At 37.6% G+C, this 72,089-nt stretch overlaps 2 protein-coding genes across 2 annotated transcripts; one reads left to right on the top strand and one right to left on the bottom strand.

Annotated features, from left to right (window-relative positions):
- Nucleotides 1–13,011: 13,011 nt before the first annotated feature.
- LOC111023791 (putative plastid-lipid-associated protein 4, chloroplastic) lies at nucleotides 13,012–53,891 on the top strand. The gene is made up of 6 exons (XM_022301271.2): nucleotides 13,012–13,369; nucleotides 21,788–21,901; nucleotides 48,693–48,788; nucleotides 50,890–50,964; nucleotides 52,090–52,157; nucleotides 53,525–53,891. The coding sequence occupies exons 1-6, from the start codon at nucleotides 13,076–13,078 to the stop codon at nucleotides 53,595–53,597; spliced, it is 720 nt and encodes a 239-aa protein (XP_022156963.1). The 5' UTR covers nucleotides 13,012–13,075; the 3' UTR covers nucleotides 53,598–53,891.
- Nucleotides 53,892–65,557: 11,666 nt separating this feature from the next.
- On the bottom strand, nucleotides 65,558–66,231 carry LOC111023795 (uncharacterized). Its single transcript, XM_022301275.1, has 2 exons — nucleotides 66,049–66,231; nucleotides 65,558–65,905 (listed from the first exon to the last, which is right to left on the bottom strand). The coding sequence occupies exons 1-2, from the start codon at nucleotides 66,229–66,231 to the stop codon at nucleotides 65,558–65,560; spliced, it is 531 nt and encodes a 176-aa protein (XP_022156967.1).
- Between the last annotated feature and the right edge of the window lie 5,858 nt (nucleotides 66,232–72,089).

Raw genomic sequence — 72,089 nt, 5'->3', positions numbered from 1 at the left:
GAAGCAGAACAACAGTTTGGGAGATTTTGATCCAGGTATTTATTACTTATATGTTTTTTTCATAAAAATATTGATTTTTTCTTATAGATTTGGTTCATTTGTGGTATGAATTTTATCCAAAAGCTCAATAAGTTCGAGGAAAGCCACTTTACAGCTTTGATATCTTAAAATAACTTTTTGTGAAAGACAGAGCAACTGGAACATTTTGAAGTGCAAAAGAGAAGGTAGGTCGTTGGCAAAGAGATGAATCCGTGAATATCAATGATATAGATGTCATGATGACATAAGAGGAAATTCATCTATAAAGTTTTGATGATGATGATTTTGTGAATAGTCAGCAACAAACAACATCAATGCATCGTGCATCTTCATATGTTTCTAAGCGCAATAAGAAGAAGATGCCCGTAGTTGAATTAGAGATGCTTAAAAATTCAATGGAAAAAGTAACCGTAGTACTTGATAAAGGTACGACGACCATACTTATATATGTTAAATACACTTTTATTTATATTTAAATATATGGAAGTATTTTAACATAATCTAATATTATTTAATTCATATAGAATGATGTTGCTAAAGAGGTAAATGTTGTGACTAGAGAGCATAATCGACGCATTTATAGTGCTTAAGGGCTTTTCAAGGAGTTATTGAAAATGATACTTTCCCGAGATATGACATTTGAGGCTTTTAGCTTGATTTTATATGATCTAATAATAAATGAGAAAATTTTTGGATGTCTAGAAGTCAGCGCAAAGAATGGTTATATTAGAAAGTAGACAACAATAATTGATTTATTTAGTTTAGGCTTACAATAGGTTTATTTTAAGTTTATATATATATATATATATTAGAATCAAGACATTTGCAATAGTTTGTTTTTTTAAATAAAGATGACATTATAAGTTTTAATTTTGTTGAGTTGATTTGATTAAATAATTTCTTTTTTCCATGCTTGAAATTACTACTTGATATAAAGATATTATATTATTAATAATATAATATCAAGCAAAAGATTAAGGGCATATTTTTTTGAAAAATATTATACTTTCTTTCCGTTTCTCGTGAAATTCCAGACAATCAATTTTAATTTCATTGATTTGGAATCAATTTGATTTGAGGGTTGAAAAGCTTGTTCTCGTATCAAAGAGATTGGTGCCTTCGAATTCTAGTAGTTGAAGAATTTTTTAGGTCTTCGGCTTTGAGCTTGTTGAAGATCTTTGACGTATTCATTTTGTACCTTGATGAAGTCTTCGGCTTGTAGCTTGATGAAGTTCTTCAACTATGAAGCTAGATGAAGTTCTTCGACTTGTTGCTTGTGAAGAGTTTTTTGAAATCTTCGACTTTGATCTTGTTGAAGATATTTGGCTTGTTGAGGCTATTTGGCTATGCATCTTGATGAAGTTCTTCGACTTGTAGGCTTGTGAAAAGTTATTCAGTTTGTAGCTTCTGAAAAGTTCTTCGAAGTCTTCGGCTTTGATCTTGTTGAAGATTTTCGACTCGTTGATGAAATTCTTAGACTTGTTAAAGTTCTTCGGTTTTACAGCTTGATGAAGTTATCTCGCTTTGTAGTTTGATGAAGTTCTCCCGCTTTGTAAGTTGATGAAGTTCTTCCGCTTGTTGCTTGACGAAGAGAAGATCCAGTATTCTTGATACTCTGATGGCTTTACATCTTCAATTCTTCTCAAGAATCCTTCTTAATGCCCCAAATGATAGGTGACCACTCTTATTTATAAAGTTTTGTGGGCCTTCTTCTCATGGGCTTAATTAATTTGGGTCCAATATCTTTATAGATTGATCAATCAAATTAGCTGATATTATCGAGTGGTTATAAAAAGGGCACGTAGCATAATTTGATTTGTTGATTTAAAAATTAAGTTAGGAAACGTGTAGATTTGTGATTTGTCCAAAATATAATTTTAAATTCATGATGTGGCATCTATTAATTGGTCAAACTTTATCATTCAACAAGGATTTTAATTGATATTTTCCTAATTACTTGCATGAGGGATCAAAAATAGCAACAACTAAGCCAAATAATTTTTTTTTAAATATTACAAATGCAAGGACTAAGGGATGATTCTCATGTTTATCCTATTAGGTCTGAATTAGCACAATATTACAAGGACCCTCACAATTATGCTCATATAAACCCAAAATTATATTAATAACTCTCTTACGAGGAGTTGTCAAATGGTTGCCCTGGGTTTGTTGCTCCAGGTTGGTCGACATAGGCTAATCGACCCATAAGGCTCGCCCATGAGGCTTCGCCTTTGAGGCTCGGCCCAGTCTATATCCATGACTTGATTTATTTAAACCTTTAACTTTAAAATTTATTTCAAAACAACTATTTTATTAGCTTCACCATTAAATGAATAAAAAAATATGATGTGGCGATGAGTTGTAGAAATAGAGGTTACACGTGGACAAAGGTAGGAGTGAGCTGTTAGAAAAAGATTGGAAGGTCTAAGTCAAATTTGAGAGTCGATTACAGGGAGAAACATATTTGGGAGTTTGAGTTTGAGTGGAAATGATGGGAAAGTCACACATTGTGAAAAAGTCATGCTCCAATAAAAATTAATAGTCTTGTTGACTATAAATTGACTATAAAAAGCTAAACACTAGAAAAGTAAAAAAATCAGTAGGGTCGGCGGGAGGAAAACGTTAATGAAAGAAAAATCGTGGAAGAATGAAAGCGTGGGGAAGTTAGAAGAATAATAAGGAAAATGATAGAATGATGATCTAAGATAATTTAGATCCTAAAAAATAAGAAATTTGTAGTTTGATTTTGGCAGAAATCATAAAATTGAAATTGAACCAAGAAGATCAATTTTCTTTATTGATGTTTTTATGATATATTTTGTACAAAGAAAATTGTTGATATAAGGAAAGTAATTTAAGAGTAATCAAAATTGAATAAAATTATGTAAGGCGACTGGTGAACGATTAATTAGCCGACTGTAATGGCTAAATGCACAACCTCGAAAAGATGGGTAAATGACACACATGGCTGATGTTTAAAGTGCTGAGTCATGATCTTCCTCAATATTTGTTGATCGATTTATAACTCTTGTGCAAGTGTACATGACCGTTGTAGCAAATAATAAAAGATCGAACCCACAAGGATTGATCACCAAACACGTCAATAATAAGTACTCAAGAAAACATAACAAGCTCAACAAATAAATGGTTGAATAACAACAACTTTGAAATTTAAACAAAATAATGCATAAAAGGCTTGCTAACTAACTGATAAGAAAACAAGTGAATACAGTTCGATTTTAGAAAAGTGAACTAAAAGGGGTTAACTATTGATGTACAAAAGGTAAGGAGGAAGAGTTTATGTGACTTATTTGGGATCTGCGTAAACAATACTACAACATCAACGATGTTAATATACTAGCCAGATAGACATGGAATCTTTCCAAATTTCTCAGATTTTCTACTATTTAAGTTTTAACTCAAAACAACAGCATATCAGTTCAGTTTCTAGTCTTACTAAGCGAGTCTTATTCCTAAGCACTCACACTCTTAACTCAAGTAGATCTAGCACAAGTTGAAGTCAAATACTCTCTATTACAATTTTCCAAGAGTTAATAAAGAGGTCTCTCAATATGTTGATCAAGCACATTGAAAATCAAGCATTAAAAACAAACTTCAACTCAATATACATCATCATTAAAAACCCAGGCAAAGTTTACAGTCCAAAATCAATTCGCAACATCCTCTCACTTACAAATAAGCTTAGCTACGTAATGTCATACAAGAGAAAGATGTGAGAATAACCAACAAGCTCATTACTAAATAAAAACAAGAGGGAAAGAGGGAGAGTTGATGAGTATCAGCTCAGCTTTCTTCTATTCAGAAGCTTCTTCTAATCTTCATTCCTTCTTCTTATCTTCTTCGAGCTCTAGGGAGCTTCTTAGGAGTGAGAACTCACTTGATGGTGTAAGGAATGTCGGGGGCAGCCTTAAACGATTGTATATATACCTCTCCTTAATTTTAGGGCAACACAAAGGATAAAGTGGGCCCCAGCTTAAAATTTCAGGTATTTCTCCATTTCACTGCAATAACTCCTTGGGTAAAAATTTGTCACTTTCAGTTTTGTCGTTTTCTGCCTTTTTGATTTCGATGTTGTAGCATTGATGATGCTACACCAAAACATTCAAAGTTAGGATGTATTACATATATCTTAGCAATCAACTAACATTGAAAGGCTACACTCGGATTTGAGCATATTTGTACAAAATTAGGACAAAATAAGTGTTGGTGTGAATATCCTTAACTAAATTATGTGAAATTCTTACACAAATAACTTTCTTATACAAAGTTATCAATATCCCCCCTCAAAGGCGTTGGAGAGGATTGAACACAAAGTTTGTGCTTCAGGTGGAAGAAAACAGAGGATTAAACTACCTTGGTAAGGGCATCGACAATCAGGTCTTGAGACGGTATGTATCGAACATCTATCTCCTTCTTTAAGAGTTTATCATGGATAAATGAAAATTTGCAGCCGTAATGATGTGCATGGGATACAAAGTGCATTGTCTTTAAAGAGAAAATCACTATTTATGCTAAAGTCGTTATAAGCATGTCCATCTTTGCATTTATGCCAATTATCAAAAAAATCTTCATCATGCTTATATAAATCGATAAGGCTATCAAAGTAAATTATTTCATCTTTCAAGTGAGATCTTCTACTTAGTGCATCGGCCACCTTGTTAGTTTGTCCAGATCTATGTTTGATGGAGAAATCAAAACGTTGAATAAAAGTAATCCATCCAGCATGCATCCTAGATAAGTGCTTTTAGGAGTTGATGTACCGAAGGGATTGGTGGTCGGAATATAATATGAATTCCTTTCCTATTAGGGAATGTTCCCGTTGTTTTAAAGCTCTAACTAAGGAATAAAGTTCTTGCTCATAAGTACTCCACATTTACCTAACTTCACTAAGTTTCTCACTAAAATATTCAATAGGCTTATTATCTTGACTTAGCACACTACCTATTCCCTTGCCCGAAGCATCTACCTCAACAACAAACAATTTATCAAAACTTGGTAGTGCTAGAATAGGTGTTGTAGTTAACCTTTGTTTTAAGGTCTCAAAGGTATGTTGTTGACCTTTATCCCATTGAAACCTCATTTTCTTAAGACATTCGATTAAAGGAGCTGCTATAGTATTAAAGTTTCTAGTGAATTTTCAATAAAAAGATGTAAGCCCATGAAAACTTTGAACTTCTTTAACATTTGAAGGTGTTGGCCGCTCACTTATGGCCTTAGTCTTTATGGGATCAACTTCCATGCCCAACTCACTTATTATAAATCCTACGAAGATAAGTTTAGACACTCCAAAAATGCATTTTTTTCAAATTGATATATAAGGAGTTATCTTTAAGAATAGACAATGCTTCAAGTGAATAAGATGTCCATATAAGTTTGTGCTATATATCAAAATGTCATCAAAATAAACTACCACAAATTTTTCAAAAAATGGTTGTAAGATTTTATTCATAAGGGTCATGAATGTACTTGATGGATTAGAAAGTCCAAATGGCATTACAAGCCACTCAAATAATCCTTCATTAATTTTAAAGGCGGTTTTCCACTCATCTCTTAGTCTTATACGAATGTGGTGATATCCACTTCTAAGATCAATTTTGGAGAAAATTTTTTATTGATATAATTGATCTAGAAGGTCGGGTAATCTAGGAATTGGGAATCTATATTTAATTTTGATTTTATTTATCATACGATTATCAATATGCATTCTCCAAGTTCCATCTTTCTTTGGAGTAAGTGGGGCAGGAACTGCACAAGGACTCATACTATGTCGAATCAAACCTTTATTCAAGAGGTCATCAACTTTTTCATGCAGAATTTTATACTCAGATGGACTCATTCTATAGTGTGGTAAGTTTGGGAAAGGTGCACCCGGAATTAAGTCTAGTGGTGTTGGATCTCTCAATGATGAAAGTTCACTAGGTAATTCTTTATGATATAAGTCTCTAAAAGTGTGCAGTGAATTGGAAATAGCTTGTGGAATGTGAGTGTCTAAGCAATCCTCATTATGACCTTTGATGATAAGTGCAACTAGGGTTTTGTTGTGCTTACTTAAAAACTCATTTGCGGGTATAATAGAGAAGAGTTTAGAAGATGTACCCGTCGAATTTACCTTCATTTGCTTATTGGGTAGAAGGGTGATTTTCTTACTAAGCCAATTAAATCGTAGGTGTTCTCCCTTCCTTTGTGAATGGCTGAGAGATCAAATTGCCAAGGGCTACCGAGCATGATGTGGCAAGCATCCATGTCTATAACTTCGCCAACAATTTGATCTTTGTAATGTTCTCCAATGGACAGTGGAATTGTGCAAATTTCTGTGATACCCACTTCATTTCCTTTATTGATCCATCCTATTTTGTAAGGATTAAGATGAGGCTCGGTGTCCATTCCAAGAGCTTTGACTAAGGCTTTGGACACAATATTTTCGCAACTCCCACTATCTATTATCACATTACACACTTTATTATTCACAGTGCATTGGGTCTTAAATAGAACATGTCGTTGAGTAGTATTCACTTCCATTTTTGGATTCAACAAAAGTATTTGGAGGACACAAATTACCCGTCATCTTCTTCTTCTTCAAAGATTTCTAGTTCATTTCCATACAATTTCTCCTTTTTTTCACTGTTGTCTTCTTGTTCGGAGTCTTTTTCCATCCATGCAAGCTTTTTTCTTTCGGGGCATTCATTGGAGAAATGACCAGTTTGACCACATCTATAATATTTCTTTAAATTTGAAGGTCTTGCATATGAATTTTTTGGCTTAGAGGTTGAATTATTGCTGATTGTGGGTTGTCCACTAGCTTTTTCAACCCCACTCTTTTGATAATTTGATCTGCACTTAAATAAGGCTTTTGGTTTCTCATCTCTTCCTTCGTAGGGTTCATTCTTTTCTTCCTAATTTTGATTATCTTTTTTAAATTCTCTCTTTGTATTAGTAGACCGAAATCGACCGGACGCTATTCTTCCTCCTCTACCCCAATTAGAAGTTTTTTAATTTTCATTCCAGCTTGCTTGTTCATAGCCCCAATTTCTTTCTTTCTTGATTTTCTTTTCAATCTTGATGGCCATTACTACTGCTTCACGAAGTCTTCTTAGTGAAATAAATCAATTCGGTCTTGAATCTCTTCTCGAAGGTCATTGATGTACCGTGCAACTTGTTGATATTCGGATTCTGACAAATAATTCCTTGCATTTAATCGATACCACTCGTTGGTGTATTCTTTTACTGTCTGCTTATATTGTTTGCATTCTTGATATGATTGATACAAGATTTGTTCATAATTGTTGGGTAGGAACCTTGCCCTTAACATCTTATTCATTGTTTCCTATTCTTTCACTGCTTTCTTGCCCATTTTTCGTTTATTTGAGGTTAGTTGATCCTACCATGTTGCTGTCCCTCCTTTCAATTTGTATTTTACCAACTTCACTTGTCGTTTTTTTTTTCAGAATTGCATTCAAAGAAATCCTTGATCCAATCTAAGAAGTTTTCCTTGTCTAACCTCCCGTCAAAGTATGGTAAGTCAATTTTAAGCTTGTACCTCTGTGCTTTTCTTTATATTTCAGTCTTCTCCTTGTTCTTGCATAGTTGTCATCATTACTTGAGGAATAGGAAGTATTGTATGTGGAGGTTGAATATGATTATTGAACCTTTTTCTTGTTTTTCTTGGACTTTTTGCGATTCTTGGACCTTTTCTTGTTTTTTTTTCTTCACTAGAACTTGTTGATTCTTGGCGGGATGAATGTTCAATTTTTTCCTCTTTATGGTTTGACCCATTCTTCTTATTCCTCTCATATCTCTTTTTGAACAAATCAATAGGTTCTTCAATCTTGTTTTCATTGGGTTGTTGTTTTCCCTCAACTTTCTTCTTTCCTTTATCTAATTTTGCACTAAGCTTTGTATTCTCCCTTAAAAATCATCTCAAGCCCCTTTATATCTCTTCAATGGATTCTTCAATCCTTGTCGTTCGATTGTTTAAGCCTTCCAAGGGAAGGATGCAGTGTTGAATATCAAGCACAGCTGCATGGAGCTTACCAGAGTAGGTTTCTCCCTTACCTGCTTCTGAACTCTTGGTGTGGGTCATTGGACAGAATTTTACCAAGCTCTAATACCAATTTTCGGTGGAGAAGAAAAAGCCTTAGGCTGGTTGTTTTGTTAATGATAAAAAAGTGTACAAATAGGGGAAGCCGACCTTTATATATAGGCTTAGCTTATGGGCCAATGATGTAACGACCTAGAGACGTTACTACATGCATCCTTTCAACGTTTTAAATTTAAACAAAATGGTAACAAACAAAAACGTCATAGTGAAAATTTCATAACTTACAAAAAAGTTAGAAACCTTTATTTAGGATCTCATAAAAAGAAAAGTAAACAAAACGAAGCAATTTCTAAAAAAAATAATAATTAAATGTGAATAAAAGAAAAATATTATCTCTAAAATTTTAAAATAAAACACTTCAACGTAATTCAATATGGAATGTGAAAATAAAATTATGTTGACGTGGTCCCCATGGCGCACTCAACAAACAGCCTGTCACTTGTCTAATATGTCTTGCCATTACTTAAAAAAATTTAGAAAAATAATAGTGAGTATTAAAAATACCTAGTAAGTAACCTAGCTAATAGGATCAGACAGTAAGTAACCTAGCTAACAGGGTCACACTTTTCAAAACCCATTCGACACGGTCATAAGCTTTACTCATATTTAGTTTTATAGCTGCAATGTCTTCTCTCCCACTCTTAATATTCTACATTGCATGATGCTTACATGGCTCATGACGATATCATCAGAAATCATTGTCCCTGAAATAAATGTCGATTGAGTTTTAGAGATATTGTCATTTAGAATTTGCTTTAGTCTATTCGCTAGACATTTTGTAACAATTATATATGAAACATTGCAAAGACTAATACGGTGAAATTCAGAAATAGACCTTAGACCTGCTGTGTTTGAGATGAGAGCTATGTTTGTTGCATTCTAGTCAATGATGTTTTTCCTCTTATTAAGAACCTCATACGACTTGTGAATATTTTTGGCTCCACCATCCTCGAGTATTTTTGGTAGAAAAGAGTTGGAAAGCCATTTCGGCCTGGAGATTTAGTTGGGGACATGTCCTTTACGGCACAAAAAATTTCAGATTCAGTAAAATGGGCAATCAAAAGTCAATTCATTGCTTCTGTAACCATGCACGGGATCACTCTGACAACTCTCTCCAAGGCATGCTCATATGGATTTGAGGATATACAAAGCTGACTGAAGTAATCAAGAAAAGATCTTTTAATATGATCTTCGTTTTAGTCCGTTGCCCACTGTCCAATAAAATACTAGAGATTGTGTTCTTCTATTTTCTGACCGTAGCTCCTTATGGAACCACTTAGTATTTCTATCTCCTCACTTGAGCCAATCCTCACGAGATCTTTGTTTCCAATAAATTTATTCAGCCTCGAAAATATCATTTAAACAATCTTCAAAGTGATGAATGATAGTGAAGTCAATGGGTTAAGATTTATTGTATTCCTCAACTAAAGCTACATTGAGATGTTTTATTTGCTGGAAAGGCTTTTGTTGCGTTGATAAGCCTCATTTATGAGGGCTTTACTTGAGGTTTGTAGGTGATACTCCAAAGACTTACTCACATCTTCTTTTGAACTCCACTATCCTTCATTTTCAATTACCTGCGCACATTCAGGGGTTAGAATCTAGAATTTCTAGAAACGGAACAACTTTATACTATTCCTTTTTTTCCCTTCGGCCTTCTTTGAAAATCAGTGTCCAGTTGGATTGCTTGATGATCAGAGTGAGACCAATCGGGATGCTTTGCAATGAGGGAAAAGAGTTTGAAAAGCTACATTACCCATAAAATGATCAAGATGTTGTGCCTCAGTGTAATAGCTCGAAGGTAGAGTGCAAGTGCACACTGTCACAAGTAATAATATGGAAGTATTCCAAGTTCGTCTCCACAGGGACTAGTTTTCTTTTAAAATCAATTTGCAAACCGCTTGAATGAACAATCAGATTTGAGATAAAGATAGGTGAAATTGTTGGAAACACGATTTAAAAACACAAGGAAAACATAATTTAAAAAGCCAACCCCTACTACTGTTTAATTCTAAAAAGATGAATTACACCTAGCAAATATGTCTGCCGCATTACCACTCATTTTATGCAAACTGGTTCAACTCCTATTCCATACCGCTTTTGGTTTGTTTAAAAGCTTATGCTAGTATTTACATACGTCTACGAGACATTAGAGTCCTAAATAAAGCAAACTCCAACTTACGTTTAACGGGTAAGAGACCATACGTCTAGGTTTTTGTTTTAGTTCTTATTTCTAAATAACTTCCCATTTTACCTTGATGAAATACTTGTGATTCTAACCTTTTTAGAATTAAATTCAAACTAATGTGATTTAACAAGTGGCCAACAAGAAAATCAACTGCATAAATTATATCAATCAAGATAAGCAAGAAGAGTGTAATACGTCATGCTCATTGATAGATGTAATTTAAAATGAGATGAACTAAAACATTCGTACGAGGGTTGAAAAAGTGTACTCATGTAAATATAGGAAATGAAATAACAAGATAAAATAACAAAAGAATGCATTTTCATTAAAAATGGAGATAAAGTACAAAATTAGAACAAATCGAATTACATTAAAATAAACAAATAACAATTACAAAATTAATTAACGAACTAAACAAAGATTGAATCCTGGAAGAGAAAACAAAAGTTAATAAAAACTTAGAGAGGAAGAATAAAAAGATGGAAGTATGATATGACCCTTGAAACTTGTATTTATAAGCTTGAGGGATACGACTTGTTGAGAAATTCATGAGAAGTTGGTAACCAACTTTGTTGGAGAGATCTTAGGATGTTAGACTAAATCTTGGATCAATTGCTTGGTGAAATGAAGTTGAAACGCGTGTTTGGGAGAATCTAGTCAAGAAATGCATCTGGCGCATTTTGGATGTAGCAGGATTTTTCAGCAGAATGTGGCTGGCGCATTTGGATACAGGCTGTGATGCATCTGACACATTTTATCACCAATCTCAGATTTTTCCTACAAAACAACATCTTTACACCAATTAACCTGTATTCTCCTAGATCTAACCGCTCAAATCTTTAAACATGGAATATACGCATTTTCGCTAAGTTATATGCATGATCATAAATTTTCCAACCTAAATAATCCTCAAATAAGCATGATAACCTATACTTTTTAACCTTTAATCAAGATTCATCACAAGACGTTTCCAAATTTGAAAATTCTCTTTCCGTATATTGTTCCAAGTGTAAGGGTCTCCCACAAATTTAATCAATCAGATTACAATAATCAATGGTTTCTCTGAAGGACGTAATTTGTTTGTCTCTAACTGGAACAACTCCTTACTTTTCCGAAGACATTAACGTGGCAGAAGATATCCCCGCCAACTAGCCAAGCTAAATTATCTAGATTATAAACTCGAGTCAGAAGATTATAAATTCGAGTAAGAAAATTCCAAATTTCGGAGAAGATTGTAAATTCGAATCGTTTAGAAGGAATCAGACGACCATATAAGCCAGTAAGGTGCCAAGAAAAACCATTCCAGAAAATTCATGCATCAATGTGGTAAAGGGAGAAAGGACAAATAGAAACATTCACATTAAAACGCCACATAGGACAAAGACCACCCTTAGAGCCAACATTGTGCACAGTAAAACACCCATAAAAGTTCAATTTAAGCTTCATTCTGCTTGTTAAACACTTTTCCATAAAAAAAGAACATGGGGATTAACATGATTGATGAAGTGACAAGCTAGACAAAATGCCTTTGAGTTCTCCAATCCTCAGACATTCCAACATAAATGAGGTCTTAAAGAATTCTACTAACTATTAATTTAATACATATGATATAACTTTTAGTATTACTCTTGTCCAGGCACGCTTAAGTACATATCAAGTATACATCACAGATATATAAATATTGTATCAGCGTGTGGTAAATCAATGGTTATCATACATATATCATTGGTAAGACATGTTAGAAGTTCAGTAGATATCATAATTATGTTAGAAGTAAATTAATTGTATATCAATAGTATATCAGTGATGTATTAGAAGCATATATTTGTGGCCAGCACCTTCAAATGTTAAAGAAGACAAAATATAATTTATAATGTATATCAGATATATTGTAGGGTAAAGTTGTAATTTTAAAATTGAACCTCCGTTTTTTGTTGGAAAAAATGCTATATTTGAAAAAATTAAATGTGGTTACTATTTTACTAAATATTTTTGTCATATTTGCAACTATCCTTAAAAATAATTTGAACGATTGAAAGTAGTTTTTGGGAGTTGTTTAAGTTTGATTGAAAAAAGAAAAATTCACAAGTAATTTAGAAATAAGTTTTAGCATTGTGGAGTTTTCAAGGTAGGTGGGAGTTCAAGACTTCCTGCATTGTTTTTTTTGGTAATTACCAACAAAATATTTTATTTTCTTAAAAAAATATTTAGTTCAACATAAAATAATATTAATTTATTTATTAACAAATATTTTATAATTTTGTATAATTATTATTTTATAATATAATATAATTTATAATATTTCATATTTTATCTGTTTTAATTTTAACAAAAAGTGACATGAGTTTATATTATAAGAATCATGTATTTATCAAAGTTTTTAACATTTTTAATTTAATTATGCATTTAAACATTTAAAATCTGAAAACAATTAATATTATTTTAAGAATTCCTTTTTTTTAGTAGATAACCAACAACACTTGGTATTATTTTAAGAATTCCTGCTCTTTAAGTACTTAATTTGAAAACAATTTTAAAAAATAAATCTATCAAACACATCTTCAATAAACACGTGAATGCAACTGCTAACTAATTAATCAAAAAAAAAAAAAAAAAAAAAATCAAAGAAGCCCACTGCCCCCAACCACACACAAAAAAGGTAACTGCTCTGTAACGCGAATGGCAACGGCTTCTCTTTCGCTGCGCTCTACAGCACACAAAACGAGAAAATGGCGATGCCCTTATCCTCACCTTCAGTAACTCCGGCCCTCAAACTCTCGCCTCCATTAACATCCCAACCTCCCAGACTTCTTCGCCTCCCGTCCAACCCCACTACCACCGCCCCAACTTCAGTCCTCACGTCTGCACCTTCGGCCAAGTGGAGGGTCAGAATCTCGTTTTTTCCTGCTTTTTTAAACAAACGCAAAGATGTTAGTGCTCTTAAACAGGAGCTTCTTGAGGCAATTGCGCCCCTTGATCGAGGAGCTGAGGCCACCCCTGAAGATCGGGAAATGGTTAATCAGGTTGGTTGTTCTTACTTGCATTTGAGTTTTGATTATGCAGTATGTTACTTGTATTCAGCCAAGGTTGCTTTGTGTATTGGCAAATGCCGCAAATCATTGATAGCAACCCGAGATTCTAGGCGAGAGATCCACCAGGGCAAAAATACTATGGATGCAAGATATTGATGGCGAATGAATGCTTTCTTTCTTGCCATTTTTTTTGTGGGTCTGCATTTTTTTTGTTGGATAGTCGGACTGCATATTATAAGGAAATGGGATTATATGCTTTCTGTTGCTGAGTATATCCTTATCAGGACTTGGAGAAAATGAGTTGCCTTAGTTATGGAGGTTTAATTTGGTCATTTGTCTCTGTGATGGATCTTGGTAACAGAGGAGGGCAAAGCTGGTTGTGTTTTTAAAATGGAGATATCCTCGCACGTTTCAAGATACATTTTGCAAGGAGCTATAAGCCTAAAGGAAACATCTTAAGGCCCCTAGATTTACTATGCATGATACATGCCAAGGGAACGAGCATAAATGCTCTATTGAGGACGGGTTTTGACTTTGATTAAAGAAAATCGTTTGGATGGTTGAGTGGGCATGCTACTCTACTGAGTTGAATATGCCGACCATGGTACCCCTGCTAACTGGGAAAGAGATAAAGGGAAGGATCTCTTCATTTGTATATATACCTTGAAGGTAAACTTAACCATCAAAGTACCGTGTGGAAGGAAGAAGTTTTCCTTCTGGGCTACTATCAACTAAGATCTTGTAGACTACAATAATAGTAAGGGTAATTTTTTTTTTATTTAGATAAGAAACTTAATATATAGAAAAAAGCATAGACAAAAGACAGCCTAAGGCAGGGGGAAGAGGGCTCCCCCTCCCAAAAAAACTAGTGAAGTAAAGCACTCCAATCTTGCATAATCAACGAGAGGTTGTAATTACAAAAGAATTTTCTATGCCTATAGCACCACCAAGAAGTGTGTAACTGTACTGTATTACAAAAAATTTCTAACGTAGAGGACTTATCTTCAAAAATTCTATTGTTTCTTTCCATCCAGAGGTTCCAAATAAAGGCTCTAGCAGCACAATTCCATAGAAATTTTGCTTTCTCTTTAAAATGCCACTCCCGAAGATCTTCATTCATCCACCCATCAATATTCTGAAGCAAGCAAGTGGAATACCCAAAGATTTGTAGTAGAAAGAACCACCCACGAAGGGCAAACTGGCAATGAAGGAAAATATGATCCATGGTTTCCTCATTCTGATTGCAAAGAACACAAACGGAAGGAGAAAGAGCCCAATTTGGGCATCTTCGCTGGAGTCTATCTACTGTGTTTACAGCATGGTTGGCTAAGGTCCAAAGGAAAACTTTCACCTTCTTTGGAACAGAGAATTTCCAAAGAAGAGAAGTTAAAGGGGAGTTCATAATTGGGGAATCTTCACACAAAATTTTTAACCCCGATTTAACCGTGTAAACACTAGAGGAATCAGGAGACCAAACCATTTTGTCAACTCCTTCCCCAATTCGAATGGTGTCCAGTGTCACAATCGCACTCTAACGGGACTCAAGAAGCGATTGTGCGGCACTTGCTTTCACCCTCTAGCAAGTCAGCCAATGCGGAAACGAATAGCCGGTGGCACAAAGGCTATATGTCGCAACCTCCACCCCCGTTCTCGAGAAAACGGTTTTGGAAAACGGGGTTAGAGAAAAAGGTTTTGGAAAACGTTTGAAAGCATTTTGGAAGTTGTTGTAAGCTTGAATGCAAGAGAATAGATTAGTGGCAAGACAAGAATACAACGCAATGTAGGGAGGATGACTAGGTGTACCCCCCTAAGGTAGATTATAAAGCATTTTGCCTTTGGCAGGCGTGAACATGCAAAGTGGCGAGGAGTCACTCGCCACCAAAAGTACAAGGAAAACAAAATAACAAGCAAAACTAAATACATGGCATAAAAGTATGTGGAAAGAGGTTGTTATGGGCATGCGGCCACAGGCAACAGGCCCTGGACAAGCATGACCATGACATCCAGCATGCTCATAATATCAATCCAGCCCCTAACTTCGCTATCAAGCAGACCCCTTCTTATGCCTAGGTCCCAAGCTAGCTGTTCTTCTTTCCAACAATCAGCAATTGTGGCCTCCTTTTTCAAAGATAAAGCAAAAATTTTAGGAAATTCATGGGCAAGAGTAGTGTTCCCCGTCCATCTGTCTAACCAAAAACGGATTCTGTCACCACGTTTAGCTTTGAAAGATAGAAATTTAAGGAAAAGGATGCTGTTCTTTGCTATATCAAACCAAGGGTTAAGCCGCTTTCCCCTTGGGCTTTTTAGCCATCCACTCGAGAGGTTCTAACCCATAAATACTTTCAATTACTCTTCTCCAAAGGGCATCTCCCTCTTGGGTAAACCTCCACAACCATTTCAAAAGAAGCGCATTATTTCGAAGATGGAAGGCCCCTATACCAAGACCTCTTTTTGTCAAGGGTAACGACGTGGTATCCCAATTAACCAGATTTCTGTGGGGGTGTAATTTGTCTGGCTTCCAGAAAAAATGTCTCACAAGCTTGTCTACCTGTTTAGCAATACCAATAGGAGCTTTCACAAGCGAAAGGTAATATATGGGCATACTATTCAACACTGCTTGGGCTAGCGTCAACCTTCCTCCTTTTGAGAGGACTAGCTTGTGCCATTTATCAAGTTTTTGCTTCAATTTTTCCAACAGAGGCTGCCACAGACCTGTGGCTTTGAAGTTTCCCCCAAGAGGGAGACCCAGATAAGAGAAAGGAAAATCTTCCACTCTACAACCCAAGCTTAGGGCTTTTTGATTAAGCCTATCGTCATTTATGTTTAAGCCAATCAGGGAGGTCTTATTTAGGTTTAAAGAGAGATCCGAAGCCCTAAGGAACCAATTAACTACAATCCACCATTTGAACAAAAGACCTTTCTCATCAGGACAAAACAAAAGTGTATCATCAGCATATTGCAAGTGGGATATCATCACCTTTTTTCCTCCCACCTCAAAGCCTTTGATCATTCTCTTCTCACAACAAAAGTGCACAAGCCGACTGAAAGAGTCTCCCACGAGAGTGAAAAGGAAAGGAGAAATAGGGTCTCCTCGCTGTAAACCTCTTGTGGCCTTAATTTTGCCTCTTGGTTTTCCATTGACGATAATTGAGAAGTTTGTCGAGGACAAGCAGCCCCTTATCCACATTCTCCACCGTTGACCGAAACCCTTTTTTCCCAACACCGCATCAATATAATCCAAAACCACCTTGTCGTAAGCTTTCTCATAGTCTAGCTTTAACAAGAACCCTAGCTTTCTTGTGGACTTCCGGTCACCAACATCTCTGCAGCCACTAAAATAGCATCCAAGATCTGCCTTCCTTCCACGAAAGCAGCTTGTTCTTCTGCGATGATGAGAGGAAGGACTGTTTTGAGTTTATCCGCCAGCACCTTAGCAATGATTTTATAAAGAGAAGAGACTAAGCTTATAGGCCTGTAGTCACTAACTCTATTTGCTTCTACTTTCTTCGGGATTGGACACACATAAGTCTCATTCATTCGAAGGTTCACGATTCCATTCTTAAAAAACTCTTGGAACACCCTAAGGATGTCGCCCTTCAAGATGTTCCAAGCTTTTTTATAGAACTCAGCTGTCATACCATCCGGACCCGGCGACTTTAAATTTCTCAAACTTTTAACTGCCCTATGAACTTCATCTTTTGTGAAGGGGGATTCAATCCACTCTTGCCACTGTAAATTCAAAGGAGACCAATCCAAATTTTCAAATATAAGCCTCGTCCCTTCTGCCCTAGTGTAAAGCTTGGCGAAGTAATCTAAGATTTCCCCTTCAATTTCACTATCAGAAGATAGAATCGTACCTTGATCATTAACAAGAGATCGGATAGCTACTTTATTCCTCTTGGCCGAGACCCATTTATGAAAGAAATGGGAGTTTTCATCTTCGTCCTTAAGCCACTGAAGTTTGCTTTTTTGAGCCTACATTTGTTGCTCCTTCAAAGTAATCTCCAGCAAATCAACTTTAAGGGAAGTTCTGAGGGAGAACCGAGCAGTAGGTAACAACCCCCTCTCTTCTTCCTTATCTATCTCCTCGATTTGTCTATAATACTTTTCTTTGAAATAGCCACATTTCCAAACTCATCCTTGTTCCACTAGATTAGCAAAGGCTTCAAACCTTTCAACTTTTCCATAAAAGCGAAACCTAGAAAACCGTTAGAGGGCAAAGAGTTCCACCATGTCTCAACTTTCTCAAGGAAGTTAGGGTGATCTAACCACATATTTTCAAAGCGGAAAGGGGAAGGACCCCATTTCTGAATACCCAGATTTAATTGCAAGGGGAAGTGATCTGAGGTAGTTTTCGGTTGTCTGTACAAAGTAATCTCTTTAAAGTGCTGAATCCATTTATGAGACAAGAAAAATCTATCAATTCTGGTAGCAATAGGGTTGTTTCTGAGATCTGACCAAGTGAAAGGGCCATTTTTCAAAGGAGCTTCTTCCAAGTTACTTTCTTCCACAAAATCATTAAAGTCTCTCATACTTCTGGTTAACCTTCCCCCTCTCGATTTCTCTAGAGGACTCCTAATCACATTAAAATCCCCTCTTACGCACCATTCATCATCGCAAAGACAAGCTAAATCCCTCATCTCCTGCCAAAAAGAATCTCTGCCCGTGGTTGAAGACGGATCGTAAACACCAGACACCCAACCTTGAAAACCATCATTGTATTTAATTATCACCGAGATTGAGAAGCTACCCAAGACAGAGTCTTCTAAGGAAATACTATCTTCATTCCACATGACTAGGATACCGCTAGAGGAACCCACTGCATCTAAAGAAATCCAGCCAATGCGTCTAGAACTCCAAGTAGATTTAATAATCTTTCTATCAATTGAATCAAGTTTGGTTTCTTGCAACAAAACAATATCAGGGTCAGCCTTACAAAGGCAGTCTTTAATCAGCACTCTTTTGGAGGGGGCGCCAATCCCTCTAACATTCCACGAGATAATCTTCATGGAGTAACCCTCTGGCCCTCAATTAATCTACTGTTTTCGTGTTCCACTTCCTTTTCCCATGATCTAAGAAGATTACAGAGTTCCCTAGCTTCTTTTTTCTTAGCAGCACTCCCAGCTTTAGAAGGGATAGCTCTAATGCACAAATTGTGCTTTTGCAAGTAGAGAACCATTTTTCTAGTGAAAGGGAAATTTTTCTCTTCCACTTCTTCATCCGAGTCATGCTCCACACACTGATTTTGTTCTCCCTGGTGTTCCAGCACCATTTCTACCAAACCACCATTATCCAAAGAGGTTTGACCCGTTTCTACGTCCTGGAAAATATGATAATATTCTGAGGGAGGGTACATTTGCTGAATCGTGGTTCTCGTGTTGTTTCCAACCGACCCCAAAACAAGGCTTTGGGTTTCACTATCAAAGCTAGAGAAAGAAATGTCAGACAACATCTCAAACTCTTTCTCCTTACCTTTCCCATTTTTGTTCAAAGAGATGGCCTTTGTGGAGTTTTCGTTTGTCGTGGAACACACTTTACCTTTTTTTTAAAAAGTCTCAGCTGGTTGTTTTTGGAGAAAGAGACAGACTTCCCTTTCTTATCTTGACCCATAAAAGTACCACGCATTTGCATTTGATTGGGTCTTTCCTTTTTTGGAATTCCCTCTAAAACAGTATCTCGGGCAGTCAACTTAGTAGTGGGGTCCACCAGGGCAGCACTTTTTTCACCAAAGCATGAAAGAGTAGGGGGAGTAGCATCGCCTGTACTGTCACCTCCTACAGACAAAAAATCAGAAGCATTGGGAAGAGAAAGGGGGTGAAAAACATTAACCGTTGGATAAAAAAAACCATCTTGCACCCTCCAAATATCCACTGGGTTCAAAGCTGCACCTTCCTTTCCTTTGTAAAAAGATTCCGCTGCTGGAAGCTGCTGTGGACCGTTACTTGCTTTCCGACGAGCAACGAGCTGTCCTGAAAAGTGCTAACATGGGCAACAAAAGTCTGGTCCAGATTGACAATCTTCACTTCCGCTGGGATGAAACCACAATAGTTCCCCTTCACTTTAATGACAACTTCTGTGCATTCAATGAGGGAAGAGTTAGCATCTGCATAGTCTAAAAAGCCTCCAAAACAGTTCCCAATTGCTTGAAAGGTGGCCAGACTCCAAAGATGAAGGGGGATGTTCCTAAACTTGATCCACCCACCATAAGAACAACAGTAAAACGTCCATGGATTAGCGGATTCCAGAGTTCAACTTTTAAAGTCATGGGGCCGAAAGTGACCCAGCCTTTATTGCTAGCAAGCAATCTTGCCGATTCTTCAGAAGTGCACTTAAGGAGGGCTTTGTCAGGTTGGAAAGCATTTATAATGAAGGACTCTTCTATCTGTTTCTTTATAAACTCAAGTATTCTTCCTCAGTCGTCATGAAAGTCTCTTCTTGTCACCACAATTGTTCTCTTCCAATCAAGAGCTCTCACTTCTCTAGGTTCCAGAGGGACGTTCTCTCTAAAGGCCTTGTGATGCTTAGAGGACCCCTTCACAGCTTCTGCAAAGGATCGGAATTTTCTTGGCGTCTGGACCTCGGGTGATATCTGGGATTTTCCATTCATGAAGTCTAGAAGCAGCTGTTTGATAGCCTCCCATCCTTTCGACCTTTCCTCAGAGGGAACGACTAAGTTTCTTTTGCTGCCTCCTCCCTGAACTTTGGTCATCTCCAAGAAGCTCCCTTTTTTGTTCGTTGTTTTCTGCATCCAAATGAAACCATCCATGCAATCCGTTTTCCTAAAGAACTTTTGTGTGTTGGGTGCCAGAAGCAACTCCTCAATGCCATCAATAAGCCAAATTGCTACTACTTCGTAGAAGAAGGCAAAAGTTCTTTTCAGGTGTGATTCTATAATTCTCAGAAAGCGGCCTCTTTTTTCAGGGTCAAAAGTACATGTGAAGACCTTGTTTTCTATCTTTGCAAAGGTCTTCGACGTCATGATGGAGGACTACAGAAGGCACTACAGGAAAAGGTTGTCATCGGAGAGGTTCTTGCCGAACAGAGAGATGTTGGAGGGGAGGAAGGGTTGAAAGGTGAGGGAAGGGAGGATAGAGGAGGGAGCCATAGTTAGATGGAAGAAAATTTAACCAGTCCTATAATAGTAAGGGTAATTAGCATAAAAATGTAACTTTGAAGGCATTTCCTCCTTTGAAGTGAGGCTAATATAAGATCCATGCGTGATTCTGGTGTAGGTGAACCTTGTTGATGTCGGATTTGAGGTGGAGATAACTCAGCTGAGATGATCACTTGCACAAACGGTGTGGTGTTGTGACCAACATACTCCGATCTTTGAATTAGTATTTGACCGAGGTGGTGTCGAGCTGAGCAAGGATTATGTCTCGTACTAGAGTATGAGGTGAGTTAGGGTGGTGGTATTGGGGTTGGCTGAGCAAGGATTATGTCTGAGCAAGGATTTTGCTTAGAAACAATTTTATTGATGGTATGAAATTACAAAAGGGAAAGAAGCCCAGCCAATGGTGTTACAAAATAAGTCTCCAAGTGGCTAATATGATGGAAAAGTGGGGAGCATTCACACCATGATATGACAAGCAGAACTATATCATAAAAAAAGGTATCATAAAAAAAGGCAGGTAAGGAGCGCTCCTTGTCTTTGAAGATTTTATGATTCCTCTCTATCCAAGTGTTCTAGAAGAAAGCACGAACAAAATGCATCTGAAGAAGCTTCTTTTCTTTCCCAAAAGGGTAGCCCTTAAGAACAAAGTGGAGAAGAGCTTTAGGGTCGGTAGGGAGAGCCATACAACAATTAAAGGTGCTGAGTAGACAATCCAAAAAGAGACCGCATGGGTGCAAGTGGAAAAGGGATGCTGTTGTGCATTAGGGCCGTTTCTGCACATGGGGCACCAATGTGGAGAGACACCAGTGAGGCATCCGTCTCTGAAGCTTATCTGCAGTGTTGAAGGATTTTTTGGCTAAGTTCCCATAGGAAGAATTTGACTTTGGGTAGTGGTCCTTCCAAATAACCTCATAATTGAGGATGGCGGTGGGGATTTGTGTTCTCGTAGATAGAGCTTTTTGGACAGAGGAGGTGAGAAAGTACCATTTGGTTCGAGCTTCCAAAGGGGAGTGTCTGGTGCTGTGTTAAGGACAGTTGAAACTAGCCGATTGGTGATATCAATCCAGTCTGCAATTTCAAAGTCTTTTAAGTTCCTCCTCAATTATTATTGTATAAATCAGTTAAAATTAAATTATTATTGTATATCTGTATTCCCTTTGAATAAATCAGAATATAGTTTATTTTATATTTGTATTCACATTTAGTAAATCATGTCATGGTTAATTTTTTATTTGTAATCACTTTTAATAAATTATAACATAATTTTTCTTCTTGTTCTGATTTATTACCAACAGATATCATGCAAGCTTGAAGCAGCCAACCCCGTAAAGGAGCCACTCAAATCTAATCTACTTAATGGGAAATGGGAGCTCATATATACTACTTCAAGATCCATTCTGCAAACGGAGGTAGCTGGATACATCATTATGATATGTTCCTCAAGTATTTATACTCTAGCATAATGCACAGTACATTTATCCTGTTTCTTTATCTCTGTAGGTTTGTTAAAAGTTTTGACTGATATTTAGATCTTTTATCAGCAATTTATTGATAAGAAACCATCTTAGTTAAGCCAAGTGTGATAACAAAAGTAAAGCCATCCAAAAATACTAGCCTAAAACAAGAAAAGAGCTTCATAAAACAATTACAAAATAGACAAGTTCCTTGCTTGGAATGAATGTGCTGATTTGATTAAGTTTAAATCCTCGATATGGCTTTATATCCTTTATTATTTTTTATGTTTCTGTATCCTCCATTTATGTGCTGACTTGATTAAGTTTAAATTGTTGTTCTTTCTTGTAACTTTTTAACCATAATGAAAAGTTTTTTTCTTGTTCAGAAAAAGAAACAATACAAAAAAGCTCTAGTTATTAAGAACAAAAAGCAGGGAGAGAATCATAAAATAGACTTGGTAGACCCATGGGGAAGTGTAGAAGCGTTTCAAACTTCAAACCTCTTTTCAAGATCCCCTTGTTCCCTTAAAAACCCTCTTGTTACATTCTAACCAAATTGACCCGAGAATAACAAAGTAACTAAATTGCCATTGGAGTCTCTCTTTCTTTATAAATGGTAGATTCAAGAAAATTTCCTTTAGAAGTCGAAGAATCAAAAGGTTCTGTCAATGGGGCTTTCACTTTATGATTCTTGGTTCTTTCATATTCGTTGGTGAAAATGGAGTTCAATCTTAGTAGAGTTTACATTAAATTGGATTTTAGAAGTCGTAGCATTGAAAATGGTTCCTTTTCTTTTGAGTTAAAAAGGAAAAGTGATGGGAGATGAAAAAAAAGAAATGATTGGTGTAGAATAAAATTGAGTTTTCTCATATAGTCAAGTTGATTGGAATTTTGGAACATGTCATAGTTTTTTTTAGCAAGAAACGACCTTTTCATTGATAAATGAAAACGAACAAAAATTGTTCAAAGATACAAACCCCCAAAAGGGGTGAAATGAAGGGGGATGAAGAAGGAAAAAAATAAAAATAAAGATACAAACAAACCAAACTTAATAAAGGAAGCTTAAACATTACACAAAAAAACCTCCTAATTAGAACAAATCATGCTAGGAGAATAATTTGCAAAGAGATTGGGGAGAGCACACCATTGTGAGGCTTTGAACTTAGCTATACTGAAGCACTCGAAAGCTGAACGGCTTTTCCCTTCGAGAGCCCTTTGATTCCGCTCAAACTATAACTTGGATATAAGCGCTTTAAGACCGTTTACCCGAAGAAGACTTGCTTTAGGCGAAGAGAAAGGATCAAATAGCAACTGAAAAGTTGATGAATACTGACTTGTCCTTTACCCAAGCTAAATTGAACATATGAAAGAAGAGATCCCAGCAAACTGACGCATAAGGACAAAAGAGAAACTAATGCGTTTGGTCTTTGCAAGTGGCCGCACACAAAACACATATAGAAGGTTGGAGGAGCATGTTAGGCACTTCTTTTGGAGAGTTTCAGAAGTATTTACTTTCCCATTAAGGAGAATCCACAATCTTGAAACAAAATCCTTAGGCAGAGATGAAGAACCAACTCTAGACTTACAAAGGGAGCTAACCAAAAAGGATTTTGAAGAGTTTAAACTCTATTTCAATTGATCCTCATCATCACAAAGCTGAATCGGATTTAAAAGTGACATCAAAGATAAATATTCTTCCAATTCTTCATCCTTCAGCATTCTCCTAACTTCAATTCTCCAAGAAGAAGAATGTGAGTCCCAAGCGTTATGAACTGATATAGAAGGAGAAGAAGATATCCGAAATAAGGATGGAAACCTTTCCTTTAAGATAGAATCCCCCAACTATAAATGGTGCCGAAATAGAACTCGTTTGCCATTCTTAACACAGAAAAAGGTGAAGTTTGCCACCAACGACCATTGTTTTTGAATGCAAAACTGTGGACTACGACAACTACCAATTTTTTTCCATAAACATTCCAGTTAAAACGGTCAATACCATAAATGCTTGCCACAACTTACCTCAAAACAGCTGAAGTTTCTATACTAAACTGCCAGCCCCATTTGACTAGCAAATCATGATTTCTATGCAACAATCTCCCAAGACCCAAAACACCTTCTTCCTTGAGACGAGAGGCAATATCCCACCTAACCAAGTGTTTCGACCATCTCCCCAAAAAAATGATCTCAAACTTTACTCAATTTGTTTGCTAACAAGAACAGGCATTCGAAATATAGATAAAAAGTACAATGGAATGCTGCTGAGAATTGAGAGGCAAAGAGTCAACCTCCCTCCACAAGAAAGCTGGTACTTTTTCCATCTATCGAGCTTTTTCATGATTTTTTCTTCAATGGGATTCCAAAAATCAAATATTTTTAGGATTTCCACCCAAAGGTAGACCTAAATAAACAATAAGCAGTGTTTCAAACTTACAATCAAACTTCTTTGCAACCCTAACCACCCTTTGAATCGAAGGTCAATATTAATTCCGCACAGCGAAGATTTTTCCCAATTTACTTTAAGGCCCGAAAGCCATTCAAATGCCTTTTTAGTATCGAAAAGGATATCCCGCATCTCTTCATTATCCTTACAAAATAGCAACGTATCGTCAACGAACTGTAAATGAGAAATATGCACCGAATTGCTCCCCACAATGAAACTTTCAAACAAACCTCTATACTGGATGTTTTCCAGTAAGCTGCTTAGAACATCACTGATCAATAAAAAAAAATTGGTGAAAGGGGACGTAAGACACGCGAAGCAAGAATTCTTCCACGAGGCCTACCGTTTATGAAGATTGAAAATTTAGCTTCTCGAATGCACCCATTAATCCGCCGAATCCATTTATTTCCAAATCTTTTCTTTCTAAGGACAGCAATCAAAGATCCCAATCCACCTTATCGAAAGCTTTCTCAATGTCTAGCTTTAAAAGTCAACCTCTCTTTTTCTGCAATATGTAACAATCCACCGTCTCATTTGCTATTAACATCGGGTCTAGAATTTGTCTACCCTCAATGAAAGTGCTCTGATCAATGGAGATTGTGCTGGATATTACTTTCTTAAGCCGCTCGACGAGGACTTTAGCCATAATTTTGTATGTGGAGGTGGTAAGACTAATGGGCCTAAAGTCTTTAACCTTGTCCACAATATCCTTCTTATCTTTGATACAAGCATTTATAATACCACTTGTGTAGAATTCCGCAAAAAGTCTAGCAAAATCCCCTTTCCAATGTTGCCAAAATTTGGCAAAAAACTCAATTGTAAAGCCATCAGGTTCAGGGGCCTTATTTTTCCCAAGAGATTTAATAGCCGACCATATTTCAAGTTCATGGTCTTTCTAACCAGCTGCTGTAATGATTCGAAATGGGTCTCGAGTTGATCCCTTTGGGAGAAAATCTTTGGACACCCTCTCCCTTATGCAAATTTTCAAAATACCCAATGATTTCTGCTTCAATTTCTGTAAGGTTTTCCCTTACACAATGTGGAATGGAGTAGTGCCAGTGGAAGCATGAAACGTGGTATTATACCAAAATTCAGCCCAAGATAACCAATGAATCCACTGCTTAGGCTTTCCACTGCAGAAACATTGTAAATAAGTCTCCAGACATTTATTGACCACCTCGGATTGTCCGTCAGTCTGCGAATGGTAAGCAGTGCTCCGACGAAGCTGAGTGCCATGTGTCACGGTCGTACATTTTTCAACCACGCGGCGCCATGATCTAAGCTCGACCATGGCCAGCCTTACGAGGAACTCTAGCCCCAATCTACTTTTCGCGCCCTTTGTGGCTTCGTCGGACCTTAGACGAGGTTCTTTCTTCCTCGACTCGGCTTCATTTCACTTTTCCAACCATCTTGGTTCTCGACCACTCGACCGTCCCGCTCCTACGATGAGTCAGGACCTTACCGGGATGAGTTCTGACCTATAACGGGGTCAGAACGAGCTTAAAACGCCAACCAGGTACAACCGGGAGAACCCTGCCGCTTAACTATGTCAAAGCTAGCTTATCGGACCCATCGGACGCCTCTAGGACCATTCCTGCCGAGAAACTAGTCAGTAACGGGCTAAACGGCCTTACCGGGTACTGCCGGGATGATTCCTGCCGAGATCTGGACAAGGAATGACTAAACTTGGCAACCGGGATGAGTCTTGCCGCTTACCGGGCCAAGACTAGCTTTTTTCTCACTTACCGGGTGCCCACCGGTACTGTAGGATGCCACCCCGAGCATCGGGATGTCATCGGGCTTCGCTGAATTCTTGGGCACGCATACCGAGAACCGACCCATGGACTTGTATTTATGATCGGGGCCTTTCGGACATCCATCCATCCGGACATAATCGTGGCACGTCGACTCCCGCGACCGTGCCTTGTCGTTCGAGCATACCGTACCGCATAACGGCCCCTATGTGCAACCTCCAGCCCATGGGACGAGGCGCAATGCCGGCACACCCGTGCCGTCCGACACTGTCCTTGAGATTCCCATTCTCGAAGGAAGACGCCCAAGACCTTGGTCTTGCAACGCTCGCCCACGCCATGACACACGCATGTGCCATGGGGCAGCTCACTTAGGCCACAGGGCCCAGGGGTGGTGGAGAGCTGACACCATGCCTCCCCCCTAAGGTACATTCTAAGGCATTCTTGGTCTGGCAGGCGTGTACGTGCAAAGTGGCGAGGAGTCACTCGCCAACGTAGAGCGCACGTCTGAACTCCGATTGACACGAAACCTGGCGTGCTTGCATATCTCACTTATATGCATCTAACTCTAAAGCCGCTTGTCCAAACTCTTGACGGAACCCTTACTTCTAGGGTCATGGCCCGGGGCCTCAACTGGCCCCCGCTGAGCTTGTCACCGACACCACTGACATCGCCTTCGCCTTGCATTCTGCATACGCCTTCTCTAGGCATTCTTGAGTACATCCATGGGGTGTGATAGGTGATGCACCATCCTCCTTGGTCGCATCACGGCACTTCTCTCTCGGCCCACAACATGGCCCGACGGGCGACATATGCATGTCGCCACCACTTGTCCACTATGTGGGCGTCACAACCTACTCTCTACTAGTATGGTTATGACACCATGTAACCGAAACAACTTTGACTAGAAGTTGCTGGTAAAAACGCGATCCCTATCAGAGACAATGGTCCAAGGGAAACCATGAAGCCGGACAATCTCCTTCACAAATAGTGCAGCAACAGTCTTAGCGGTGAAGGGGTGACTTAAGGATAAAAAGTGGCCATACTTACTAAGCCGATCCACTACCACAAGAATCGTCTCACATCCCCCAGATTTAGGCAGCCCTTTTATAAAGTCCATAGCAATATCTTCCCAAATACGATGTGGAACAGGGAGAGGCTGTAATAACCCAGCTGGAGAAGCAGCCACAGATTTGCTTTGCTGACAAATGGGACATTGCTGCACATATTTCTTAACATCAGATTTCATCCCCTGCCAGTAGAGTTCACTTGTCAGTCGTTTGTAGGTCCTTAAGAACCCCGAGTGGCCACCCATAAGTCATGATAGGTGTGCAAGATTGAGGGAATTAAGATGGAGTGCTTGGAGAGGACCAACCGCTGCTTATACATTAATTTTCCTTGGTGCAAATGGAATTTAGATCCCCCATCTGGGTCCTGCTCCAACTCTCTCGTAATCATGGATAGATAAGTGTCCTTCTCAACTTCATCATGGATCACATTACCATCCAACAACTCGACATTGGAAATAGCTGCCAATCGACCAACTGTAGGCATTCGAGACAAAGCATCCGCAGCTTGTTTTCCATCCCCGACTTATATCGAATCTCGAAGTCGTATCCCAAAAGTTTGGACATCCATTTCTGGTATTTAGGTTGGACCACACGCTGTTCAAGAAGAAACTTCAAAGCCTGCTGGTCTGTTCTCACAATAAACCTTTGCCCCAACAAGCATGGCCTCCACCTTTGCACTACCATAACCACAACCATCAATTCACGCTCATAAACTGATTTGGATTTGGCCTGAGACGACAGGGTATGGCTAGAATAAGCAATGGGTTGCTGGTTTTGCGAGAGAACTGCCCCCAAACATACCCTGAGGCGTCAGTCCCAATGAAAAATGGTAGAGAGATGTCAGGGAGAGCCAAGACCGGAATGGTCACCATTGCTTGCTTCAAGAGTTCAAAGGCCTCAGTAGCACGAGAATCCCAACGGAACACATCTTTTTTAAGGAGCTGGGTTAGAGGAGCCGCCATAGTTCCATAGTTTGCTACAAATCGCCTGTAATATCCGGTCAACCCTAGAAAGTCCCGTAACTCCTTTATGTTCACCGGTACCGGCCATTAGAGCATCGCCCGCACCTTCTCAGGATCAGCCTCTACTCCATTTGCAGAAACCCAATGGCCCAAGTACTCAATCCGATTTTGAGCAAATTGGTATTTCTTCAAGTTTGTGGTCTATCAGGAGGTTAAACACCACAGTTAAATGGGATACATGGGTCTCCAAGTCTGGACTATAGACTAAGACGTTATCAAAGAAGACCAGGACAAACTTGCGCAAGAAGGGATGGAATACCTGATTCATAAGTGCTTGAAACGTCGGGGGCGCGTTTGTCAAGTCAAAAGGCATTACTAAAAATTCGTAATGGCCTTCATGTGTGCGAAAAGCTGCTTTAGGTACATCTTCTGGTGCAACCCGAATTTGATGGTACCCCGACTTGAGGTTATAATTTGATGGTACCCCAACTTGAGGTCTATCTTTGAATATGTACACGACCCATGGAGCTCATCCAAAAGTTCCTCAATCACCGGTATGGGAAACTTATCAGGTATGGTCACGCTATTTAGAGCTCGATAGTCCACACAAAATCTCCAGCTACCATCTTTCTTCTTTACCAGAATGATAGGACTGGAATAGGGGCTGGCACTAGGGCGGATAATCCCTGCATCCAACATCTCTGTCACCAATCGTTCAATCTCTGTTTTCTGTACCTGAGGATATCGATAGGGGCGAACATTCACAGGGTCTGCGCCCTCCTTCAACACTATACGATGATCTATGGCTTTACTTGGGGGCAACGATTCTGGGAGATGGAAAACAGAGGAATACTCCTCTATCTGCCTCACAATAGATCGGGGATGGGTGGGCGGATTGACTGCATTATCCCCTGAATGTCCTTTAGCCATTGCCTGTAGAGCCCACATTTCTACGAGATACCCCTGATCATGGCTCTCCCAAGCTCGAGACAATCTTTTGAAGGCACTTCGAGCATAGTTAAGGTCGGATCACCCCTTAGTTGGATCTTCTTCCCGTCCATTTTAAATACCATTGTCAGTGCGGGCCAATCCACCTTCATCTTTCCCATCTTTCGCAGCCACTGCATTCCCAAGACTACATCAAGATTTCCTAATTCAAGCGGAAGGAAATCATCGCTCACCGTGATCTCTAGTAATTCCAATAGCACCCTTTTGCAAATTCCTTTCCCCTTTACCGCAACTCCACTGCCCATGATCACTCCATAATTGATGGTCTCCGATCGAGGTAATTTCAATTCCTCAGCTAGGCTGTAACAACCGAAAAAAAAAATATATATATATTTAAATTATTATTTTTATTTAGTTGTTTTCTTTATTTTCTCAAAAAAATATAAATTTTTTGTTTTAAAAATTATTTTTGAAAGATAATTTGTTCTTAGAATTTGAAAAAATAAAAAGAAAAAGTTTTATTAAATCTTTATCTTTTTATTATCCTTTTTAAATAAGGATTCATTAGGGTTTGTTATAAAGGCCCTTAAACCTAGGTTTTATTTTCTTAAACTATTAGACCTAGTTTTCTCTCAAAGAGAAAAAGAAAAGGAAAGAAGAAGAGTTTTGGTATTTTCTCTCAAAGATCGGTAAGCTTTTTTCTTGCTCATTGTTTTAGTTTTATTCTTCTTGATCTGTAGTTCTTTAATTCAGTTTATTGGGAAAAGTTTTGAGATCTTTGTTTTTATAATAAAAGATTTTAAGGTCTTTTTACCCTAAAAATTTTCTAGAATTTTTGGTTTGAATCTTTTTGTTTGTGAGACTGTTTTTGGGCTATTTTGAGACTCTTTTTGCATAAAAAGTTTACCTATTTGTATTCTATAAATTATAGTTTGTTGTTATGATTTTTACATGAAAAATATATGTTTTTACCAAGTTTTAAAGGTTTTATATACGGTTTTTAGATCTGATTTTTCTATAAAAATTAGTAAATTGTTATTTGTTTTATGGAAAATTCTTGGAAGTTTTATTTTATAAAACAGAAAATTTTCCAGATTTAAAATTCCCAAATTTTCAATTGATTATAAGGCTTTTAAACTTGTTTTATTGAGAAACTTTTTGTAAATTTAGTTCGTACTGATTTATATCGATTCTTCTAATTTTAAAGTTTGTTATTGTTGAATTTAGAGGCTTTTTAACCTAGTTTTCAGATCTGGTTTTGTAGTCCCAAATCCATACTTTCCTACTTATTTTGCATAAAAAAATGTTTTGAATGGGCAAATTGGGTGGATAAGATTTGAGTTAGTAATTGGTTGAATTTTAAATCCTTGGATAGGATTTAAGAATTGATTTTGGATATTGGTTGTTTCTAGGGCTCTAAGTTAACAACTACCAAGGAAGAAGTTAATTAAATTCGTAGGATTTTTGAAAGAGGTAAGTAATTAGTCATATCCCTTCGAAAAAGTATTGTAAGTGATTTACCGTATCTCTTCAAAAAATGTTGTAAGTAATTTACTATATCCCTTCGAATAGTGTTGTAAGTGATTTAAAGTATCCCTTTGAAAAGTGTTGTAAGTGATTTGTCATATTTCAGAAACTAAAATGTATTTTGGATTTGATACGACGATTTGAAATTGATATCTTACATATGAAATTCAAGTTTTATTATGGATTTGAAAACTAATTTGACAATTGATATTATGTTTTTATGCAAAGTATTTGAAGTATTCTTATATGATTTGATAAAGTTTTGTTTAGATTTATTTAAAGATTCGAAATTGATATTTTGTTTATTTGTGAAATATTTGAAATCACGTTTTGGAGGATTGATAAAGTTTGTTTTAAATTATTTCAATGTTTTGAATTAATTTAATATTGAAAGTAAGTATTTGTTTTGCATTTTATTTCAAAGATATTTTGATTGATTTGATAGCGCTATCCGGATATGCCATGATTTTGTTTTGAGGAACGTTTTGCTTATTTGGGGTAGTAGCCTAATTTGGAATTGATGGATTTTTGTTGTGGCTTATTTGTGGGAAGACACTTTTGTGGTTTGACATTCCTTGGGAATGAAGATTCATGTGTGTGTTATTCACTCACATGGCCTCACACTTAAGTAACTCTGTTCTGATCGATATTATTTGGACAATTCTGTTTGGTCGATATTATTTGGACAACTCTGTTGTAATTCGACAACTTTGATAGAAGCTTCTGATTGATTGGTGTTACCGACGGGTAACCACATATGTTCTGTAGGCTACCCAAATAATGCAACCTTCCACTTTGATTGTGAAAGTATGAATGAATGTAAGATTGTTTTGAATGATTTAGTTATTCAAAAGTTTGAAAGTTGTACCAAGTGTTTTAGAATGAACTTCGAAAGTTTTGATTGCAATAAAGTTGGTTTTGAAGGATTTGAAGTTTGATCGAATTAAAGTTTGTTTTGAATGAATGGAAGTTCGTTTTGAAAGAATGAAAGTTTGTTTTGATTGACTGGAAATTTTATCTTATTTGAAAACTTTGTTTCCGAAAATCTAGTTTATTTTGAAAGTTTTGAAAATTGTATTAAATATTTTAAAGGACTTTAAAAGTTTTGATTTGTTCGTATTTTTATTTACGAATGTTTTGAAAGGAAAATGAATTTCGAAATTCGATATGGAAATTGCTTATTGAGTATTTTTATACTCATTTTTTTTTTCTGTTTTCTAAATGTTTTCAGATTAAGGTTCAAGTGACTGCTCAGATAGTGATTGAGAAATAGCGTTCTGGCATGAGGAGTTGAAATCTTTAGTATTTTCCATTGTTTTTAGCTTATGAGAACTTAGTTAGTTCGGGTAGTTATTCTTTGGCTTTATTAGAGTGTAGGTTTTTTTTTGTGTCAAAGTTGGACTTGTCCTTATCTTTTGTCATAGTATCGAATTAAATAAAGAAGTCTTTCCGTTAATTTAGTGTTCAGTTGTTTACGCTTCCGCATTTTGTTAGAATGACCGTATTGGAAAATACGGGTTGTTACACAGGCGCTCCGACACAAAGTTGTGGGTTGCTCTACAATCAATAAGGACTACTACCTCCCTATCCTGTAACAGGCCTTTCAACTTCATCGTTTCCGGAGTAGTGAAACCTACAATCGAATTGAGTGCCGCCACAATTTCCACAGCCTTTCCTGTCTCGTCATTCCCGACCAACTCGCCTTGGCCTGGTTCAATCTCTTCTTCCCCTACCTCCATTTCATCGTTATGGACCACATAGACTCGTAATTCTTGATTCTTGCACTTATGTCCGATTGAATACTTCTCCTCACATCGGAAACATAAGCCTTTTTCTTTCCGCTTCTGATACTCGACCTCCGACAACCGCTTGTGTTGACTCTCGAGTTTACTAGGTTGTGACACCCCTGCTCCACGATTCGCAATCGTGACCACGCGAGTAGGAGTAACTTCAGCCGGTTTCGTCGCTGTCTTAGTCCCAATCGAACTTACTCTGGAAGCGTTTCGTGGCAAGTTAGCCTGTCCTGCTTCCTGCACCGCTAAGTTGATATCCTCAATGAGTTGAGCCTTTCTCATGATCTGTTCCAACCCTACAGGTTCCATCGACAAAACTTCTGCTCGAATTATCGGTTTTAAACCATTCAGAAAAGCACTCTCGAGTACTTCATCAGATATGTGTGGTAATGGCGCAGCCAGAGCCTCAAATCGTTCACAAAGTTCCGCCATCGTCGTTTCCTGTTTTATCGATAACAGTCGCGCGCACTGCCTTGCCTCCTTTGAAGGCAAAAATCGTCGAAACAGCCTTGTCTTCAGATCTTCCCAATCAACGAACCTATGCCGGTTTCTCATCCATCGATACCACGCCAGCGCTACTCCATCAAAACTGATAACCGCCACAGTCATCTTCTCCCATTCACTCAACTTGTGGATCTCGGAATACCGTTCGACTCTGAAATACCAGTACTCCGGATCGACTCCCGTAAAAATTGGCATCTCTACCTTTTTAAATTTGCTCCAATCTACTCCCGCTTCTTGCGTCCCCATGACTTTGAAATCACCTTCGATTTCTTTCATTTTCGACGACGATCCCTCCCCTGTCACCGCAGATGAAGGAAAAGACTTACCTCTGATAATCTCCGTCATAAATTGCTCTAACAATTTGCCGGTCCTTTCTCCTTGTTCGCGAATTCCCTGAATCGTCTCCTTGAGACTCACGAGCTCTGCGTTGGTTGCTTCACAACGCTCTTCGAGCCTCTTCTACGCCATTTTGCTAAACCTCCTCAGATTGTTCCAGCTCTGATACCAATTTGTAAGGTTTTCCTTACTTTTATTGATATTCAAGAACAAAAACAACGGAATCAACCCAACCAATTCGAGAGGGCTGGGGAAACTCTCCAAGAAAGCACTCTGCTATTCTTACTTGCTAAGGAATTCTCTACCTCCCTCAAGGGAACATTCTCCCTTTTAACAAACTACTTCCCAAGCCTAAGTGGGCCCTACTCTTCTAACTAACTGGAAGTACAATTCCCCTTCTACCCCTCCTAACATATGTCTTCACTACCGAGGGTCTAACAATTTCCCTCTGATTTAGCAGTGAAATATTTTGGGAGTTCTTTATCTCAGTAATCTACTAATCTGTGCTTTTCTTTTCCGAGCAGCCAAAAATTTATGAAAAAATTTACTGTTTTCATCCCCATTCTTCAGCCATTGTATCTTACACTTCTGGATCAGATTTTGGAACAGACCATAGTTGTAATTCATTTTCATGATGATTGGTTGACCATTGCGGAAGCTTTGAGTAAGATAATCCATGAAATTTGCATGACCAATCCTTGATGAAGACTCAGATTGAGATAGGATTTAGAAATATTTCATTAGCCTTATCCTAAGGTGGTGGCACGTTGGTGAGACGTTGGAGTGTCATCACTCATGTCGCAAGTTCAAGTCTTAATGTTCCCTAAAATTAAAATATTTCATTAGCCTTCAAGGATATTACAAGAACCTATTTAAAGGCCTTTTTGCCCCTAACAGCAGTAAAGCTATTTACAGTGCAGTGACTCTGTTTATAACTAACAGAGAGCTAATAGAGTTTTTAAAAATAAACAAAAGTGCTGTTAACCAACAACAACCAAACTAAGGCAGTTAGCTACATCAAACTAACTCACTCACTACATCAATCCTTTCCTTTTGTAGTGGATATAATCTTGCTTAAGGGGGTTGTTAAGGAGGACAGAGGACTTTGTAAGAAGGTAGGAATATAGTGGGGGGTTTGGTTTTTAAGATGGAATACTAAAAAGCTGTGCAGATCCAAGGAGATTCCATCTTACGGGGTTGGATAAAGGTTTTGGGATTGACTTTGATGCTTTGGAGGGAGGAGGTTATGTGAGCATTTAGTGAAAATTGTGGGGGTTTCTTTCAATGTGCAATTAGGACCTTGAATATGCTTGATTGTTTGGAGGATTGCATACAAATCAAAGAAATTTGTGTGGCTTTAAATTGTTGAAGTGGAAACTGTTCATCCAAGAGTAAAGGTACTTTTGTGGTTCAAATAGTTGTACGTCATTCTTCAAGATTATTTGCTGGATGTTTGAGTAGTGTTCATGTAGGGTTTTCAAATGAAGCAGCTGAAAAATTCAAAACAAATCCTCTTCCCATGGATGTGAAATCTCTTGGTAGAAATGGGTGGATGTCAAATTTTGAAGGGAGAAGAGCAATGTTTTAAAAAGCTTTTGAGGCTTACGCCTTGAGGCTTACGCCTTGAGGCAAGGCTCTAACTTTTAGCCTTGAGACTTACGCCTTCTTTGAACGATAAGAGGCTTACACCTCTCATAGAAGAGGCTTACACCTCTCATAGAAGAGGCTTACGCCTCTTTGAAGACACATTGAGGCTTAAAGTCTTTACGCCTCGTGTAATGATTAGAACAATTTTAGTAATTTGCCCAATTCTTACAAAATACAAAGGTTTTTTTGCATATGGAATGCACTATAGGTGTGGCGACGATTCAATCTATCACTACTTTTACTAACTGGACTTTAAAAACATTGGAGACAAATTTTATGGAATAAGTCAATCCTATTAGTGATAATAGTACTAGTGATAATAGTACTAGTGATAATAGTAGCGATATTTTTTTTTTTTTGAACAGGAAACAAACTTTTCATTGATAAATGAAAAGGAACATAAAATGTTCAGGGATACAAACTCCAAAGGAGTGAGAAAGATAAAAACATAAAGTTGAAACAAAATAAATAAAATTACAAAGGAGAGCTAAAAGCATCCCAATTAGAATCAATCATGCTAGGTGAGTAATTGACAAAAAGATTAGAAAGAGCACACCATTGAAAAGTTTTGAATTTGGCAATGTGAAAACATTCCAACGGATGCCTTTTTAACCCTTCGAAGGTCCTTTGATTGCGCTCGAACCATAATTCATAAATAAGGGCTTTAAGACCGTTGACCCAAAGTAATGTAGCTCTAGGATTCATGTGTAGACTAAACAGCAACTGAAAAACCAAGTTCGAGACTGACTTGTCCATAACCCAAGGTAGATTGAAGATACCAAAAAAGGCAGACCAACAGGTTGCTGCAAATGGGCAGAAAAAGAAAGTGTGCAGCTGATTTTCGCTTGAGTTTACACAAAAAACACAAGCAGATGGCTGGAGAAACATATTTGGTATCCTTTTCTGCATAATTTCAGCTGTATTGACCTTGCCAAACATAAGAATCCATGTAAGGACATTAACCTTCTTGGGGCTACCAGAATTCCAGAGCTTTGAGCAAAAATCTTGTGGTAATGCAGCAAAGGGAGCCTTAGAGTTACATAAGGAGCTGACAGAAAATGTCCCATTTTTATTCAGATTCCAAGAAAGTTTGTCTTCATCATCATTTAACAAAACCGAATTCAGATTGTCCAATAATTCAATATATTCAGCAAATTCTCCATCTTTTAGCGACCTTCTAACTTCAATCCTCCAAGAGGAGGTGGTTGAATCCCAAGCTTCATGAACCGAAAGGTAGGAGTTCGAGGAAACCTGAAACATAAGTGGAAACTTGTCCTTTAAACAAGACTCGCCCAACCACAAGTGATGCCAAAACAAAGTACGTTTGCCATTTTTTACTGATAATGAAGAGAATTTCTGTACCTTTTTCCACTGTTTTTGAATGTTGTTCCAAGGGCTACGACACCCCAAATTCTTCTTTTTCAGAGTGTTCCAATCAAACAATCTGTTTCATAAATGCTGGCCACAACCTGGCGCCATAGTGCAGAAGTTTCCAAACTAAACCTCCAACCCCATTTCGCAAGAAGAGCATGGTTCTTATTCAATAACATACCAATGCCCAAGCCACCATTTGCACAAGGGCGAGAAGCTAAATCCCATTGAGCCAAATGCTTTAAAGACCCATTTGAACCATCTCCCCAAAAAAATTTTCTGATATACTTTTCAAATTGCTTGCTGATATGTTCAGGCATTTGAAAAAGCGATAAGTAATACAAAGGGATGCTACCCAACATCGCTTGGCACAAAGTCAGTCTACCTCTAGATAATTGATATCGCTTCCATCTATCGAGTTTCTTTAGGATCTTGTCCTTAATAGGGAACCAAAAGGCTTCAAGCTTTGGATTTCCACCTAAAGGAAACCCCAAGTACATAATGGGCAGATGTTCAATTTTACAATTCCACTTTGCAGCAAACAACGCTACTTTTTGGGTATCAATATTAATTCCACATAATGATGATTTATCCCAATTTACTTTTAGGCCAGACAACCATTCAAATGCCTTAATAGTATCGAAAAGAATCTCCAACATATCATCATCATCCTTACAAAACAACAAAGTATCATCTGCAAACTGGAGATGAGAAACATGAACATGATTTCTGCCGACAATAATACCTTCAAAAATACCCTTTTCATGTAGGCGATCCAACAAACTACTAAGCACATCACTGATTAAGAGAAAAAGGAAAGGAGAGAGAGGGTCTCCTTGCCTTAAACCTCTAGAAGCTGAGATTCTTCCTCTCGGTCTACCATTGATGAATACTGAAAATTTTGTCCCTCTGATGCAACCATTAATCCAGCTAATCCATTTCTCTCCAAACCCTTTCTTTTGAAGGACAGCATCAAGAAAATCCCAATCCACTCTATCAAAGGCTTTTTCTAAGTCAAGTTTTAACATCCAACTACTCTTCTTCTTGACTTTATAGAAATTTACAAGTTCATTTGCAATTAACATCGGATCAAGGATCTGTCTTCCTTCAATAAAAGCACTCTGGTTCATAGAAATTGTGCTAGGGATCACCTTCTTGAGGCGCTCGGTGAGAACTTTGGCTATAATTTTATAAGTGGAGGTTGAAAGACTTATTGGTCTAAAGTCCTTTACCTTTTCCACTGAATCTTTCTTAGGAATAAGGCAAATGAAATTATCTTTAACACAAGCATTCAATTGGCCATTTCGAAAGAACTCAGCAAAAAGTCGCATAAAATCTCCTTTCCAATGCTGCCAAAATTTGATGAAGAATTCAATGGTAAATCCGTCTGGCCCTGGCGCCTTATTTCTTCCCAAATTTTTTAGAGCAGACCAAACCTCAACTTCCTCAAAATTCCTTTGTAACCAGCTACTGTCTTGACAAGAGATAGGCCTCCAAGAGATGTCTCTTGGAGTAAAATGTGAAATTCCTTCACTACAGTACAAGGCATCGAAAAAGCTGGAGATTTCCTTCTCAATTTCTCTTTGGTTAACAAGAGATGCACCATTTCCATCCTTAATCTCAGAAATCCGGGCCTTCCTTTTGCGGGCAGCTAAGAATCTATGAAAAAAATTACTGTTTTCATCCCTTGCCTTAAGCCAATGTACCTTACTTTTTTGTATCAAGTTCTGCTCCTCCCTTACATACAAATTAAGTAAGTATGTCTTCAAAGAACCTCTTCGTGCGATTTCATCCGAGGAGAGATCAAAATTCTCATCCTTAATATCCAATAAGGATATTTCAGCTACTATTTTATCCTCCACTTCCTTTCGCTGCTTTTCATTCTGAGCATGCCAAATTTTAAGTGAAGATTTTACGTTACGAAGCTTTGAAGATATTACAAACCCTGCCCAGCCGTAGGATACATCTTCTGAGAGCTTGGATTCGATTATTCGAACACAATTCTTATCTTCTAGCCAGGAATTAAAGAACCTGAAGGGAGAGGGGCCCCAATGAAAATCCCCAGCATTAAGAACAATAGGAAAATGGTCCGACGTTATTCGTTCCACTCTATTTACACTAGAATTGCTGAAGAGAGTGTCCCAATCTTGTGAAACAAAGAACCTGTCCAGTAATGAATGAGTACTATCGTTGCCCATTTTCGACCAAGTGTACTAGCCATTAGAAAGTGGAATTTCCATCAATTCTAATTCTTCAATTATACTATTAAATCTCTTCATTCCTTTTGTTATTCTACCTCCTGAAGACCTGTCTGATACCCACCTTGTGATGTTAAAATCTCCTCCCATACACCAGTATTTGTCTCTAAAGCCGGATATATTTCGTAATTCTGACCACAGATGCTTCCGACTTTTGTAATCAGTTGGACCATAGATGTTAGTTATAACAATTTCCTTTAAATTAAAGAATGAGATGGAGATTGACACTGAATGGCTGCCCTCTAATACTTCCCTAATCTGAATTTTAGTCTCATCCCAGAGGGTAAGAATCCCCCCGATCGACCTTCTGAACCTTCTGCTTCAATGCTGGCCCACGCTACATCTTTAGAGCTCCATAACGATTTAATTGTCTCTTTGTCAATCTGCTGTAACTTTGTCTCCTGAAGCATTACAACATCTGGATTGAGTTTCAATGTCATCTTCTTAACTTTCAGCCTTTTTTTATAATCACGAAGGCCTCGAACATTCCAGGAAAGTATCTTCATCAATCTTTCCTAACAGGTGAGAGAGCAATTCCAACCGAGTCAAAGAAGGAAGGAATCTGAATTTCACCCTCAATATTCGGAGGGTCCCCACAAAAAACTAACTTGTCTTGTGCAGCTGGAGAAAATAGGGGAGGGTCGAAAAGATTAGTTAACTCACCATTCAAGGAAAATTCAGCAAGATCCTTTGCACATTCTGCGTGAATATCCAAAAAAGGTGGAGCATCCTGACTACTGAAGCTAATGTTTAGACCTTCCTCATCATTCGAGAATAAAGAATCAGTCATATTTAATTCAGATGGCTGCTTTTTGGTTGAATAAATGCAACCAAATTTTAGGTATGGAAAATTACTAATTCTCTTTCTTGTCCAGATCCTGCTCACTTCCCATATGAAAAGAATTCCGCAAACTCCGTTGTATAATACAAAGGTTTGGATCATCTTTAGGGTTTGAATTAGTTGGCGGTCGTTTAGAAAGTTCCTCTTCTTCATTGGTCCCCTTATTTAACATCGAGATAGTCTCCTGATTTGAATAAATAAGACCGAGATCCTTGGGCAATCTAGATTTTGATTTTTTCCTTGAATAGGAAAAGGGCAATGGTGGAATACGATTATGTGATGATTTGTCACAGAGCGCTATCTGCGGGATCACTGAATTTAAAATAAGAGTTTCCTTGGCTCTTTTCTCTAAATCTCCATCTGTTTTGTTTCTAAAAGGGGAATTCAGATCTGCCGAAATCGTAATTTCATTGGCCAACATATCAGTCTTTTCTCTTTCTTCATTAAAGTTCATTTCTCTCTCTTCAATAAAGGCTGCATCCTCAAGGATATCATTTGTCGTAATTGAAGGTCTTTCCAAATTCTCAATATTTTCCAACTGACTGTCAGGATTCTCTGTAGGCCGTTTCGAATTCTCTACCTCCTGATTTGGAAAATCCAGCACTGCATCCATAATAATATTATTAATCTCCATATATCGCCGAATTTTCGCCTGCACAAATCAAATCCCTTACCTCGGAATTGCAAATAGTCGCCGCCATTCCAACTTCTGTTTCCATAATTGGGTTTGCTTCTACCTCTTGAGACCCTTCATCTTTCACTTTAAAACTTGGAGAATTTGTCTGTTCATCTTCCAAAATTCTTCGAAATCGTTCAACGTCCAAAGGGTTTGTTAATGATTCATAATCTAGGCTTGCATCAGCCGAAGGCATTGGTGTTGGAAGGCGACTACCGAAAATCCTAATATCAAAGGATCCATATTTCTCATCAGCAATAGTCACGGTGGCCGGGATAAAACCACAAGAATTAGGTTTAACTTTGATAAAAGCATCTGAGGCATTCAACATATTAAGAGTCTTTGAAGAAATTTCCAACAACCCACCGCATTTTCTTCCAATGGCTTCAAAGGTTGAACTGGTCCAGTAGTACAAAGGTAGGTCCTTAATGGTTAACCAGCCCCCGTAACCTTGAGTGTAATCGCTTCTGTTATGCAAATAAGGGCTCCACTTTTATAATTTTAAATGAAGATTCCCTATCCTCCTCCATTTTTCAGAAAGCTCACAAGGCTTGAGAAATCTATCACCTGTGAACTTCAAAAGACCCTTATCAACCATGATGGGATTTATCACACAGTCAAGTGTGTATTTCTCTTTTAAAGCTCTGGTAATCGCCTTCCAGTCATCATGTGAACAGGCCTTGGAGACAACCATTAGGCGATTCCAATCCAATTCTAATACCTCAGCTTCTTTTTGAACACAATAGCCTTGGGTATGGACTGTCTTAAGCTTCCTAGGTTCTTCTGCAATGCTTCGAAAGCTGTCAAGGGACTTGTCAGATGCAAATTCTCCTTTTCTGGCTACCACCTCGGCATAGGACCTTTCGGTTCTTGGATGCTTCTTTTGTACTACCAAGTCCTTTTCATTAGTATTCGTTGGAACTATCGTATTCCCATCTAAAACAACGTTCTTGTCAAGGATAGAGCAACCGGCCTTCACTAACGTTTGAGCCTCTGTTAGTCTGACCGAGAAAGTCTTCAGCATCTTCCAGAAAACTTTCCAGCCATCCTTCTTCGAACCAGCAGGGACGATAAGATTCTTTTGACCACCTGTGGAGGGCCATAACACCCACCCCAAGAACCAATTCCCATTAGTTCTAAATTTCTGAATACGACATTGTCCATAATCATCACGAAGCTGGAAAAATAACGAAGCAAAGATCGGTTGCTGAGTAACTTCCTTCATATGCTTTTCGAACCATAAGAATTGCGTCGAATGCAATGTCATCAAGGCATTTCTTTTCACATCTTCTAGCATAAAAATGTCATTTTCAATCCAAATGCAAAAAAATGAATCATCAATACCACAACTGCTAATTTCCATTCTGAATAAACTGTGTAAATCTCAGAACCACTTGTTGTTAACTACTTCTTGAAGGCAACGGGAAGGGGGAAAACAAGGAAAGCAGAAGGCTATGGCCTGAAAAACTCACCAGAAAGGGGCACCGGAGAGGGGGAAGCTAGGTAGTGGAGGGGGGAGGGTGAGAGAGGAGAGAGGAGAGAGCATTTTTGGGGGGGGGGGGAGAGTGTTAATAGTAGCGATATTAGTAGTGATATTGAGGATCTTCTTTTAGGATTTTTATTTAAGTGGTAACTAAGGTGATTTTTTATTTTTTTTACTTTTATATAACTATTATGTTTAGCAATACTTGATCATACAAATTTTAGATTTGTATAATTTTTTAATTAAAATTGAGGCTTACGCCTCATACCGCCTCAGGCTTACACCTTGCCTTTTCAAGAGCAAAAGCCTCGAGGCCACCTTTAGCCTTTTAAAACATTGGAGAAGAGGTAGAAAGAGATCAAAATAATCCTTTACCAAGTTTTGCAGGACTTTTGGGAGATAAATTAAAAGATGATTCACTGAATGTGGAAGAAAGGAAGATGAAACGGTTAGCAAATTGGAGGAAAGGAGGATAATTTCATTAAGGAAGGGAGGTTAGTTTAAGGAAGATAAGTGAAGAGGTTGGTGGCAAACTAAGAAGCATAAACATGAACATGGGGCACAAATACAACATGATATGACATGATGACACATCAATTTCTAAAAAAGTGGGATACAAAAATAGGCCTCAACACCTTGAACAGGAGTCCGGCAATCCTATCCTTCGATGACCCATGGCCCAAGCTTGTACCCCTTGTGGAGGAGAGCCTCAGAAACTAATGATTAGTTGTTCTGTTTTTGTCCTATTACTAATTTGGTCTATAATTTTAGATGCCTTCTGTTTTTGTGGGTTCAGAGTGGATTTTCCAAAGGCTTGGTGCTCTGGATCTTCGTCAGTTGGAAGTTTTATAAATAGAAGAAATTCTTTGATTTAATGCTTGTGCAGTTTTTTTAGATAGTCTGGTTAGAAGAAAATAGAAGAGTATTCAAAGCCGTAGAGAAGTCTCTAGATCATCTATGGGAGGATATTTACTTTTTGTAATTACTCACTCTCGATGCTTATAACTGGTTGGAGATCCCTCTGGTTAGTTGTAACTTTATGGTTCCACGTCTTTAATAAATTTCTCAGTTTCTTGTTAAAAAATTCTTTTCAACTACTGGGAGCCGCTATTTTTCTTTTAGCTTTTGTTTTTTGTTTTTTTTTTTTTAACAAGATACGAACTTTTCATTGATAAATGAAAAGGAACAAAATTGTTCAAAGATACTGTAGAGACTAAGGTTGGAGAGAATCCAATGTGATGTATTCTAATTATTAAAGTCTATATATATAGACAAATATACAAGGTTGACCTAATCCTATAAGGAGAAGGTAAAGGACAAATTAATATTAATACAAGAATATAAAATATACTAATATCTATACTCTAACACTCCCCCTCAAGTTGGTGCATATATATTAATTATGCCCAACTTGTTAGACAAACAATCTATTTGTGCTCCATTCAATGCTTTAGTAAAGATATCTCCATGCCCAACTTGTTATACAAACAATCTATTTGTGCTCCATTGAATGCTTTAGTAAAGATATCTCCTAGCTGCTCTCCAGTCTTCACATATCCTGTAGCCACCAATCCTTGCTGTATTTTCTCACGTACATAATGACAATCAACTTCAATGTGTTTGGTTCGTTCATGAAATACTGGATTAGATGCAATATGAAGAGCTGCTTGATTATCACACCAAAGTTTCATTAGAGTGGTGATGCCAAATCCCAATTCAGTAAGAAGCTGATGTATCCATACTAATTCACACACCGACTGTGCCATAGCTCTATATTCTGATTCAACACTCGAATGCGACACCACATTTTGTTTCTTACTTTTCCAAGAAACTAAATTACCTCCGACAAATACGCAATATCCTGAGGTTGATCTTCTATCTTTCTTAGACCCTGCCCAATCAGTATCTGAAAAACATTCAATATTAAGATGACCATGATCTTTATATAACAAACCACGTCCAGGAGCACCTTTCAAATAACATAGAATAGGTTCCAATGCGATCCAATGGTCAGTCGTAGGAGAACTCATAAACTGACTCATAATACTGACTGGATAAGCTATTTCTGGCCTCGTAACCGTAAGATAATTCAACTTCTCTACTAATCTCCTATACTTCTCAGGATCTTTCAACAACTCTCCTTCCTTTGTAAGTTGTAAATTAGGTATCACTGGGATACTACGCGGCTTAGCTGCTAACTTTCCTGTTTCAGTTAACAAGTCAAGTACGTACTTTCTTTGGGACAAAAGGAGCCCCTTCTTGCTCCTTGTTACTTCAATTCCTAAGAAATATTTCAACATTCCCAAATCTTTAGTATGAAATTGACTATGAAGAAAAGACTTGGGTGATAGGATGTTTGATGAATCATTATCAGTAATCACAATATCATCAACATATACAACTGGTAAGATAACACCAGACTCAAATCTTTTATACAAAACAGAATGATATAATTTACTCTTCTTCATTCCAAAATTCTCAATCACCTGACTGAATTTTCTAAACCATGCTCGCGGACTTTGTTTGAACCCATATAAGGATTTACGAAGGCGACATACCTTTCCATTCTCCCCTGAGCAACAAAACCTGGTGGTTGCTTTATATAAACTTCTTCTTGAAGATCACCATGGAGGAATGCATTTTTAATATCAAGCTGATGCAAGGGCCAATGGTGAATAGATGTCAGCGAAATGAATAACCTGTTAGAAGCCAATTTAGCAACCGGAGAAAAAGTATCAGAATAATCAATTCCGTAAGTCTGCGCATATCCTTTAGCAACAAGGTTCAGACGGGCAATTGATCCATCTGGATGAACTTTAACATCAAACACCCATTTACAACCGATAGGTTTCTTTCCTGCAGGAAGAGACACTAAATCCCAAGTACCATTGTTATCTAAGGCAGTCATCTCCTCCAACATAGCAGTCCGCCAACCAGGATGAGACAAAGCTTCATGAACAGTTTTAGGAATAGATACAGATTCAAGGGATGCAATAAACGAACAAGTAGATGATGATAAATGGTTATATGAAACAAAAGAAGAAATAGGATAAGTACACTTACGCTTACCTTTTCGAAGGGCAATAGGAAGGTCATCACTCGTTCCTGGATCCACAGGCAAAGAAGCTGCTGGTATAAGGCATGAGTCTGTAGGAGGTTGCCGACGAGAATAAACTTGAGTAATAGTGGGGAGAGAAGGTGATGTAGTAAACTGTTATAAGTTAGCTTGTATAAGGTTGTTAGCTTGTATAGGGTTTCAAGGCTGGTTCTGCTCATAAATTGCAGAAAAAGAAATTTGGTCCGTTCAAGGTCCTGAAGAAATACGGCCCAAATGCTTATAAAATTCAACTTCCCTCAGATTTCAACATCAGTCCAATATTCAATGTTGCAGACATTCATCCATGTGCTGCTCCGGATTCATTTGTGTTAGCCTCTTAAACTCGAGGTCGAGTTTCTTTTTGGAGAGAGGGAAATTGATGTAGTAAACTGTTATAAGTTAGCTTGTATAAGGTTGTTAGCTTGTATAGGGTTTTAAGCCTTTCTAATTCTGTTAGTTAGTTTACCCTTTGGTAAACTAGTAGTTACCGTTAGCCTACTTCTCTCCTATTTAAAGGCTTTAGTTGTATCTTTTGAAGGCAGATTCTTATCAATAGTATTTTCTTATTCCTAAGTTGCATCAGAAGGATCAGGCGCAGAGGGAGATGTATTGCTATGAAGTTCTTCAGTAGAAGTAGAGACAAAAGAATAGACAAGAAAGGTATCATCTTCGTGTGATTGCTCCCCCTGACTGGTACTCAAGGACGATGAAAAAGGAGTATTTTTAAAGAACGTAACATCAGGAGAGACAAGATATCTATTGAGATCAGGATAATAATATCGATACCCTTTTTGAACACGAGAGTAACCAAGGAAAATGCATTTCAATGACTTAGGATCTAATTTGGTGAGCTGGAGGCGAACATCCTGAACGAAAAAAGTGCAACAAAATATTTTAGGTTTAATAAGAAATAAAGATTTCGTAGGACATAGAGTACGATAAGGTATTTCACCCTTAAGAATTGACGAAGGCATGCGATTAATCAAGAAGCAAGCCGTCGAAACAGCATCAGGCCAAAAGTATTTTGGAACATGCATTTGAGATAGTAAGGCCCTTGCTGTTTCGAGAAGATGTCTATTTTTCCTTCCTGCAACTCTATTTTGAGATGGAGTATCAGCACACGACGATTGATGAATAATACCATGTTCACTTAAATAGGAGCCAGGAGCACCAGGAAAATAGCATTATCACTCCGTAGAACTTTAAGAGAGACACCAAATTGAGTTCGAATTTCAGCATGAAAGTTACGAAAATGAGAAAGTAACTCAGAACGATGTTTCATCAAATATAACCAAGTTACACGAGAGAAATCATCGACAAAAGTAACAAAATACCGAAATCCATTTTTGGACTCACTAGGACAAGGACCCCAAACATCAGAATGGACTAATTCAAAAGGAGCATTAGCTCGTGTATTGACTCTAGGATAGGAATTGAGACAATGAACTTAGCAAATTGACATGACTCACAATCTAAAGAATGCAAACTATGAAATTGAGGAGGGAGACTCTTTAATACGGAGTGAGATGGATGACCCAAACGACAATGTTCTTCGAAAGGAGTTGGCACTCAAGTGCAAACGGTGGCTGTAGGTATTTGTGTATCAAACGTGCAAAGGCCATTAGATTCACGCCCTTTACTAATAGTCTTCTTCGTTGTAAGATCCTGAAATAAGCAATAGCCAGGAAAGAATAAGACACAACAATTGAGATCACGAGTAAGTTTATTGACAGAGATCAAATTAAAAGAAAATTGTGGCAAATTTAAAACATAGGTCAATGAAAGAGTTTTGGAGAGATGAGCTGTGCCAGAGCCAAGAACAGGAGAAGTGGTGCCATCTGCTATTGTAACATCAGGTAAAGATGTAGATGGTGAAAAGGTAGCAAATAAATTGAGTTACCTGACATATGATTCGTAGCACCAGAGTCAATGACCCATTTTGACGCTGAGAAAATAAGACATTTATTGGTATTACCTGAATCAGCAATGACAGTAATTGGATTAGAGGATGATGCCATCAATAACTCTTGATACTGTTGGAATTTAGCAAACTCTTCCGCAGAAATCGTTACCGTTAATTTCTTCTCGATCATAACTTCAACAATATGGACACAAACAAAAACTGCATTTAAACAGACCAAACCAAATCTGAAGGAGGAAAGGGAATCGAACCACACCAATTGAACAGAGCCAAGTGAACCAAACCAATTGAACTGAAACAAACGAACCGGACTAGAACCGGTATAAATCAACCAAATCGAACCGGAATGTGATGAACCAGACCGAACCGAACCTGAACCGGATGAACCAAACTGCTTGAAACCAAATCGGTTGAACTGGATCGCTTCAACCGGATCGGGTGTTTTCTGAAACCAGAAACCCTAAGTGCTACCTCACGACAACTAGAGGGGCGAAGGTGATTGGTGGTGACGGAAGCGTACGGCGACTGACGGCGACGAAGGTGTGAAGGACGGCGAGACGAAACCCACGAATAGCAATTGGAAAACAGCAGCGTTGGCGAATTAGCAAACGGTGGCGGCGGTCGGCGGCGATAGTGGTAGTGAGTTGAGTTGGATAGCAATGAACAAAACCCTAAGGGACAAAACCCTAATGGGCATCAAAACCCGAATGGGCACAAAAATTTTAGAAGAAACTTAAAGTTCTGATACCATGTAGAGACTAAGGTTGGAGAGAATTCAATGTGATGTATTCTCATTATTAAAGTCTATATATATAGACAAATATACAAGGTTGACCTAATCCTATAAGAAGAAGGTAAAGGACAAATTAATATTAATACAAGAATATAAAATATACTAATATCTATACTCTAACAGATACAAACTCCAAGAGGAGTGAGCGAAATAAAAGAAGCAATAATTAAAATAGAGACAACAAAGATAAGGATAAAGATAAAAGCATCACTAAGGGGGGTTATAAATGCCTCCCAATTCAGAGAAAGCATGCTAGGAGAATAGGAGGAGAAGAGATCGGAATGAACACACCATTGTGAAGCTTTAAATTTGGCTATTTTAGCTTTTGTTCCAACCAAGGAAATTTCTATTGAGGCAACACTTAAACATCCTTGAGGTGGAGGACATAGGCTTGGCTTCCTACAGTCTGCTGCTTGAACTTTAAGCCTCAAGGCAACACTCTTCAGCCTCACTTTATGCATTTTTTTACTTTGTTTTTTTTTTAACAATTAATATATGAAAAGGAAAAAAATGTTCAAAGATACAACCTAATGGGAGTGAAAAAAGAAAGGAAAAAACAGCCAAATGAAGAACAAAAATTTAAATGAATAGACTAATAACATTGAAATAAGAGGACAAATATACATACAAGATTAAATGATATTTTTGACTTACGAGACTCAATGAATAGTTTGTATCTTATACACTCTCTTGTAGTGGTGTCCTTTAACTTTGTCGTCTCTACTATGTTTATTTATTTTTTTCTTCCCTCCTTTCGAAGTTTGTATCTTTGAAAAATTTTGTTCCTTTTCATTAATCAATGAAAAGTTCATATGTCGTTCAAAAAGAAAAAATAAACAAAACAACTAAAAGAGAACATATGACTTTATCAAAAGAAACTTCAATCGATGGAGATAGGCTCTGATTTATGCATCTTTGTACTTTGTAAATCAAATTCCTCTAGTTTCCTCTTTTATTTTTTTGAGATAGAAGGGACAGAATAAGGTTGCTCTTCCTTTTTCTCTTCCTTCTACAGAATGCAACTAAAAGCAAATATGTGATCACTAATGTTAAAATTCCCACCAATCTCAAGAGCTAAAACTTTTTGATCACGGAGGACTTAACTATGTAGTCTTAGTACACTCTCTTGTATGATCTTAAATGGTATTTTTGACTTACGAGACTCAATGAATAAACTAATAACATTGAAATAAGAGGACAAATATACATACAAGATTTATGTAAATATTTCTCACCGAGTACTTAAATGATCATTTTTTAAAGTTTATGCTATGGAGTTAAGGTGGACTTAATCATTTAATTAATTCTCAACAGTTGTATTTTGATAGAGGCCCAAATTCTTAAGATCAAGAACAAACTATCAAGGAATCAATGTAGACACACTCAGAGCTCAAAATATGGAATCTGGGCCATTCTTCAACCAGGTATAAGTTACTGCCTCTTTGTTATATTTATTTGTGTGTCAAGTTTAAATGGATCATATTTGTACATAATGTAATTCTGCAAATAGCATTTATTATTGTATTTTCTATTTGCTTTTCAGATGCCATATGAAATGAAGTTAGTCTGGAACTAAGATATGAACTGGATAATATCATATAAAAATTCAATATGGATATTTAAATATGATAATTATCCTCTTTAACTCTTAAGACTCAGAAAAATGGAAGTGCATTACAATGAAGTTAATGTCTCAATTAAGTACCAAGACTCAATTAAGTTTCTGATTGGACGACTGAGAAGACCAATGGTCCAATTACTATATCCAGTTCTTTGATATGAGAAATTTGTGTATCAAGGATTATATTAGTTGCTTTCTTATGTTTGACCAAGTGAATTTGTCATTTGACAAAGGAACTCTTTTAATTCCATCACCTTGATTGCTTCATTGAATTTTTTCATGTTTCAGGTTCTCTTACCTCCATTAGATTTTCCATGAGATCATCTAATAACATTATAATCTCCTCCCAAAAACTATACTCCATGCAATAGGCATGAAGGTTTGACAATTTGATAAGGCAATCCTAATTCTCAGCCCAATGATCCAAGCTTTTGTTGAGCAAGAACCCTTGAATCAAAGAAATTAACACCTCCTTAAACAAGTTAGAATCAACCAAGAGAAAGGCTAGAAATTGATTACCTCTATGATCAAAGATCTTGAAGCAAGAATGGAAATCTTGTTCTAGAATGAGTCATTCCACAATCAAACTTGATCAAGGCTGGATTGAATGGCTCAAAATGCAATCTATCACAAGAATTGCAAGAAACCTTAGAAATGGCAATGAGATTTCTAAAGAAAATGTCTCTTGAGAGATCAAATTTCATTCAGCTAAAATCTCCTTTTACATAGCTTGGATGGGGCTTTTTATAGCCATTATATGAGTGAAACCCCCAACCCTTCACTTTCCAAAATAAAACCCATAAGTAGTAATGACCACAATTGGTCTACTTAATAACTTCTCAGAATTGAACTCTAAAGTTGAAACCATAATTTGGAAGACCAAAAACTCAAAAATTACCAGCAAAATTTGATGACTTAGAAACAACAAATGAATCTTTAAAATGTTGGCACAACGTCAATCTTGCAAACGTTGACCTTCACAACATCGTCCTCTCTTGGATTATTTTGCAGCATCTGAAATAAAGGTTGAACTGAGCCTATCCAATTTTGTACGTGAATAAGGAATGCTTGTTGAAGCTTCTTAGCCTTGGCTCGTGTAATAGGTCCAGTGGAGACGTGCGGAACACCATGATTCTTATCACAATTCTTCCCGGAAAATTTCCTTGGTTGTTATTTGGCTGATACATGTTTGTTTCCCGTACAAATTGATGTTAGTAAGAATAAGCAAATGGTAGTAGTAGTTCTGATCATGGCCTCAGACAAGTCGCTAGAGCAAATGGTAGGAGTAAGAAATTTCTAGATGAAAGTTATTGCTTGGAATGTTTGTGGGTTGGACTCTCCTGCCAAGCGAGTATTGGTAAAGGATATCGTTATGCTTAATAATCCTGATATAGTTATTCTATTCTTTTTGAAACTAAGTTTGAGTTTAGCAGTCAAAGGCTGATCAAGTCTAACTGAAGCTCTAAAAATATTCTTGGGCCTCTATTGATGCCTTTGGGACTCCTCGGGCTCGTCAGGTAGCATCGTCTATGGAAAAAGCTTGCTAGTTAGGGTTGGGTGTGGCAGAAGACATAAAATGGAAGTGGTTGCGAGATTATATGTCTCTTAGTTAAAATGTTCAATGGGCTTAGTCTTTTTAATATTTCAAGTTTGTTTACAAGTTCAATTTGTCGATTATCTGACAATATATCAAATAACTGCTAATCTATTTTTCTCAATTAGATAATGACTTCTTGTTATAGATTGGTTATTCCACCTCCAACTTGTCTTTTTCTTCTCTCTTCACTCCAATGGGAGTTTGTATCTTTCAACTTGTATGGTTTATTTTCAATCATCAATGACAATTTTGTATCTTGTTAAAAAGAAAAAAAACTTATCTGTTCAAGTTCTTGTCCCTCTTCTAGGTCACAGCAAACTTGATGCCTTTGAACACAAGGAAAGTAGCTGTTCAATTTGACACTTTCAAAATTCTTGGTTTGGTAAGTCATCTGTTTTGTCTGGTTATTTTAATTAGTAATTCCATATATAGATCATACTATATTCTGTGCCTTGCATTTCACAGACTTTGGGATTCAGATTCTTGAAATAATAGGAATGAGAAGTTAGATTACTACTATCAATGAAATTTTTTCTTATTATAAAAGAAAAAATTACATTGCTGGAAGTGTGGATGTCATGTATAGGAGTTATGACTGAAACTTTTCACAGGACCTTACATGCAAAGAATCGAGCTGCTTTGGCTTACTCTTTAACCATATGAAAACTGCTTAGTTATGACCATTGAATATTAAGTTTCTTAAAGAATCAAGCTCCTTTATGCTTCTCGAAGGGGCATTGCTTCTTTATGCTTCCTGAAAAAGTTTGGAGTTTCTGTTGCTGGTCGGCAAAAGGAATTGCTCTGTTCTTTTATCATTGATTGGCCAAGGGTCAAGTGTCCAATTGTGTTTTTACTAGGAGGGGTGGTGGGGGTTGGGAGAAACACAATTTGCTAAAAGTACGTAAGAATAAGTGCCCAGAAGTGCAAAATATTTCTATAAAGGTAACTATGATATAATCGGGAAACACACAATTAGAAAAAAGTATGACATCAGGGTCAAGTATCCAAAATTAGTTTTGACTATTAAAAAATTCTGAAAAGTACTTTTACTTAAAAAAAACACTTTTTACCCTCTCAAGTCATAAAAAACCAACCATTAGCAATCACACAATAATTTATTGCACTATCAAACAATTACTCAAAAGAAGAAATTCTAAATTAAAAACTTGTGAAGAGCTTTCTTAAATATCTTATAATTTGTCAAGAATTGGTGCCCAGAAATGCAATAGATGGAACTCAAAAACAATTTCCAGATTGTCAAACTCATATAAACTGTAAATTGGTGTGAAGACTACCTTATAAACTAAACTATCAAATCATTTGTTCAGCAACCAACCTAACACTTCGCTCAAATCACGAAGTAAGTCAAGGCACACCTCTTCTTGGTTGTGGCTGAATGAAGTCATCCCGGTTGAGTGCCACTATAGCATGCCACTAAGGTCTCTCGATGTATCTCTCACTAGTTATAATTTTATTGATGAATAAATTTTCCATGTTTGAACAACAGATACCTGTTAAAGCACCAGGAAGAGCTCGTGGTGAACTGGAAATCACATATTTGGATGAAGAGTTGCGGTAAGATATTGTGCTAAAATAGACTCTTCATATCTTTAGTATTGAGCGAGACGAATTCTATAAACTGTGCACAAAGTTGCTTATCATTTTCTCTAGTTTTCTTCTGGTTGTAGGAAGTATGCTTGATTTCTGGATAACAAACATTTAATGCTCAGACTGAAGATAGGTGGTTAGATTAGATGACATCTATATCAAGATTGAATAAGCTTTTAACAAATATATAATCAATCTTCATGTCCCAAAACCAACCATTTATTTTATTGATCTTTCTATAAAAGAATATCAGAAACTGTTAATATAGATTATAATTAGTAGTTATGTCATTGATAAACAAGAAGTTCTATGTATAATGATCATTGATATAAATGAACTTGAAATAAAAGTCAGCTGAAGGATTAAATTTACACAAATAATAGTTTAGAAGAAAGTTTGTGTCTAAAGGTAGTAGGCTTACTCTTATCAAGTTTAATCCAGTATCTCTTATTGCTTTCTGTCCTCAGTTTAAACCAAATTGTCTCTTTTGTTAAGAGTTTTTTTGAGTGACTTTCTTTGAGAATGTTGTGAGAAGGGAGAGCTTCTTAGTTGGTTTCATTTCCATTTGCTCTCCCTCAGTCTGCTAGGGATTACTTGACTCTAGGATGTAGGATAAGTTTGAGAGGGTGAAAAGTACTTTTATAGCAATAATCGAGATTGTACAAATTCTCAGAATACTCTGAAACACTCTACAAGTACCTTCTTATGTTGGTTTCATGCTCCAACATTACGTTTTCCAACACTACATTTTTGTAGCTTTTTAGTTAGATAATTGAGATGGTACAAATTCTCCGAATACTCTGAAACACTCTACAAGTACATTTTATGAGAATTATCTTATTAGTACTTTTTCTAAAATTGTTTATAGAAGTGCTTTCACATAAAAGTACATTTTCAAAAGTCATCCCAAACTCAGTTGTATAAACTAGAGAACTTTGGATGTTAGCTTTGCAATTTTGGCATGTCTATCTGGATCACTTACTATAACATGTAAAGTGTCTGTGATGCTTAAGAGATAATCTATTCAGTTTCTTCTATTTTGAAAAGACCTTAAAGTGGATAAATATTCAATCATTCTCAGTTACAAACATTACAATAAATCTTCTTGAGTAGAATATAGACACCTTGCAAATAAGGAAATAATAAAAAATTATAATCACCTACTAATTACAGCTAATATACCAAACTAAATATTAAAAAACCTAATATTTACTTAAATTACATAAATCAACACTTGTATTCTTCTATTCATCACCAAGGTTTATTAAACTTTCTTTTAGTTCAACAATTGTTGGATGGTGTTTTATTACACTGATATCTTTGAATTTTGACAGAATATCCAGAGGTGACAAAGGAAACCTGTTTATCTTGAAGATGATCGATCCTTCTTATCGAGTACCCGTGTAAGGCTAATCTCTTTACTTGTTATATATCCTCATAAAACTTGAAGAAACTACACAACCAGAGAATGATTATTTTGTAAGTTGATTCTGGGGATATCTTGATAAAAATTGAGACCATCTTCTGTGTATCTATGCCAAATTGTTCTATAGAAATCCCTCTACAATGCAATATAGAAACAAATAGTTCATAGTTCCAAATTTATGAAAGTATAGATTTTTTTTTTCTTTTTAAATTTATGAATTTATACTATAATATTGTATTTGTGGGATGGTTTGCAAGAAAGGACGGTTTAAATCATATTTTGGTCTCTAAATTTCAAGTTTATTCCAATTTAATCTCTAAGACCTAGTTTGATAAAGATTTTGTTTTTAGTTTTTTTTTTTTTTTAAATTTGTGCCGACTTCTTATCTCAATTTCTTTAGTATATTTTTCACCATTCTTATATATATATTTGAGTTTTTAGCGCAATTTAAATTTACAAAAATAAGTTGTTTTTTTTTTAAATAGACAAGAAAGCAATTATTAAAAAAACAAAAAAAATAAGTGAAAATATTATTTATAAGCTAAATTTTCAAAAAAAAAAAAACAAAAAAAATGTTATAAAATGGGATCTTTATTTTCATTTATTTTATTTATCTCTAAAATTTACATGGAAAAAACATTCTAGAATCTTTATCATTATGTTTCTATTTATTATTTTTTGTTTTGTAAATTACTTGAGAGACTTTATATAGATGCCTGTTTTGTTCATTTACTTGATGAGTAGTTATCTAAACAAGTAGAAAAATCAAATGATGCAAGTTAAACGATGGATTTCAAAATGAATTTAGATTTATGTTAAATAATTAATGACAAGTGGAATGAAAATAACCACTCTCATGACTTGGAAAATGATGAGGTATTGATTCCGTTGGATTCTTCATTTTAGTGGTGAGCAAATTGCACTGTAGTTGCAGTTGCGAAATACACAATAATAATGGAGCACAAAGTAGTCGACAATATTTATTGAACCATCCTGCAAGGAAAACAAAGAAATTTAAGTTCATGGACTTCGTGGAACTCGACTCATTGTCGTCTGAGTTCTCTCTCAAAGAAAATCTTGTCAATCTAAATTTTTATTACGCAATAAATTACTAATGTACATTTACATTATATATGTCAATGAATTTTCAATCTAAAATTTGATGGCATGTGTTAGATATACACTTGCCCAAAATGATAGAGTATTATTTCATAAATATATACCACAAATACTCCCTTACCTGTTTTGGGGCACAAATCACATATTCACTCACTTTCATGAACATGTCAATTGGACTGCCCATGATGGTTGACTTGAATTGGTTGTTCGAGTGTGGTCAGACATGTATTGGTCGACGTGGGGTGGTTGGAGCATGTATTGGTTGACCTGGGTGGTCGGGCTTGAACAATCGTACCAGATCGGTCGACCTTGAGTGGTTAGGCTTGGGATGGTCGAGCTAAGGACGATTGCACCTTGGACGATCGTCCCAAGATGGTCAACTCGAGTTGGTCGGGCTGAACTTGTAGGCCAAGGTGGTTGACCAAGGCTTGTCAGCCTTGGTGGTTGACCCAAGGTTGCTAACCCTTTCTGGTTGGTTGGCTCAGTGTGGTTGACCCGTGGTGGTCATCCTAGGTTCAATAGGCTAGTGCTAGTCGATCCTTGGTGCTTGGCCCTGGATGGTCATCACAGAGTTGTCGGGCCCGTGCTTGTCAGCTCGAGCTGGTAGGGCTCGAGGTTGTCGGCCTGGTTGGCCCAGCCTGCATTGGTTGACTCAAGGTGGTTGGGCCTATGTTGGTAGGCCTGGTTTGGTTGGCTTGTGGTTGTCGACTGGAGTTGGTCTGGCTAGTTTGTTGGCACAAAAAGCTTCTTTCGATTGCTTGTGACATGAAAAAGAAGATAATAGGGAAATAGAGAAAGGGGTGAAATTTCCAGGGACAATTTTAGCAATAAAAATTATGGCTAATTTTAAGAGGTGGTGCATCAATTACTCCAACAAAAATAACCTACCAACTAATACTTCAAAAATCAGTTTAAAATGATTTTAAATTTTTTCAAAAATTAGTTTTATCTCTGGCTAAACATGATCATTTTAAAAGAAAGTGATTTTGCAATGATAAAAAGTAATTTTGACCATGTCAAAATTACACTCAAACATGTCTTACACACTCTAAATTAGTAATGTTTCCAAAAGTTCTTATAGAAGAAATATTTTTATTTAAAAAGCATTTTTATTCAAAAGCAATCTCAAAACACGCACTTAAATAGTGATTTCTATTTCGTATGATTTGAAAATGTTTGAAAATTATTCGGCGTTTGAAACCATTTAAAAATAGATAAAACTTAGGTGTTCATGGGTAAGTAAGTAGTTATCTCCTATTTACCATCATTATAAAAATTGGTAATTAGGAGAAGATGAATGCATTAAGGAAGAGAGAAAATTGAATAAGTAGTCGTCAAATTTTGATTGGGGATAAGTATTGTTTGATAAAGAAATTGACCAACTCCACGAACCTTGGCTTGGATAGAAAATGACCTGGAAGATGAGCTGGAGATATATCGAACAGGGAACCTGCAAAATAGAAGACACTCCGATGTCTAAGTCAATAGATTGCCAAGCTAAATTCGAGAGAGAATTTAGTATTCGCGTACTTGAAAATGAGGCAAATGAGTTCTACTTATAAGCAACTTCCCTGACAATATTCTCGACAAGGCCTCGAAGACTCTTTATGGTAGCCGTGAATCACGTCGTCTTGTCGTGGAGTCTGTCGAAGAATGGAGCTGAGCCGAAGCTAAGCAGATTGATTCATCCAACATATGGGAACGTTATTCGAGGAAGTTGGGTCGGCTCGGTGCTCCAAGGCATTGGTTCGGTACTAGAAGACAACACCGATGTAGTGAATCTTAAGCCTTATCAATCAAAGTCATGTGTACCTTCTGTTCTCCTTTCAAAATGTGCCACGTGTAGGCTGAAAATCACGTCAAACATTGGCCCTCCACTGAGCTGAGGCGCCACGTCGGGTCGGCTCAGTGACATGAAAAAGTTGCATGATGAGCTGAAGCTTTTAACAAAATGGATGGAATTCGAATGGTCGAGCTGACGTATGTTGATGTCACACTTTGCTGGCTTTGGCGGGAATGCATCTGGACCGTTGAATTCAAATTTTGCAGACGGCTGAGATGATTTCATCAAAGGTGGTGAATAGTGGAGTTCATTCTTCACTTTTCAAAGCAGAATCTAAAAAATTCTCTTAAATTTCCTTTCGCTCTCGAGGTGTCCTCGGCTCGGAACGTCGCTAAGTCAGTCGCATTTCTTATCTTTTCATTTCCATGAGCGATCTACCGAGTTGAGGGGAGTAATTTTTAGACCTTGCGCAGGTCAGAAAGATGGCGCATCATGTTCGTCTAGTATAGAGCTCATTATGAACTCATCATCCACCTCTTGCCAAGGTGATCCTAGTCTGAACCCTGTGCCTGGGCTAGAACCTCCTCCCTCTATTTGTACCAAGGATGACCTCAAAGAATTTTGTGACTTATATAGGATACTTGATAGCATTAGGATGAGGCTACCTGTTGCGTCTGCACAACTGCATTGTCAACACGTGCAAGTAACACGATTCGTCGGTTGTAGTACGTAACGAGGTCGTATCCACAGAGACTTTTGGTTGTACTTTAACGATAAATGCAGATACCAACAAATTAAAATAAACAAAGATTGGGTATGGATATTGACTAGAAAAACAATAAAATAACGTTATAATAAGACGACAGATACTTGCAAGACACAACAGTTTTGAGACTGTTAACACAAGGATGTAGTAGCACAGAAAGAGGAAATGAGGGATTAAAAGATATGAAGAGAGCGAGGGAGATTCAACATACTTTAACACATTATCAACCTATACTCTAGCGCAACTAATCATTTATTAATGCCCAGTTCGACTTGGTTCCCTTCCGAGACACCCCAAACATGAGTAAGCACAACTCCCGTTTGCTAAATACCCAAGAAATAAAATCCAAACTATAGGCATGATTAGGGGACCCCATTCCTGAGCATCTCTATAGCTATCGAATAGCGCTAACCACAAGCAAAACAAGTCAACACCCACAAGCCCTTCCGAGTCAATATAGAAGCTAGCATACACGAAACAGCGGCCAACAGTAACGCGAAGGTTTCAAAAATAAATTCAAATTTGCTTAAAAATAAATGTAGCAGCTAGAGATTCGGTCTCAAATCAGTTACAGCATGCGAACCTCCCCCGAAATGGGGTTTAGCTCATAATGGGTGAAGAAAACAAAATGGAGGAAGAAAGAATATAACCCATAGCAGAAAAGTGAATAATTGACAGAAAGAAGAAGCAGATAGCTCTTTTAGGTAGGCGAACTTCCTCTTTCCGGCATCAGCTCTCCTCCCGAAAATGGGTATATTTCGTTCCCTTGTCTTTTCAGCTCTAAAAGAATGTGTGTCCGTCGGCTAGGGCAACCTTCCCTTTAAATATCGGGTCCCGTTTTTAGGGCACCCGACTGGGGATTGTATGGACATAGGGGAATCCCGTGGTTTTGAATTAACTGTACGGACACCCATGCCCTGATATCGCTATGCTCCAACTTTTATATGCTCCGTCTTGACAATGCTTTGACTTTTCCTCTCTGGTTCAGCACTTCTTTCTCTTTTTGTCTCCTCTTTAAAAACCTTTGTAAAAGAACCACAAATACAAGAGTTTATGCTGTTTTTGGCCAAAGTTCTCAAGACCAATAATATTTAGCTAAGAATTTACATTTTAACACTATTCATGCTAATTATGACCTAAACCCGACACACTTTGACATTTTAATGCACATTTTTACCCAAATAATCACCAGAATAACTCTCTTTTGGAGAGTTATTACTACCTCAGGTCAGGAAATACTTGGACAACCCTCAAACAGGGTGGGTCAGTATGTACCCTCAAATGTTCAAGCATGAAGTTCGGCTCCCCCTTAACCTATTTATCCAACGTTTCCTCTCAGCCACAAACTTGGCCCCGGCTCAGCTAGTCTCAAATGGTTGGTTACTTTGGTCCGTTTATGGTACATCTGGTGGGGATTTAGTGGGGGTGAGGAGAGCCTTTTACTAGATGTAGGTTAGTTCTTTGCCACCCACCTCATTAAACATACCGAGATTCTCCTGGTCGATACTACATATCGACCAACAATACTTTTTGCAAACTTGTCGACTCCCCCTCGGCTAATAAGCACAAGCGGGACAGGTGGTTCTTCATCTCGGGGGACTGGTTGGTCACTAAGGACAGTGAATCGTACTGCCAGGTGTCTAGCGAATTTGGGGAAGTAGGTACGTTGTTGGTAGACCGTGGTCATTAGTATAGGGTAGACAACTTTTCTTTATATCTAAGCTAACACGCAGTCATCCCTCGTCCTCCACCTTGGGTTAGCTATCAGGTTGAGGTAATTTGCGATTCCCTATTTCCTATGGGCTCGATAAAAAATGGGACGAGGGTCTCCTTGACAACGTGATCCTTCACTAGTGTGGTCTTGCCAGCCTTAGTTCGACCAAGGCTCTAGACTTGACAAAATGCTCTCGAAGTTGTACGATGCCATGAGTAAGAAGAGGCCTGCTGAAGAGACCGCTTCGAGCGGAGGAGAGAAGTGCATGAGAGCTGAGCACACTCCCGCTCCAAAAGCTCGTGCCTCAGATGGATCTTCAAGACCCATCCGAGCTTACTCGCTTGAAACACTACTGTCATTTCCCTTGAGTTCCTGAAAGAAAGGTCAATCTTCCTCTAACTCAAATAGGAAGAAATTCGATGAAGCTTCGTCTCGGTCGCCCTCAGAGACTATTAACCTGACCATCGAGGAAGAAGGTCTCTCTACAGTGGCTTGGAAGCTGGACTTTGCCTACCCCTTCAAGTTCAGCTTCACTACTAAGATGGCCCGCGACTCCGCGACGGCTGCCCTCCACAATAGCACAGCTCGGATGCTGAAGTGGAGCGAGAAATCTTTTCTTGAGAAGCCTGGGGATTATGTCCAGGTCATGATCGACCAAGCCACTGAGTTCCACTTTACTACATGTCATGTTGGGGCAATTGTCGGTAAGGAGCTGTCCGTCAGGAAGGTGAGCTTCTCATGAGAACGAAAAGCCACAAAGACCATTGAAGAATTGAAGACCTAGCTGGCGAAGGTGACAGCTGAAAAAGCAGAGTTAGAGAAAACCATTTCTTCTTTGGAGAACCACATGAGTTAGGCTTAGGTGGACATGTGTGTAGTTGACGGTCGGGTGAACGAGGCTGAAGAGCACACCAACAAAGTCGAGGATAGGTTGGAAGCCGAGCAGTTGGCTCAGGTGAAGAAATGGACCTCATTCGATGAGTTGGAGAAAGTGATCAGAGACTTGCCGGAATTTGCCGATCCAATAAGAAATCTTAATAACCATGACTTTGACATAGCCACAGACGAGGTCAGGAAGATCGCGCTTGACTTGGACTTGACCTCTGTCTGCAAGGCTTATAAAGCTGAGCTGGACGAAGAAGAGGAGGATGATGTCCGAGCTGAGGATCCGGCTGTAGATGGAAACCAAGAAGGTGACCAGTGAGATAACCTTTAACTTCGTTGCTCGGCTATTTCTCTTTTCGTTGATGCTTCTCTATGTTACTTTTTTTTTAGAATCATGTAATGGGCCTGAGTCATTGTGCTTCGACCCACCTTATAACTGGATAAGGTCTTTACACCTTGGCCATTTCTTCGGAGTTAATGAGAATTTTTATTTTCGCCACTTTATATTCATGTCCTCTTGGAGTGTGCCGCTGACTTGACCTCAGATATTTTTAATGTGTGTTAAGATGTTCTTTTAACGCTGTTAATGAGGGGGGGGGGGTTGATCCGAGCTAGGCTGTGCGTCAGTTCGCATGCTCAGCTCTGATATCGTTCCTCGGCCCAAGTTAAGTGTAGCTCAGCAATTTGAGGTAGACTTGAATATCAAGGGATAGACATTTATTAATGTTGTACACAACCTAATCACAGTTAGATTGTTTTACATTCATTGATAATAAATGCGTAGATGGTCAGCGTTCCAAGGGTGAGGTAGTTTGTTGCCATTCAGGTCGGCAAGGATGTGAGTTCTGATTCGAACTACTTCACGGATCTTATATGGTCCTTTCCAGTTCGGATCTAGCATTCCTACGTGATTCAAGACCTTTTTTACTACAAGGTCGCTCGCCTTGAGCACTCGAGGCTTCACTCTGGCATTGTAATACTGAGGCATGTGATTCTAATACTCGGCTCAGCGATGCTACGGCTGAGCTCTTTTTTCTTCAAGCAAGTCCAGGTTGAGCAAGAGTACTTCATCATTTACTCGCTAACCGTGGGTGGTGGTTCGGTATGACCACAGCACCTCTGGCAAGTCCTCGGCCCAACAGTATTTTTAATGCCTCGAGCTTACTTTTTAAACCTCGCTTAATGATTTTGTTTATGACATTAACCTACCCATTCGCCTGTGGATGGGCTGGGGACGAGCTGAAGTGTTTGATGCTGAGGTCGTCACAAAAATTGTTCAAACGGGCTTTATCGAACCGCTTCCCGTTGTCGATTATCAAGGCATAAGGGATGCTGAGCATTTCCTTAATAGGGAGGGGCGTCTCTTGCCATGCCATTGAGCGATTGCCAACTGCCCTTGATTCAGCCAAGCATGCCTACCACCCATCATTGCCCTTTCTCTCGTTTCCTTTGTGAATTAAAGACCCTAATCTTCATCAACATGTCATTAATTAAAACGAAATCAAATTTTCAAATATTAAAAATTATAAGATAAAAAAATGCGAAATAAAACTAAATCAGAGGGAGCCATAAAACAATAGATGAAATTAATCCTGGCTCCTCCAAATTCTCTGTGCTTTACTTAGTGGTTAGTTGGTGTGCTCCAGCATTCCTCTCTAGACCTTCTCCCCAATAATGTTCTAATCTCGTCCATTAATAGTAAACTCTCTTTCAGACTTCAGCTCTTTAACTTTAACAACTTTGTAAGGATAGACATGCATAACATGGGCCATATCACTTAGATTTCAACTTTTCAGGGGACAATTTGAGTCAAGAATTATATAATAGAACTTGATGTCCTCTTTCAAAGGTTCTTGGTTGAATGTGAGAGTCATGCCACCTCTTCATTTTTTTTTTATAGATCTTGGTATTTTCATAAGCTTCCCTCTTGAATTCTTCCAGCTCCAGCAACTGCATCTTTCGAATTTCACCTACTGTAGCATAGTCAAAGTTCAACTTTTTCACAACCCAAAAGACCTTGTGTTCAAGCTCTAATGGCAGATGAAAGGAATTTTTGAATACCAATTTATATGGAGACATGCCTAATGGCGTTTTGAAAGCTGTCATGTAGGTCATCACTACTTCATCTAGTTTTAGCACCCAATCCTTCCTACTCATGTTTACTACCTTCTCCAGGATGCTTTTGATTTCGCGATTGAAGACTTTAGCTTACCCATTAGATTGTGGGTGATATTCTGTAGCAATCCTTTATTTAACATTATACTTGGCTAACAACCTAGCCACTGCTCAATTCACAAAATCGGACCCTTCGTCACTAATTATTGCCCTTGGTGTACCAAATTAAGTGAAAATATTCTTGAGAAGAAATTTGGTCAGCACCTTGGCATCACTTGTTGGGCAAGATATGACCTCTACCTATTTGGACACATAGTTCACTACTTTATTTCCGACATTAAAAAATGAAATTAATTAAAACAAAATCAAATTTTCAAAAATGAAAATTACATGATAAAAAAAATGTGAAACAAAACTAAATCAGAGGGAGCCATAAAAAAAATAGATGAAATTAATCGTGGCTCCTTTATTTCTGAATTCTCTGTGCTTTAGGCAGTGGTTAGTTGTTGTGCTCCAGCATTTCTCTCTAGACATTCTCCCCAATAGTGCTTTAATCAATGTCCATTAATAGTAAACTCTCTTTCAGACTTTAGCTCTTATTATATAATAGAACTTGTTGTACTCTTTCAAAGGTTCTTGGTAATGTGAGAGTCATGCCACCTTTTCGGTTTTTCTTTATAGATCTTGGCATTTTCATAAACGTCCCTCTTGAATTCCTCCAGCTCCAACAACTGCATCTTTCAAATTTCACTCGCTGCAACATAGTCAAAGTTCAATTTTTCACAGTAAAAAGGGCCTCTATTCAAGCTCTAATGGTAGATGAAAGGACTTTCCAAATACCAATTTATATGGAGACGTGTCCAATGGCATTTTGAAAGCTGTCCTGTAGGTCAACACTGCTTAATCGAGTTTCAGCACCCAATCCTTCCTGCTCGTGTTTACCACCTTCTCTACAATGCTCTTGATTTCGCGATGGAGACTTTAGCTTGCCCATTAGATTGTGGGTGATATGTTGTAGCAATCCTTCTTCACTAATTATTGCCCTTGGTGTACCGAATCGAGTGAAAATATTCTTTATAAGAAATTTGGTCACCACCTTGGTGTCACTGGTTAGGCAAGATATGACTTCTACCCATTTGGACACATACTCCACTGCTACATGGATAAACAGATGGCCATTGGAGGGAAGAAAAAGACCTATAAAGTCCATCCCCTAGACATCAAATAACTAAATTTCCAAAATGTAAGTCAAATGCATTTCAGACCACTTAGATATGTTTCCAACTCTCTAGCATTCATTACAACGTTTGACTAATTTGTGAGCATCCTTGAATATGGAAGGCCAGAAGTAACCACTTTGCAACAACTTAGCTGCAGCTCGTTGACCTCCAAAGTGTCTACCATACGGTGCAACATGACAGTTTGCTAGCACCTGGGATGCTTTAGCATCGGATATACATTTCTTCAGTATTTGATCATGCCCTAGCCCATAAAGGAAGAGGTTATCTCAGTAATAAAACTTGCATTCATGCAAGAATCGCTTCAGTTGTTGCTTTGTCATTCCTTCTAGGCGTATGCCACAAGCTAAGAAGTTTGCAATATCTGCAAACTAAGGTTCTTCATCTTTCTGCTTTTTGTGTGAAACAGCCCACAGATATTCATCAGGAAAATTGTCTTTAATTGCTACAGCATCTGCAATTCTGGAAAGATGGTCAGCTACCAAATGCTACGAAGCTTTCTTACTCTGATCTCTACATCAAATTCCGGTAACAACAGAATCCATCTGATCAATCTTGGTTTGGCATCTTTCTTTGTTAACAAATAATTTAGCACAGCATGGCCCGTATGGATGATCACTTTAGCCCCCATCAAATAGGCACGGAATTTCTCAAATGCTAACACCACAACCAGCGACTCATTCTCTGTGGTTGTATAATTTATATGAACTCCAATCAACGTATAGCTGGCATAATATATAGGCTGTATAATTTTATCCCTCTTCTGTGCCAAAACTGCCGCAACGACAAATTCATTCGCATCGCACATGAGCTCAAATGCTGGGTCCAGTTCGGAGCTTGAATGATACGCGCATGGGTGAGTGCATGCTTTAGCGTGGTAAAGGCCTGCAAACATTGATGAGAGAAATTAAACACATGGTCATTTTATAGTAAAGAACATAAAGGTTTAGCGAGTTTAGAAAAGTTCTTTATAAACTGCTTGTAGAACCCCGCGTGACCTAAGAAACTTCTCACACCCTTGAGGGTTGTGGGAGGTGGCAGTTGTTCAATATCTTATACTTTTGCCTTGTTTATTTCCAAGTCTTTCCTTAGACGCGATGCCTTAGCACAATACCCTCTTGGACAATAAAGTGACATTTTTCCCAATTGAGGACCAGATTAGTTTCTTCACATCTCTGCAGCACATGTTAAATATTTGACAAACATTAAGCGAAATTCGCCCCAAACACCGAGAAGTCGTCCATAAAGACTTCTACCACTGACTCAACTTAATCGGAAAAAATGACCATCATACAACGTTGGAACGTTGCTGGAGCATTGCACAGACCGAAGGGCATCCTTCTGAAAGCGAAAGTTCCATACGGGCAAGTGAAAGTAGTCTTATGCTGATTTTGAGGTGCAATAGTGATCTGGTTATAAATGATGTATCCATCTAGGAAACAGTAATACTCATGACCAGCCAATCGATCCAACATCTAGTCAATGAAGGGTAAGGGAAAATGATCTCTCTTGATGGATTTGTTGAGTTTTCTGTGGTCCATACATATTCTACATCCAGTAACAGTCCTTGTGGGAATGAGTTTATTCTTATCATTCTCCACCACTGTCATACCTTCCTTTGTTGGAACGCATTGTACATGACTAATCCACTCACTATCAGCGATTGGATAGATTATCCCAGCATCTAGCCATTTAATTATTTCCTTTTTTCACCACTTCCTTCATTGCTGGGTTCAACCTTTTTTGCGGCTCCACTGAGTTCTTACTGTCTTCTTTTAGAACAATTTTGTGCATGCAAAAACTGGGGCTTATCCCCTTGACATCAGCTATCGTCCAGCTTATTGCCCTTCGCTGTTCCCTTAACACAGCCAGCAGATCCTTCTCCTTTTCTTCAAACAAGTTTGCCGCAATGATAATGAGAGCTTTTTTGAAGTACCTAGATAAGCGTACTTCAAGTTATGGGGCAAAACTTTAAGCTCTAACTCGGCAGGCTCTTCCACTGATGGTTTCAGCTGCCTTCGGCCAATGTCCTCTATATTTAGGCTTTCACATAATGTAGACCATGACTGAGTTATATCTTTTTCATTGTCTAAATAAATGACTTCTTTGCTATCTTCGTCTGCTTGCTCCAGCATAATGTCTGGATGTTGTAGCATGACTTCAAAGCTTAGCATTGCAATCAACGCTTCATCCAGTACTCTTAAGACCGAGCACTCTACAACATCCGTAGGGTATTTCATTGAATCATACACAAAAAATTTTATTTCCTGATCTTGCACCCTCATGGTGGCCTCTTCTTTGTGCACATCCACTAATACTTTTCAAGTGGCTAAAAATGGTCGTCCTAAGATGATTGACACATCTCTATCTGCATCAAAATCAAGTACAATAAAATCAGAAGGGAATATAAACTTATCTACTTGTACTAATACATCCTCGATTTTTCCTTCCAGATGCGCAATGGAGCGATCAGAGAACTGTAGAGTGACAGTCTTAGGTCTCACTTCTCCCATGCCCAACCTTTTGTACACTGACAAAGGCATTAAGTTGATGCTTACTCCCAGGTCACATAGAGCTTGACCAATCTTCTGGCCTCCAATAGATATACGGGTATTGTGAAGCTTCTTGGATCCTTCATTTTCTCGGGTATCTTGCTGGTCAAGATCGTACTGCATTCCTTGGTTAAGCATACCGTTTCGAATTCACCCAGCCTACACTTCTTTGTAAGAATATCCTTTAGGAACCGCACATATGTAGGTATTTGCTCTAAAGTTTCAACTCGTGGAATATTGATATGTAGTTGCTTAAGCACCTCAAGGAATCTCTTGGACTCCCCATCTTGATTTTTCTTCTGCAGTCTTTTTGGATAAGGCGGCACAGGTACATATTCTGCTGGAGTAGCTACTTGGTCCGGTTGCTTCAACTTTCCATTTGCCTTAGACACGGATGCCCTAGCATTGTCTGTTCTGGGCATCTCACCCTTTTCTTTTTCCATATTTAACTCTTGACCTTCTGATTTGGTCTGTGTTCCACTGTTCTTTTTCTCTCTTGTTTGCTTACTACACTTTGGAGTTACACTTTCTAGTTCGTCTTTCTGTGTAGCTTCACCTTATTCTTTAGAGATCTCAGTCGCTGCTGTTCCTTCCTTGTCACCTTCTTGTCGATGATGAGCTGGAGGTAGGGCTGTGTCACTCGGGAGCACTCCTTTTAGTCTATTCTTTAGTTTTGTCGCTAGTTAACCAATTTGAACATCCATTTTCCTCAATGACGTCACCTAACTCTACAACAATGTAGCTTGACTTTGAACATTTGCATCATTTTAGTTATATATGCCTTAAACATCTACTCGAGGGTCATGGCTTCTGGTTGCTTTGGAACTGCCTGTTGGTTCTACCCTGAGACTCCAGGTGGGTACTGTACTTTCTGATGATCTGCTAGTTCCAGTATTCTGCACTGACGGGTTGTCGCCCCAACTGAAATTTGGATGGTTCCTTCAACTTGGGTTATAAGTACTTCCATATACATTATTTCTGTTTTGCTGTGGATTCCCCAAATAAAACATTGATGCGGGGTTGCCTAGACAATTCTCAAATTGGTGCTCTCATTCACAATATGGGCATGACATACTCTACACATTATTCAATTTTGCCTTGGAAGCTCCAGCATCCCCTGAAGTTATATTCTTCATTAATATGTCTGCTAACCTTGAGATTTTTGAATTCAAATCTGCCACTTCATTGTCTTCTATTAATCCTTTAGATGTCATCGATGAAGCCCATGAACTTTGACTACTGGTGCTTATTGCACGAAATTCTCTCTAACATATCGAAGGGTTCAACATAAGGCTTTGACAGTAATGATCCGTTTGCTGAGGCATCTATTACTAACTGTGTAGCCTCATTCAAACCGTTATAATATGTTTCAATCGTTGAATGCAACGTGGTATACCGTGATATGGACATTTCTGGAGCAATCATTTGAATATTTCCCAAGACTCACTCAAAGATTGTCCTAGGTGTTGTTGAAAGTTGTTTATCTTTCTCCTAAGCTCTGCATTTTTCGATGGTGGGAAGTATTTCATCAGGAACTTTTCAGCTAAGTTATTCCATGAAGTTATTGATTCGGCAGGTAAGGAATCTAACCATTCTCTAGCAATGTCCCTCAGAGAATAAGGGAATAACTTCAGGTGCATAGCCTCCTTGCTTACTCCTGCTACTTTAAATGAGTCTGACACTCGCATGAAATATATTAGGTGTCTATGGGGATCTTCTGATGCAAGCCCATGGAATGGTCCTACGGTCTGGATCATCTGAAACATTGCAGGCTTCAGCTCGAATCTACCGACTTCAATGATGGGGTCTGCCATCATTGGGTTGAGGTCATAGAATGCTGGGGCCGCATAAACTCAAATTTCATGCTCGATATCATCTGCGAGCAGAACATCGTTCAGAGGAGGTACTGGCATAGTTTGGCCAACTTCAACCCCTGATGTTCTCTCTACTTCAATTCATGTGGATTTGGTGCGTTCGGATTCATTCCAACCCCTTTTCTACGATGTACTCTCTATTCAACCCTTATTTTTCTAAAAGTGTGCTCAATTTTAGGGTCAAACTCAAATTCAAATATAGGGAAATCGTTCATTCACTACACAAATCAACCGAAAGAGAGGTGAGAGAGCTCGTTAGGCACCGTATTCCAAAATGCTAAAATCAAAATATGAAAACACAATCCCCGACAACTACGTCAAAAACTTGTTTGCTTCCTCACAAATAGGTGAAAATTAATGCAAGTATACACTAAATAATCAATTGTAGTATATAAACAAGGTCGTTTCCACAGGGATTGCAACTATACTTTGAACCAACGAATCAGAATACCAAAAGCTAAAATAAAAATAGTTTGACTGGAATATTGTAGGAATAATGAAAATAAATTTATAAAACATTAAATGAACAGCTGCAAAAATATTTCGATACAAGGCTGAGCATCCAACTCAGACAACAAACAGATTGTGAAGAAGAAACGATTGCAAAGTAAATCGAAGGGGATTCGCTCATATGCTTTCACCCATTACTAACTATGCTATAGCAGACCCAGAATACTGAATTTCCAAATAGACGTGGTTCTCTCCTGAGATATCCAAACATGCTTAAATCAAACTCCCATTGTAATAAAAGCAAGCAATAAAACAGTTTATAGGCACAATAGGGTAAGCCTCATCCCTGAGTACTCACCATCCTACTACAAAGAGAAAGATTTAAAGCTAATAGAAGCAATCACGCAACATAAGGACTTTCTCGAGCCTCAAGTAAGCTAACGCACCAATAAAGTTGGCCAAACAAAATTAGTGAGATGAAAGAATAAAAATACTTCTATTAAAACAGTATTTAAGCTTACTCAAGCACAGTTAATAAAATGGCTACAACAGGCTGATCCCCCATGAAGGTGGGTTTTAGTTCATCACGCAAGAAAAGAAAAGAGTGGGTAGAAGAGAAATGGGCTCCATCAGTAAAGTAGACAACAGGGAAATGAAAACTTCCTCAGCAGCAGAATGATGACACCAAGGAAAACCAGCCACGCTTTCAGCTCCTTCTTCGATGAAAGATGGTGACAAGATGGAGGAATGTTCTCTGCAATCAATGCTCTAATTTTGATTCTCTATTTTGTCTTCTCTTTTGCAGCTAGGGTATCATTTCCTTATATTGAAATGATGTGAATGTTAGAGTGGAAGCAGTAGAACGTGTTCTTCAATTTCTTTTGAAATTTAAAACACAGAACAATATAAAACAAGGAAGAATTTCAGATTTTACATTTGAAGACTTTTCTTCGTGTAAACCCAATGAGACAACACCACTTGATATTCCTTGTAAGTCTCTTGATCGAGAATCTAGTTTGTGGGATCCAATTGCAAGGCATTGAGAGAGTAAGAGAGTTGAGTGATTTTTAGCATCCCTTTAGAGTTTAGCTTACTGTTATATTTATAGAGGGAAAATTCTAAAACCATCAGTGTCGCAACGTCATCGCGACGTAGAGTGGGCGACGTCATCCCTTGAAGGGTCTCTTTCGAGATAAGGGTTTGGAGTCGCCACCAATCATCTACGAGGTGTAATTGGTCACCTATTTAAAAAAAACAAGGTCTACGAAAAACAGATTGTTGACTGAGTTGACTGAGCCTAGGGAAGGTGTTAGCACCCTACAACACCTGTTTGAAAACAGTACCATATTTTGTCATAAATTATCCTATTATATTATTTGGTCCAAGAGAAAATATTTTTGTGTTTTTTTACTTAAATGTCCGACGTTATATTAATTCACACTTTGTTATAAGATATGAATTAATAGGTATGAGTGGCACGAATGTCATTAGAAAAATTTTATCACCTTGAGAATATTGGAAGGTTCCAACCCCCGTCATTAGAGTACTATAGAGGGCAATGGTAACCAAGGGGAAGGTAAAAAAGGAATAGAGAAAAAAAGGGAGAAATATGAGGGAGTGAAGCTACCTGTAAACTTTAACGAAGAAAAATCAAAGGAATGACTGCTTCTTAATCTGTTTGTTAAAAAATATCTAAATAAAAACCTTAACTCAAAAAGAAATAAAAACAAATTCTTTTTGAAAAAAAAAATCTATTTTTAAAATTACTTTCATTAAAACTTTACCTTAAAACTAATAATAAAGTAAATTATGTTACTTTTAACCAAAGTAATTAAAATTAAACTTAATAAAATAAATAATAATGATAATAATAAATAAATAAATAAATTTAACAAAAGAGAGTCGGACAAAATACGATGTCTACAGTTTGCTGCCCTTTTTGTATCCTTGCAGAACTAAAAGGGTAGACAAAGACAAAAAGACAAAGTATTGGGAAGGCGAAAATTTATTTACATAAGGGTAGAATGACGAACCTTGCTTGACAGGCGCTTCGACCACGATCTTTGATCGGGTTCGATTTAACCAACAGGAACAAAAAAAGTAATGGACCTGACTTGACCCAGACTTCGACCACGATCCTTGATCGGGTTCGATTTAACCAACGACAAATTAAAAGGCGACAAGACTGATAAGACTTGATTAAAGGCTAAAAAGATTAGTTTTACATGCTTAGTTGGGAGTTAATTATAATGGAAAATGTATGTTAATGCACATAATTCATGGAAAATGTGCATATTTCGTTATTAAGGACTTAGGCAAGTAGTTAGAAGCAAATAGAGGCTAATTGATGAAATTTTGTTTATTTTGTAAGGAAAATTGAAAATTGATGACTGCAATGCGTCAGACACATCGCACGCCAAGTATTTCTAGATTATTAGAAGGATGCACCAGCCAATTGATTTGGACATTCGAGCTTCACAATGCTTCAGCCACATTAATTTGATGCCTAGATTGTCAAAACGGGAATAACAACTTTTGACCAAGTAATTGGTCCAAGATTTGTTATTAGTTCCTAAAATCTCTACAACCTCATTTGGTTCCAACCTCCCATGCATTTCTGAACATCTTGTTATCTCCATGGTCTATAAAAGGAGCTTCCAAGCATCACTTCAAGACATCTCATTTCCATGCTTTTGCTTTTTCTTTCTAAATTCTTGTCAACTTTAGTTTTTAAGTTTTAATTCTAGCTTTAAGTTTTGTTCTTCCTTTATTGTTTTTACAATTATTCTTTGTTTATTTTATTTCAATTCTATTTGTTCTAAGTTTGTACTTTCCTTTCCATTTCAATGAAAATGCATCACTCTGTTACCTTCTCTTGTTTTGTTATTTATTTTACTTCCATGAGTAGCTAAATTATTTCTTCAAGCCTCCTACGAATGCTTTAGTTCCTATCACTATAAATTACATCTATCAGTGAGCACGGCGTATTACGCTCCTTTTGCTTATCTTGATTGATACAATTTATCCAGTTGATTTTCTTGTTGGCCACTTGTTTAATTCACATTAGTTTGAATTTAATTATGAGAAGGTTAGAGTCAAACAGATCTCGTCAAGGTAAAACGGGAAGTTACTTAGAAATAATAACTAAAACAAGATCCTAGACATAGGTTCTCTTACCCGTTAAACGTAAGTTGACATTTAATTTCTTTAGGATTCTAGAGTTGCATAGTTAAACACTAGCCTAAACTTCTAAACAAACCAAAAGCAATACGAAATAGAAGTTGAACTAGTTTGCATAAATTGAGTTTAATTACGTGCACATCTGATTTGTGTAATTCATCTTTTAGAACTAAACAGAAGTAGGAGGTTAGCCTTTTAAATTCTATTATTCTCGTGTGTTTGTCGTGTTCAACCAATCTCACCAATTTTTATCACAAACCTGGTTGTTTATTCTAACAGTTTTCAAATTTGATTTCAAAAGAAAAACTAGTCTCTGTGGAGACGAACTTGGAATATTTCAAGATTATTACTTGTGACAGTGTGCACTTGCACTTATCCTCTAGCTATTAAGTAGAGGCGCAACAAATTTTTGGCGCCGTTTCCAGGGACTTTGTTTTCATTTTAATTTATTCTTTGTGAATTGTTTTTGTGTGCAATAACTCCACGGTTTCTGTTCTGAAAATATCCCCCTATGTAACCTCAAAAGTGAGCATTAGTGCACTTGCAACCATACGATCCCAAGATCGAGAAAAAACACTTGCAAGAGGTTAAAGAGTGACCAGAGACTTAAAAAAAAACTGAAAAAGAGAAGGAAATGAAAAGTAGGAGAGGTTACTTGTATTGAGCCAATAGCTAGCAGGAGTGATTGAAATGGATCCTCAATTTTTTCTACCAATGTGAAGTAGCTCGTTCATAGCTCCTGTTAATCAATTTTTTTGTTCATATTGTGGTGATCATTGCCATTCATTTGAATATTG

The sequence above is a fragment of the Momordica charantia genome (genome assembly GCF_013281855.1).
Source record: "Momordica charantia cultivar OHB3-1 chromosome 4 unlocalized genomic scaffold, Mcharantia_2.0 BLBB01000004.1, whole genome shotgun sequence".
In the NCBI taxonomy this organism is placed as follows: domain Eukaryota; kingdom Viridiplantae; phylum Streptophyta; class Magnoliopsida; order Cucurbitales; family Cucurbitaceae; genus Momordica; species Momordica charantia.
This window is presented reverse-complemented; position numbering and strand designations above follow the sequence as displayed.

Coding starts and splice junctions, on each gene's coding strand:
- LOC111023791 (XM_022301271.2), top strand. CDS start 13,076: ATGGCGATGCCCTTATCCTCACCTTCAGTAACTCCGGCCCTCAAACTC. Junction 13,370..21,787: donor ATCGGGAAATGGTTAATCAG/GTTGGTTGTTCT, acceptor TATTACCAACAG/ATATCATGCAAGCTTGAAGC. Junction 52,158..53,524: donor TATTTGGATGAAGAGTTGCG/GTAAGATATTGT, acceptor GAATTTTGACAG/AATATCCAGAGGTGACAAAG.
- LOC111023795 (XM_022301275.1), bottom strand. CDS start 66,231: ATGGAAAAAGAAAAGGGTGAGATGCCCAGAACAGACAATGCTAGGGCA. Junction 65,906..66,048: donor AGTCCAAGAGATTCCTTGAG/GTGCTTAAGCAA, acceptor CAAGGAATGCAG/TACGATCTTGACCAGCAAGA.